Source organism: Salvia splendens, chromosome 11 (genome assembly GCF_004379255.2).
Source record: "Salvia splendens isolate huo1 chromosome 11, SspV2, whole genome shotgun sequence".
NCBI lineage: Eukaryota > Viridiplantae > Streptophyta > Magnoliopsida > Lamiales > Lamiaceae > Salvia > Salvia splendens.
In genome coordinates, this window is record NC_056042.1 from 29404650 (window position 1) to 29475722 (window position 71073).

General features: G+C 36.2%; 7 protein-coding genes, 1 long non-coding RNA gene and 1 pseudogene across 13 annotated transcripts in view; 3 read left to right on the forward strand and 6 right to left on the reverse strand.

Annotated features, from left to right (window-relative positions):
* Nucleotides 1-1046: 1046 nt before the first annotated feature.
* Nucleotides 1047-7854, reverse strand: LOC121755373. Its single transcript, XR_006040715.1, has 3 exons — nt 7247-7854; nt 3578-3862; nt 1047-1842 (listed from the first exon to the last, which is right to left on the reverse strand). It is a non-coding gene; the product is annotated as an uncharacterized LOC121755373 (long non-coding RNA).
* On the reverse strand, nt 5142-7253 carry LOC121755292. The gene has a single exon (XM_042150594.1). The coding sequence runs from the start codon at nt 6986-6988 to the stop codon at nt 5264-5266; it is 1725 nt and encodes a 574-aa protein (XP_042006528.1). The 5' UTR covers nt 6989-7253; the 3' UTR covers nt 5142-5263.
* Nucleotides 7855-8681: 827 nt separating the features above from the next.
* LOC121755315 (thylakoidal processing peptidase 1, chloroplastic-like) lies at nt 8682-12019 on the reverse strand. The gene is made up of 6 exons (XM_042150626.1): nt 10962-12019; nt 10165-10230; nt 9996-10064; nt 9834-9920; nt 9678-9745; nt 8682-9422 (listed from the first exon to the last, which is right to left on the reverse strand). Exons 1-6 carry the CDS (start codon nt 11721-11723, stop codon nt 9305-9307), a joined length of 1170 nt encoding a protein of 389 aa, XP_042006560.1. The 5' UTR covers nt 11724-12019; the 3' UTR covers nt 8682-9304.
* Nucleotides 12020-18405: 6386 nt separating this feature from the next.
* On the reverse strand, nt 18406-21972 carry LOC121755333 (transmembrane protein 147-like). The gene is made up of 7 exons (XM_042150654.1): nt 21679-21972; nt 21002-21071; nt 20842-20901; nt 20102-20216; nt 19121-19236; nt 18886-19010; nt 18406-18768 (listed from the first exon to the last, which is right to left on the reverse strand). The coding sequence occupies exons 1-7, from the start codon at nt 21753-21755 to the stop codon at nt 18645-18647; spliced, it is 687 nt and encodes a 228-aa protein (XP_042006588.1). The 5' UTR covers nt 21756-21972; the 3' UTR covers nt 18406-18644.
* Nucleotides 21973-25057: 3085 nt separating this feature from the next.
* On the forward strand, nt 25058-29175 carry LOC121755283 (inactive protein kinase SELMODRAFT_444075-like). Of its 4 annotated transcripts, none has more exons than XM_042150576.1 (8): nt 25058-25351; nt 25515-25642; nt 25867-25961; nt 26486-27444; nt 27522-27682; nt 27835-27911; nt 28021-28348; nt 28433-29175. In XM_042150576.1, the coding sequence occupies exons 1-8, from the start codon at nt 25171-25173 to the stop codon at nt 28526-28528; spliced, it is 2025 nt and encodes a 674-aa protein (XP_042006510.1). In that variant the 5' UTR covers nt 25058-25170; the 3' UTR covers nt 28529-29175. The 4 variants fall into 4 exon arrangements, with proteins under 4 accessions (XP_042006510.1, XP_042006508.1, XP_042006511.1 ...); XM_042150574.1 differs by having other exon boundaries at nt 27516-27682; nt 28433-29173; XM_042150577.1 differs by having other exon boundaries at nt 25518-25642; nt 28433-29173.
* A 5747-nt stretch (nt 29176-34922) lies between these two features.
* LOC121755286 (wall-associated receptor kinase-like 14) lies at nt 34923-39760 on the forward strand. Of its 3 annotated transcripts, none has more exons than XM_042150581.1 (3): nt 34923-35680; nt 38143-38217; nt 38439-39760. In XM_042150581.1, exons 1-3 carry the CDS (start codon nt 34948-34950, stop codon nt 39599-39601), a joined length of 1971 nt encoding a protein of 656 aa, XP_042006515.1. In that variant the 5' UTR covers nt 34923-34947; the 3' UTR covers nt 39602-39760. The 3 variants fall into 3 exon arrangements, with proteins under 3 accessions (XP_042006515.1, XP_042006516.1, XP_042006518.1); XM_042150582.1 differs by having other exon boundaries at nt 38448-39760; XM_042150584.1 differs by having other exon boundaries at nt 38454-39760.
* A 7222-nt stretch (nt 39761-46982) lies between these two features.
* Nucleotides 46983-48927, forward strand: LOC121754749 (annotated as a pseudogene).
* A 1916-nt stretch (nt 48928-50843) lies between these two features.
* Nucleotides 50844-63776, reverse strand: LOC121755276 (exocyst complex component SEC3A-like). The gene is made up of 25 exons (XM_042150563.1): nt 63371-63776; nt 61795-61865; nt 61386-61466; nt 61201-61268; nt 60994-61096; nt 60408-60556; nt 58594-58711; nt 58289-58393; nt 57848-57949; nt 57567-57704; nt 57169-57297; nt 57003-57083; nt 56799-56873; nt 56095-56268; nt 55841-55988; nt 55702-55766; nt 55420-55590; nt 54747-54826; nt 53839-53920; nt 52959-53056; nt 52722-52830; nt 52355-52423; nt 51575-51640; nt 51397-51489; nt 50844-51159 (listed from the first exon to the last, which is right to left on the reverse strand). The coding sequence occupies exons 1-25, from the start codon at nt 63546-63548 to the stop codon at nt 51049-51051; spliced, it is 2664 nt and encodes an 887-aa protein (XP_042006497.1). The 5' UTR covers nt 63549-63776; the 3' UTR covers nt 50844-51048.
* Nucleotides 63777-68406: 4630 nt separating this feature from the next.
* Nucleotides 68407-71073, reverse strand: part of LOC121755301 (probable hexosyltransferase MUCI70) — a 4635-nt gene continuing 1968 nt past the window's right edge. The window contains exons 3-6 of the mRNA XM_042150611.1: nt 70999-71073; nt 70744-70899; nt 69341-69617; nt 68407-68916 (exon numbers count right to left, since the gene is read on the reverse strand). The exon at nt 70999-71073 is cut by the window's right edge and continues 102 nt beyond it. Coding sequence (XP_042006545.1) covers nt 68684-68916; nt 69341-69617; nt 70744-70899; nt 70999-71073 — 741 coding nt within the window. The 3' untranslated portion in view covers nt 68407-68683. The remainder of the gene's footprint in view (nt 68917-69340; nt 69618-70743; nt 70900-70998) is intronic.

Below are 71073 nucleotides of genomic sequence, written 5' to 3' on the forward strand. Positions count from 1 at the left end.
GTTGCCGATCTGAGAGTAGAGCTTGATGCCGACCTAATAGCAGAGCTTGATTGGTTGGCTTTTGCCGAGCTGTAGGCTGAGGCCGAACTCTTACTGAGACCGAACTGCTTTGGTTGCCGATCTGAGAGCTTGGTGCCGACTTGAGAGCAGAGCTTGATTGGTTGGCTTTTACCGAGCTGTAGGCTGAGGCCGAACTCTTTGGTAATGCCGAACTCATACTCTTCCTTGGGCTTTGGGCTGATGGGCCGTCACTGCTGTTGGGCTTGTTTAGTCCGTACCCCATCAGGAATCAACCGAAAAGTAATGATCCTTTTATCCCCTACAAGGCTACAACTTTACAAGTTCAGATTTTGGGGTCTCTCCCTAATTTTCAATAAGTAGTAGTACTATTTTGGTACTTCTAAATTCGTAAAATAAAAAAGTGAATCGAATAAATATTTGAATTAATGGAATATTATGCTAACAATTGCGGTATCTTTTCGTTATCCAAATTTACTCTTTAAGTTTTGGAGTGAATATAGTACTATTAAAATACTTGGTGAAAGGATAAAAAAATAGTTACAATTACAAAGATAAACATGATGAGTAAAAATAGTTACTGAAAGGACTGTTTTGCCTTTAATTAGTGAAAATTCAGTACAAACTCACGACCTAACCCTATCCTTTGTCATGAAGTGACCCAACTCACAATTTCAACAATAAGTTTAGTTGTGAATTGCTGTATTTTAGGGTAATTCACGATCAAAATAAGCAGTGAAAAAAATAATACTCTTTCATCCATGTCGATGGGTTGGGAAAATAATTACTACAAGAAGATATAACGTCGAGCAATTATATACTTCCTCCGTCCCAATTAAATTGGCCCCAATTTCTTTTTTTTCATTCGTCCCTAATTAATTTACACACGCATTAATATACTCCGTAACGAATTCAAGTTGTGAGTTGAAGTAAATCACGCAGCAATTTACAAGACAGATGATCCTCATTAGATATCACTAATTTCGACACAACAGAAAATTAAAACAAAACAATTTTTTGACATCATCTCAGGCAACTTCTATGTATTAAGTGCAAAAATAAATCTTTTAGTTACACGAGTAAATCCATTGTTTCCTTCTAAGATTTCATGTCACAATCTCACTACAGGTTTGTGCACAACACTACGCCTTACATGATCAACGTTACGATACACAAAGGTACAAGGAAAGGCTCCAACCTGTTGAGCTATACACAAGCTTTCCTACCATTTCACGTCGAGAGTCAACGACTCGGGAGGGAGAAGCAGAGGGGGCAACTCGGTGAACGAGAGATTCGATGATAAACTACCCCAAGGAAATGAATCGGTATTAAGAGGCCAGACCTTTTTGATCACCAGGGGCTTCAGAACCTCACCTTCGATTCTTGCTGCAACTTCAAACAGCACGAGTTCAGTAGCAGGCCTCGTTCGCCACTCAGCTAGCGTGCTCCAGTAAGAATCGTTAGTTCTGATATTTCTTCTCAGTTCCAAAGGGAAGCGCGATACATGGGAAATGCGCTGATTCTGACCTTTAGAGACCCCATAGCAGCCGAATTTGGATCGTCGGTCTCATTCAGGAAGCTCTTCAATCCTCTTTTTAACAACACGATTCTAGTGCCTAGAGAATTAGGGATATGCACAGATCTCTCGTAGTTTCGTCTCACATAACACCTCTCTGGCAACAATTTTATCACATCTTTACAACGAGAAGAAGTTCGAATAAGTGAACCTGGTCTTCCGCTTCTATAGGAAACCACGGATGGCGAACCTTGAATACGTATTGGAAGTAATCTCGTGCATAGAGCAGGCCCACATCACTCCATCTCCTATAACGGAACATACCATAAAGAAATTGATAGTTGGAAGGATGGAATAAGGAAATTTCTAATTTATAAGACAATTAACCCAGCAAACAAAAAGCAATACATAAAATTGGACGTGAATTCCTAGCAGTGCTTCTGCATTCTACAAAACAGCACCATACTAAGGCTATAATATGGAAGGAAGTGTCTCAGTGAACTGTGGTCTACAAGATTAACTTATGTTCATCCCTTCAAAACTAACAACTGACAATCAGGTAGAGGTTGGTATAGCTCCATTTGAAACAGAGACCCTTGGCCTTAAGGTCCAAACATTAGACTTGAGATAACTAGAATGTACGAGAGCGTAATTCATTAACCATAGGGTGCCTCTGCCCTAGAGAATTAGAGCAGAAGAGAACCAAAAACGTGGTTGAACCAACAAAGTTAATTTACTAGCTGAAAGGATAACAGAAGATTGGTCCCCTGCCTAACTGATGAACACCATGTTCTCCTTACAGGAGGCGGATTGTGTTGTACTGAATTCACCGTGTGATTTTATGAGCCAAAGTCATGGCATCAAAATATTTTGTGCCATTAGTAGAAAAGATATGGAAAGGAACGTATTCACGCAACATGTTGAGAAACACCCCGAAGCAACATAACACATAAAGATGCACCGTATGGGGCAAGCATAAATTCTCCATGGTTTGTACCCATATTGGCATGGCAACTCATAAGTCAATCTCTTGACATCACCCCTTGCACCCAATGAATGTGGCCACCTGGGTAAAGTTCAACTATTGTGGCTTCATCCATATATTATGTTAGCCCCAGGACATCAAAGAACACCGACTCCACTTCACTAAACCAAATGGTTTTAAAACAGGGGTTAATTGCCTCTAACTGGGCTCTCTTCTCAAAATTAAAATTTGATATTATAACTCATTTATAAGGAAAAACCTTAGGACCGATTACTCATTTAATGTGAGCAAAACAGACTCAGAGGCTTTTCACCTCAGTAAACCTTGTGCAATGACCAGACAAAACCCAAAAGATCAACATATTACCCGACCTGCATGTAGCATCACTGAAACACAACTCAGTTTTAGGGAACTCAGTATACAGAACCATATAGCAAAGAGGGCCTTGCACTCACGTTTTGCTCCTCAGGAAACAGACAATCAGCAACATGTGATAACTGATAATTTTAGGAAGGAAATAAGGAAGGTATTTCATGGACTAAGAAGAAGATTGTATCTGAAGTCTGAACATTAATAGCCTAGAGCAATATTTGATTGTACAGAGGAAGGTTTTGCAGCAATGCAAAATGGATACTCTTGTCTTCACCATGCTTCAAGAAAGTTCATCATGGTGGCCTTTACTCACACTTAGATATACCTTCAAATCGATATACTAGTACTCAAAAGGATCTAATGATTAAATACAAACCAAAAAATAACACTCTTCAAGCAATAATAATAAGGTTTCTTCTACTACCCCCATATTTGGGATACTGATATTTGATCCAGTTATTGTGTTGCATACTTAGCCTACATAACTTAAGAGCATCTGCTTCATCTTCATGTCTAGTTCCTTTTTTCCTTCATTAAGCTCAATTCTAATCCATTAATTACAAATGTCAAAAAATACTTTATTCATTAATTAGCAAACTGCGACTGAAGATCCAAGTCACTTTAAAAATGTAGAGTCTACGTACAGGTTCGAAAGATCACAAAAAAGAGAGGGAAAGTAGACATACCGGAAATGTAAGGGACAACCGATCATCTTCTCCTACGACCATTAACTCCAAAGGGCCTTCAACTTTAAAGCTATCATTTACAGCCGTGGAACCAATTCTCCTAGCCAGTGCCTCAAAGTTTGATGTCCCATCATGCATCTTAAGGGCAACTTCAATCTTCCCAACACGAACCCGAAAGTCATATCGTTGCACTGTCTTGTATTTAGCTTTCTTTACATCCAATTATGAAACCCAAAAATCCTCCAAAGCCCATTTCTCTTTTTTAGAAATCGAATCCAAAACACCCTGAATCAGATCCCAAAAACAACAAAAAAATATGAAGATAACAGTGATTTGATAACCACTCATAGCTAAGCTCAATCACACTGCCAGAAAACAAGTCCCACTGACTAAACATACACACGAGATTTCTCCTCTAACATAAATTTTGGCATAATTTATGATCAAATACTTCAACACCCACAAAGTAGCAAACACAGATTTGTGATATACAACTTCTAACCACTCTACCATTTGAAAACCTTTCTATAATTAAAAAATAAATGAAGACCAACAAAACAGGAGAAAATCAGATCCGTGGGGGAGTATACAACTAGAATAACGAAAATGTACCCACTTTGTTAATTGTTCCATATATGGGAACGCGTTTCATTAAGTAAAAACGCCAACTGTGATGGCGTGTTACACTTTACACTTTAAAGTGTAACATGCCCATGAGGTTGGCGTGTTTAAATAAAAAACGCCTTCCGTGTTGGCGTGTTTATCAAATTAGAAACGCTGATAGGTTTGGCGTGTTTAAAGAAGAGACGCCAACGGCTCTGGCGTGTTTTAATTGAAAAACGCCAACACGGGTCGCGTGTTTATACAGACTGATATGGGGCTGAACGCATAAATGCAACTGCAACAGCTAGAAAAGCTCATGGTAGAAGGGCGAAAGCAGCCAGGCGAGCAATCCCAATGAGGCGAAGAAGGGAGCTAGTAAACGCGTTCCAAGATCAGATCTTCGCTGTGATGGATGTGCAGAGAAAAACAAGGATCTAACTGCTGTAAGTCGCGTAAGTTCGCATAAAGAAAGGGTGGAAGCATGGAGGTGAGATTTGAGGAATCATGCATTTGGCTGATTGTTGAAGATATTTTTATACTCTAGATAACCATTTTTATTTTGATTTCTTTCTTGGATGAAGATAAACATTACCATTATTTGCAATGTGATAGTGATTTTAAAGTACATGATTCATCTATTGCTTTACTTGATTCTTGGAATTTTTGCTTCCATCAGTTGTTCTTTATGCTGGCAAACTTAAAGACCTTGCATGTTATTTAAAACTTATAAGTAACTATATACTAATGAAGCAAAAAATATACACATTCAACTAAATATTCAAGGCCAATAACCATAGCTTGGCTGGTGAACTGGGTCTGATAGAAACTCTACACATCTAACCAAACAGCATGAAAATGGCTAAAAAGTGAGGCGTTTTCAACGTAACCAAGCAAGCCCTTAGAAGTGTGAACTTTTTCCCTCAATATTTTAAAAATTGGTAACCCAACTTTACAATAAACAGAAACACAATTCATCACCAGAGCAAACTCAATTCATTGGAAATAATTGATTACATCAGACAACACAGTTGAACCTCAACCTTGAACAAATGTTTTTACAATTACATTCCAATGGCCAAAACCTCATTTCTCTCTACCAACTTCCCCTTCCAATATGGCATGTCTGGTAAGAACAATCTCCTTAACAAGATTTCTGTAAGTAAAAGGTCTAACAGCTGCGCGTAAAAACAAACCCGGTGGAACCCTGCTCTTCTTCACCTTCTTCCTATACGGCCCATAACCAAGCCGCTTCCATTCTTCCTGGCTTACTTTAGCCCTTTTACCTCGCATTTCTAGCTCATCTCCCTCTTCTCTTTCCTTCTTTTGTATCCCCATATCCTCGTAATACTTCTCCGTTGCATCTATACTTTTCTCTACAAGTTTCTCCATAGCCTCATTGCTTCTCAGAGCCTTCTTGAACTCCTCTTCCCAATACTTATCATCTTCCTCTGGTTCATATTCTTGAATTCCTAATACTTCATCCCCAGCATCTTTTACATCAAGAATCACATCATCCGGATCCTCCTCCTCATCATCATCATCAACATTCCTCTCCTCATCGTTCCCCTCGTCCTCAACCCAATCTATAAAATCACCCCCAACCTTCTTTCTACCATCATCATCATCATCAGGAGCGTCACAACCCAACTCCATTTCCTCCAACTTTGCCTTCCACTCTTTCGTATACGGATGCAGGAGCAGCATTGGATGATTTCCCAGCAAGAACTCCAAGCACTTGGACTTGTCATCATCGCTCAACTTCTCATATGCGTTAGTCACATCATCCACAAAAGCTTTCGGACTGATCCTCACAATCTTACACAACCCTCCAAAATACGTACACATCTCCACACTGCCATCATCCCTCACCAGCTCACACATGTAGTCCTTCTCGGTCTCTGGGTCAAGCAACGGCACCAGAGGCTGGAAAAAGTCATCTTGTGGCTCGAACCTGCACTGGTAAACTGGCCTCTTGACATATATAATGTCGGGCCTCATCCAAGCAGCACATTGCGTGATCATAGCGCGCGCCTTGTTCCCGAGCCTTCCCATCAACGTCCACTTATCCAACCTCTGATCCCCTGCTTCAAGAGCTACCTCACACACCAATGTCCACTGCTGCCATGGCAAATCAGAGACTCTCCATTTCGGATGCCTCACAAACACCCAAAAGTACCTCTTTTTCCTGCCCTTATCCATGGCGTCCAATCTCCTCTGAAACTCCCTCGCCATGTCATGTTGCTCAATCTTCTCCCACTCCTCCTGATCCCTGACCTCGCCAATCATCGTCACTCGCTCGTCGGAAAAGTCGCCGCGAATGGGGTCGCCCAATACGATCCCACGCCAGGAGTAGGGCCCGAATTCGCCATATTTATACCAATCGTACGGGTGCTTCAAATTAGGGTCGTCCTTGTCCATGAACCTCACCAACCTATCATACCCCAAACCAATCATCTGGAGCTCCTCCTCCGAAAAATTATCCGGGTAGTTCTTGTGGGGATTTTTCAATCGGTAAAATAGGCTCTCCGCCATTTTCTTGCTTCTCCGGCGAGCATTCCGCTTGGACTCCCGGAGGAGATCCGCGCCGCCGTCGATGCTTCCTCCAGACTTTCCTTTGCTCCGTCCGGCGAAAGTGCGGAAGTCCAGGCGGTGGGTGGCATTTTGGGCGGGTAATTTGGGGATAATTTGGCAGTGAAGTTTGAGTTTGATAGGCTTATGGGAGGCGGGAAGGAGAGGGTGGAAAGGGAAGGGGATAAGATTAGGGTTTAGGGTTTTAGAGAAAGAGAAAGAGAGGCTTTGAGGATGCATTTGGGAGATGAAATAATCGAGCAAAACAAGAAAACTACACAATGGCCTCACAATGGCCTCAAGTACTAGGTGTGAAGCAGAGAGAAGTGAGTGATGGTGGCCGACTGGCCGGCGACGACCGATTTATTGCGGCGGTAACAAATGACGGAGAGAGATAGTGAGTGATATAGATAGAATTGCAGACTGTGTGATATCAACGGAGAAGAAGAGAAAACTCATGGAAGAGAAGGTAGAATGAGAAAAGATAAGTATACTAACCGAAAAGTATATGAAATACGGAGAAGAATAGCACCGATTGATGGAGAGAGGGCGAAATCACGGAGAAGATGGCGATTTCACAGAGAATGGGCGCTGTGTGGATATGGAGCGATGTGGAGAAGGTCTGCGTTTCGCGATTTGGGGGAGCGTTTGCTGATATATTGTTCTGGTTAAACACGCCACTCTCATTGGCGTTTTTCATCTGCTTAAACGCGCATTTTTCATTTAAAAACGCCTCTTTTCATTTAAACACGGCCGTGAATTTCGGATAGAGGTAGTGGGAAATTTTGAAAGGCGCGATTGCCGAGTGTATCAACACAAGGGAAAGGGAAATTGTCGGCAAAAATAGCGTCGAATTTGGGGCAATCATCGAATTATTGTGTGGGCCGTAACTGAATGTCGATTGAGAAATTATACAGTGTTGAGTGATGAAAGATGATGGCTGGCGACTGTGGCGACGACGGTGAATTGATCTGCCGCCGGGGAATTTTATTTATTTAACAATTTTGGTTTTTTTTAGTAGAATTATGTGAGTGGCTTACGCAAACAGCTTATTTCAATCCATTAAAAATATCACTCCGTCAGCAACAGCTATTATGATAATTAAATTCAACCGCAGGTATTATCGATTTGTAACTAAGTGAAGAGTTTGTTAATCAAAATGAGAAATTAATTATACCTACTGCATATCTACGTCATATTTAACGATTTATTTGTCAAAAAAGTGTGTCAAAATCATTTGAAAACTATCAACAAATAAAAACGTTTATATTATTTCACACATAACATCATTATGTTGGTATTTACTTGAAATGGTCCATACTTAATTTAAATGATAAAGTATTGTTTCATCCATTAATGATTCGACTAATTATGAGACTTTAAGCTTCGACCGACTTTTGGCATATGCCATGAATGATCAACGTTTATATTGTATTTACACGGTAAAGTTCGAAAAAATTGTTATTGACATTTTTATTTTACACTTTTCATAAAAATCAAATTTCTATTGATCCATCTTTTCTATAATTTTAAATTAATAAAATAATAAATTAAGATTTGATTTTTTTATCAAAATTGTAAAATTAAAATACCAATAATAATTTTTAATAATAGTACATTAAAATCAAACTAAACACATAAAATAAAACAACAATAAACATGAATTAATGAACCGTAGCATATTATTTCTGTGATTATATTCGTATTATTGGTGCACTTGATTATGCTTTTTCCCTCAAGGACTCTGGTGGGAAAGATGAATTAGTTTTTTTCCACTCAATTAAATTATGTTAGGATGAATGGTTTTTTGTTTCCCTTCCCCCCTGCTCTTTGTATTCTCCAAAATCAAAGCATTTAACTGCTATTCAAATAGTTAAAGATAAAGTTTCAATTTCCTGCCAAACATATAAATTAGAATGTAGAAATTTTAAGGTTAAAATGGAAACTCAAAATATGATTTTTTTTTCCTTTTTCATATAATAGCACACGATAGATGGATCGGTTACTGCCGTACACCTTCTACAAAGTAACTCGAAAGGTCAGCAGTCGAAACAATAACTTATAACGAGTATAGGCTTGTTTTAGCAGAAAAACTCTGGGATTCACCTCCATCCATCTAAATACCTGGCTGCCCCAGTCAACCTGATGACTTTATCTGTGAATGCATCCGCAGATGCAACACCCAACACCATCACAGAATCCATCATTCGTGAGTCGACTGGCACCATCATTAATGGCTGTGCTTTCAGCATTTGTAGCACGGGGGTGCCTCAACATATACAGAGTTTGATCCATTAGATTCAAATTCTTCACCACATGAAACTTGAATAAATTACATAACGAACCCAAAACCAGCCATATGAGGCTGCTGGAGGCAGTGGTGGCGTGGCAGAGGATTCCACTATCCGTCTTATAGACAATACACGAACATATTGAAGGAAATCAGAATTCCTGTTGGTGGCCAAATAAGCCCAGAAGGGCTGCAGAGTGGAAGAATCGGATTTGATGAAAGAATCAAGGTCAAAACTATTAACCAAAAAGCCAGGAGGTCAAGTGTCATGAGAATGCCAGGGTGCTTTGCTGGTATGTCGAATACAGAGTGTCCGACACTTTTGAAGGAGGCCAATATCGGAAGACTGATCTACCGACAATGTTCTCAATAGGCAGTGGACCCCTGCAATACAAAAACATTGGAACTCAGGCTCCATACACCTCCAAACATGTTCATGATAGCAATGAAGTGTAAACAAAAAGAGACCATCAATACAAGTTTTATTGCTTTCAACCTAGCTCCATTCTCTTACCATTAAGAGTTCTTATGTTGATAGATCACAAAGAAACCAATAAACAGAGAAACTACAGAATAAATAAAGAATATCCTTCAGGCCTAAAGCAAGCATGTAAAACATAATGACAAAGAGTTGCTTACCAGTTGTGAGAGTCAAAACTATTGTTACGGTTGTCTCCCAAGACAAATACATATCCTTCTGGCACAAACTATAAAAACAAAATGATGGGTTAGTTTTCTTCTTGCTATAATAGCATGATCAAGATACTCGAACTGGGACCAAGCACAAATTATTACCACTGGCTCCAACTCATAATCAATTGGCTCCAAAATGTAATCCTCAATCTGGGCTACACCGTTGACTATCAATTTTCCATCACGAACCTGCACAAGGAAAATATTTAGATACGCCACAGACTTTGAGATGAGCAATTTCAAGAACCAATAAGCATTTCTTACTTCCACGCAGTCCCCAGCTTTTGCTACAATTCTTTTAATAAACACATCAGATGTACTGAAACCATATTCCTGCAAAGAAAAGTAAAACGTTTACATATCAACTCTATGGTATAACATGACTCTAAGTGACTAATGACTCTGATAATTATACAAAAATTAAAAAAATTACCTGAAGAAATGGAGCCTTAAAAATCACAATTTCTGAGACATTTGGCTTCTTGAAAATATAAGAAACCTGTAAACACAATATAAAAGAGTCAAGACTAGCACAGTCAACATTCAAATCACACAGTATCAACAGTGTTTTCTCAGAGAGATAGATAGAGAAACAACAAATGTTCTAGTAATCACAGTCCAATCTATCCACTAGCTATTAAAATTCAGGTACAAAATTTGCAATAACAAGAGAGCAACTTTATTTATAAGAAAAACTCACAGTTTGTATAGTTTGGCTGGTATTTTCAACCCTTGTAAGGGTGAAAGACAAGGTAAATCCCCATCCCTCAGCTCAAAGAAAATGGGAGTGTGGTCTATTTTTTGAAATTAATCAATATAGGGACATTCATTATTCAAGAATGACAGTATATGTGATTGAATGTATTTAACTCTAACACAAGGATTTCTGCAAACCTAGATATGAATCAAGCAAATTATCTCCAATTGTAGAAATGATGAATTAGTTTAGGATACAAACTACAAAGTGTCCATTCCATCTTGGAAAACAACGGATTAGCATTACCATATATACTACTTTTATCTATCTAGATTACTCAATGATAATCGCTCCTCAATAGCGCAACATTTTAACATCTATTTTTCCAATAAGATAATTACAGCCGGAGCAAAATAACAGGATCATTCTGCCATAGCATGTAAAGCCTTCTTCACTTAGACTCACATTCAAAACATTTCCTAAAAATAAATATATCAATTAGAACTAAAAACCCACCATCAAAGAAAGCATACCTTCTCAGCTAGAATCCTGTCGCCCACATCAAGTGTCGGGTACATAGACATCGACGGGATCGACCTGGGCTCGGCCAAAGTCGATTTGAACAGAATGCTAACGCTTACAGCAGTGAAAGCCGCCTTAGCATCCTCGGAGCTGAAGCAAAAATTCATCAATTTCAGAATCCAACGGTTGCTATCACGACCTTTGCTGCTCTGGTGCATAGCCTTCACGGTGCTTGAACCACCGCTCTTCCCCATAGCCAGTGCCTCTGAACACTTGCTTTCAACGACACTAACACTACCACTCTTGGATGATCCTTTTCTAACAACGGCGCGATTACCGCTAGCAACGGCCGTTCCACCTCTATCCACCTCCGACGTAGCGAGCTCGTTACAGGGCAGCCACTTAGATCCAGGCAAAAACGGGAGAATCGCCGACGTCTTAAGCATAGAAACGCCCAAAACCCCAACGTCAGAAGAAACCCCAGCCGATTGCTTCATCAGAGACACCAAACCACCAACCACAGGAGACCGGGTGCTTTCACCGAGCAATTCCTGTGCAAGCATAGAGTGAAACGGCGTCGTTCGGGTGGGGCGATCAGGGGGCCGGCGGATGTCGGGGTAGCTGCAACTGGGCTTCTGCGACGGCGTGTGCTGGAAGACCCGGGATCGGGTGGCGCAGTCGAGGAAGAATCGGGAGACGGCGCATTTCCCGGGGGCGGCGGAGAGGTTTGAGGCGACGGTGGCCGAGTAGGCCACGGTGAACCGGAGAGCCATGGTGACGAATTGTAAGAAAGTGACGAGGAAGAAGATGAAAATTTCGGGATTTGGGATGAGGAAGGGTGTGCGAGAGAGCTCTAGCAGGTAGACAATGACATCGTGAACGAAATCAGTGAGAAATCGGGAGAAGGGAGGGGGAATTGAAGAAGGAGGCTAAATCAGTGGGGCAGGGAGGAGACTGAGGGGTTGGGAGTGAGCAGTGAGGGAAAGCGGAACCCTATCGACGGCGGCGATAGGGCCGAGGAGAGGAGAGAGCGCAAGGCGGCTTATAGTTTGGCAGATAGATGAAGAAATGGGAAATTTTCAAAGAGTTGAAAATGAATTTGGGGGTTTAATATTCAACGTGAGAGGGTGCTGTGGTTCCATTATTGCCCTTCAATTCCTAACTTATTACGGAAAATACCGTAAAACACTAAAACAGGAAATGTGTATAGATATTGAGTATGTGCTTATTTACGAGGTCATGAGTGAGTATGGTCAAAATTTTAGTAATTAATATACTAGAATTTTAGTTATTTTGTGAAATTTTTAACTCGCTAACTCTGTTACACATTGTTTAATGTACGTTTTGGTTCGGAGAACATTATTTTGGACGATCTAAAGTGGTTACTACGTACATTATACAAATCCTCAATTGCTAAAGTCACAAAATGTTAAAATAAAAATGCCTAATAGCTATAATAAATTTATTTCTAGTATTTCCCTTCTTTTGGCTATTAGGTCGATATTTTACAATATGGGCAATATAATTATGAAATTAGGAATTACTGAAATAAATTTTTTGTAACTTGGGGAAGATCATTTATTGATTCCATCTTGATTATGCACATCTCTTGGTCGTTCTAGTTTATTTGGTATGTGTAAATCTATACATATATAAAAGTTGAGTTTTGGGACCTTTTGAATAAAAATTTTGAGCAATGGAGGTAAATGCAATTAAGAAAAACTATTAAATCTTTCAATTGAACTCCTTAAATTTCGGTAAGCATAATTTTAAATTCATCCGGCAGTTTCTATCTTTAAATATAAATTATGAATTAATTGTCATAATTATCCCCTCTCTTGGGTTGTAATGATCGTTCATCTCCTATCAGGGTTCAGAGCCTCTATTATAAGCATTTTCTTGAAATAAATTATTTGATATTCAGGTATACCAATGTTATACCATCATAATTAAATTGTGAGCCTCTAATTAGATGGTGATTGCCATCATGATTAAATATGAGTTAAATATCAATGTCATTTTAAATATTTATAAATTTACAGTAAAAATTTAAATATTTATAAATTTTGTGCAATACATTCAATATTAGGAACTTTATTTCTATCAAATAGTCAAATTTAAAAAACCGCCTCATCAATTTTTCTTTATATACATATAAATGTAATCATGATACCATTAAAATCAAGTTAATTAGTAAATATAATTATTATTTATTATCAGGTAAAAGCAATATGATGCTATTCTATTTATTATAGAAATTAAATATTTTGACTGTCAAATTATTGTTGATTTAATTTTCTGTATGTTTTTTAAACATGGTGGATCGAGTTAATGGCCATCACTCATAGTTAATTAGTATATATAATTATCAATTATTATTAGCACCGAAAGAATATGATGCCACTGATCATAGAAATTGAATATTTTTTTATCAAATTATTAATGACTTAACTTTATGTATATTTTTTACATTACAAGATATTGGGGGAATAATTTATGTGTCTTTATGAAGCCTTAAACACCAATTAATTTTTCATATTTAAGGTGCAAATTTATAGGTTTTGAATTTGGGAAGTTAAAAACGTTTTTTTTTCTTATAAAGTGAAAGGTTTTGAAAGAGGCTTATATTTTTTACTATAAATATATGACATTTGGTAGTTTGCAATCCACATGTTCTTACCTTTTTCCACTATATTCTTCCCTAAACTTTCTGCAGATTTCTAATCCGGATTTAGGTATTGTTCCAATTCTGCATCATTGTTGTTTCAACATAAATTTAGTTTTTAACATGATGATTTTTTTTCATTCGTGTATTAATAATGTTTGCTTTGAACCCTCAATTCATTCCCTAAATTATTTTGTGATTGGACTTGTTTTTCTCCAGTGATCTATTCATATGATTTGTTGCATCCTAAATTCACAATATCACCTCTAATTTTCCATGGTTCTATGCATTATTTATTTTTATATTACTATGCAATGTATTTTTTTGCTGCTGATTATTTTATAATACACTACTGTTAATATAGTCTATGGGTTTAGGATCTCTATTATGATTTCAATGTTCTTTAAACTTTACACACTTTTCTATTTCAGGATCAGAATTCACAACTTCACCTCTAATCCATTAAAAAAGAAAGAACGAAAGTCACATTCAAGGAAAGCAAGATGAATGGTTATACTGAGTTTCCCTTTTTGTATGATAGATTATTTTTTAAAATGGTATAGTGAATAGTAGAAGGAAGTGAAAAAAACTTAGTACTACCTACTACATGAGGAAGAAGACCAACACTGAAGAAATGGAGAAGAAAATTAGAAGCATAAAACAATTAGTTTAGGGTTAAGTAGTCGTAGTATTTATTTATTTAAGTTCAGTGGGCTAAATTTGTTTTTTTATTATTTAAGTTTTAACACTATTGTTTATTACAAAATTAGTTTTCTACTAAGATGGATTTTTTTTTCTATTTGTGTATTAATAATGTTTCATCCTCAATTCATTCACTCGGTTATTTTGTGATCGGGGGAATTACCATTTATCTATAAATTTTTAAGAACTGAGTACTCGGTGGCTGACTATAGTTCTTTTGCAACGGTAGTGAAGGAGGAAGTAGAATGAGAGTAGTGTGAGAGATGGTGATGTGAAGAGCTTCTACTACTATCATGGTCTCCCAATATGTTGGTATAGCTAAAATCTATAGTAATATTTTAATAATTAATCATACTCAAATTGTTTTCATACTCTTATATGATTATTACTTTTATGGTCATAGATATTTTATGCATTTAACGTTATAATTTGTGATTTATTATTCTATATTGATATTTTGAATATTAGTATAATTTTTTAAAGTTGTAATAGAGATCCAAAAGTATTATAGTCAAAATATATGGGAGTATTTGCGTTATTTAAATGTCAAATTGATTGAGTTTTATGTTTTTTTTTAAATTCTTATATATTTTCTTCATTATAGATTTTGCACAATGATATCGTTTTCCATTTCAATTAATTAATCGAATGAGACCCATATTTCTTATTAACGTTGTTTCACTAATGAAGTACACGTGTTCTTGATTATATATTGTTGTGTTTGTAGTTTTTGCATTAGATATCAAAAATATTTTAATCACTATTTATAGGTTATATTTAATGATGAATTTTTTTATACTCTGACTTTTACGCATAATAATTTCATAATACAATTTTGAAGGAAATACAATGGGTCGTGCATATAATTGCTATAAAATACTGCTATGTCTTAGTGAGGAAAGTCAAAAATGTTTTTCCAATTGTTAAGATATATGTTTAGAGTTTAGGGTTTAGGATTTAAATTTTTAAAATGAAAAGGTTTTTAAATCAAATAACATAAATGTTAAATATTAGAAGTGATAGTAAATTTATTTAAAAGATTTCTTCAGTTACAATATTATTAGTATTTGATTAAATGACAAGCCAAAAGCTCCCCAATTTAGTAGCATATGCAATGTAAAATTCATTCACACAGATTTTTTACATTTAAACGGCATCTTGACCTTCTCAATTCCAACCGTCCTCTTTCATAATTTCCAAAATAAATAATTACACAAGTTATGTAACAGAACAAATCTTTTAAATCAATTTATTATCACTTCTAATATTTAACGTTTGATATTTCAATAGCCATTTATGTTATTTGATTTAAAAACCTTTTCATTTTAATGCTTGAATGAATGCAAGCAAGATTTTTTTGTTTACCGTTCACATAGCCCTATTGTAAAGCACTTTCTTGATATGAGCATATAAACAGATTTACAGACAAGATTCAGATAAAAAACCTCCACTATCAATAAGGATTATCAAGTAGGCTAACCCAGTGTAAGATATCGAATACAGATCTAAAACCCCCAAAATAGAATAAGTGATCAACAAAGTAAAATTGAACTGGAACAAAAGAAAGAATTTTATTGATATTTGGCTCATTTGTTGGTCTTGATGAATATATTTTAAAGTTAAGGGTTTAGGATTTAGGTTTCGAGGTTTGAGTTTTTAGTGTATAGGATCACTATATTGCAATTAAATGAAGCTCGATAATTTATAATTTCTACTAAAGTTAAGGGTTTAGGATTTAGGTTTCGAGGTTTGTGTTTTTAGTGTATAGGATCACTATAGTGCAATGAAATGAAGCTCGACAATTTATAATTTCTATCTCTATTAGTGGATAATTATTATATTAATAAACTTACTTTTTATATGTCTACGTGAATGTTGTTTTACATTAATAATCTATTTTATTATAATTCTAATCTTTCTAAAATTGATATACGTACATACTTTACTTCCAATTTTAGCTTTATTATCACAAACAACGTTTATGTATGGTATTATTTGTGAATTTAATCAATTTTTCATTATTTTTTACAAGACTAAATTGTTGCTATGTATATTACAAGGGTGTGTTATATTGCTAACTCATATTTAAATTGCTAACTACAAATAAATGATAAAAATTAGATATTCAATCAAGGGCCAATATCCATCATTTGCGAGTATCAATGTATCCACCAAAAAAATGTGAATTAGGGTATTTATGTCAATTAACAATAAAATAGTTATAACAAACTTTTTAAAAATATCTCAAAAGTTTAAATGCATATAACTATCTCAATTTAAATTATTTTTTCACACAACATATAGCAAATTAAAGATAATTTTATAATGATTCTAACGAGACCTTATTTGCATATATTCCGATGTCAAAATTTGAAAAAAATTATTGAGTTTTCGTATTTTTGTAGTGCCAGATTAATGTAAACATAGCTAATAAAATATGTCAACATAATACGTATAAAATGTCAATTCGAAATTATGTTGACATATTCCAAGCATCATAGTTATTATCTGATTTTTAATTAATTCACAATATGAATTTACTATAGTGAAATTAAATCGATCCGTGCATCGCACGGGGTAACACTAGTTGTAATGTAATGCAAGAGGTTTTGAAACACAAAATATCCGAATCTCAAGCAATGTAATGTAATGTAATTCCGTAGTAATGCATGGGCATTATAGTCTTTTACTTTTGGCATGTGTCTGACCGGTCCAACAAATCGCGAGAGAGAGGCAGTAGCTTCCCTTCCTTGTTTCTTCCTCAGCTGCTTCCACTCATTCATAAGACTTTTGTGACAACAAGCTAAATTGGCAAAAATACCCTTTATCTACAATTATGAGAGAATAATACGGAGGAGGAGGAGGAGTACTATAACCAAACATACAACAACTCAACCTATCCATAAAAATTTTATGATCCTGGCAAACACAAAATCATATCGTTTAACTTCTAATTTTAGAATTTATTTATTTCTAGGCTAGGTGTGTGTTTTTTAATGAGTACATATTCACATTCATATAATTGGTTGATCAATTTGCGTTGTTTTGTATTTGAACGAATTGCTTATTTAAAAAAGTAGTACGAAATTCCAATTACAAGTCACCTTTTTCATTCTTATTATGTAGTAGGAGTATACTACTAATATCTAAACTAAATCAGGTGTAGTTGAATAAACAAATTTTGACCATACTTGTCGCCTCACTTTGAAACATGCAAATAGATTCCTCAACTTTCAATTTTACCATTTAGTAGTATTAAATAATTATCAGCATTTAAGTATGACGTAAGGGCTTACGTATGTGAGTGCGTGCTACGTCATATTTTTGCCAACTAGTCTTTATTTACAATTTTACATCCATGTTAACTTAATATAGAATGTGGACAGATATGATGCTACTGCTAGGCAGATAAAATGCTACATGAAATTAACGAAACCTAAAATTAATAATCTAAATGAGCTAGGTCCTTTTTTATAGATAGGAAAAGAAAGGTTTGGCACATTATTCACCAACAATATTCTTCTTGTTTCCGTAGCATGGATAATTTTGGTGAAGAGAAGAAAATAATCACTATTTAGTGTAGAAAAGCAATCCGACAAATTTAAAATAGTTAACCGAAACTACCCCTCTCCCTCTCTCATTTCTTTGAGTCTTTGTACTAACATTCTCTCACAATGATTTGAAGCAAGACAATAGGTTTGGTGACATTTTAGATAATGAGCCTCCTTCCCCAATGGTCGTCGTCATTCACACCATGGCCACCGCCATCATACGCAACCGACAATTGTGGGCTATTCAGAATAGAGTTATTCGAGTTGTAATTTTTTTTAGATTATAAATTTGGGCTATTCGGATCGACACGTAGGATTCAAATTGAATGGACATCCCTACTTCCTAGTCAACAAATTGATGTATACTAGTATGGCACAACATGAACACTATTATGATAGAAATCGGCGCGTAGACGTTTCTTATGGTGAAATTGCATGGGTAAAGGACTAGTTAGTTACACATGAGTTCGTATGCGGTTTACCACGCAGAAAAGTTTGATCCAATTTGGGTTGCACAGAAACAAAGGATTACAGAGATTTTGGCCACAGTACAAAAATGGAATTAACCAATGAATAAGATTATAGGAGTAGTGGAAGAAGAGAACATGCAAAACAAGAAGCACCTTAAAACGAAAAGTTGAGCTCTTCTCACCACTCAAAATTCAACTACCATGTCTATATATAGAATTTCTCAAACATGCTCAAGAAAGTTTGAGTTTTACAACAAATTCTACAGCAGCAGCCTCAAATTGATGATGTCAGACAGTTTCCTACTCTCAGTTAGATGGTCTCTGGCATGCAGCAAACAACTGCCAGCTAATGAAAGCCACCACCAGTGAAGTGAACAGCTCAAAACCTACCACCTTCGGGAAGTGCCAACCCAAGGCAAGTTTCAGATAACTGCAACAAACCATTTGAATCACACTCAAAACATGTCAACTCTGGGCTGTATATACTAAATCATGCATTTCTACAACAGCCAAAACAATAATATATCTTCAAGTGCAGTTAACGCACCTTGTAATTGATGGCATTGTTGCCACTATTCCAGCACAAGCATATATGATAGGAATCAATGTCTTAGGCTTGTTTTTCCTGAGCCAAATCAGAGAGCCTAATGCAGCTAGTGATATACTCAACACCTGAAACACAAATCACCCAAATACAATCAGTGCACAAGAACTTTTTAGATTATACAATGGCATAACTCATAAGAATGACCATAATAAACACCATGGTAAACTTGTATTACCAAATTAGCATTTGCTTCAAGACCCTGCAAAATGTAATCCCACGTGAATTCTAATCCTCTGGCACCCACCCAAAGAGGTGCCAGCCTATGAAGGACAGAGTCAGCAAAAGCCCAACCTGCCAACAAAACAAACGGAACATTAAATGCCATAGGAAAGCAAGAAGTAGAAAAAGTATTTTGGCTGTAATCAAATACAGTTGTTTTCTTTTCATAAGCAAAATCCTCAATGAAAATGCAGGTTAACTACAGCTGCTGAGTATCAGAAAGGGACTAGGATTCTTTACAAAAATTGCATGACCAGCTTCTTCTGTGTATTATTAAAAGTTCCACCAACCAAGCTCCGGGTGAGTGATGCAGACAATCAATTTTTAATAAAAGACGTATGTGGAGAGAGAGAGAAGCAATGTTGGTGAGGAGGTCTTGGTTGGAAGATATTAGACAAACTACGTTCATAAATAACTCTTAAAGGCCTTTAAAGCTTCAGAGTCTTCAGGCCTGCTATGAATAGCAAAAATACAGAAATTCCTAGATACTTCTACTGGTGTCCGAGTCATTTGTGATAAGCAAATAGATACCTAAGGCTCTTTGTAAGTATTCGTTAACTATAGAATGGTAACATCTCAAAAGTTATTCTCTCTTGCATCACCAGGACAGAATCAAGGACAGAAGTAGTTGACCAAATGTATGTTACCTACTTATCTGTCCGAAAGATATTACTATAATAAATTGGTAAGATCAAATTTTAGGTGCTAGTTAATTTGTCCTCTCTAATAAACGCTTCATTTGGCAAGCTGAGAGGAAAGGTTTTAATAGCACAAGCCAAAAGACAGCTTTCTTTCCCAATAAACTTTTTCATTCCAGAAAATTGAGATGACTGATTACCGATACACGATTTTTATAAGCAGTACAGCAAAAAATATCCAGGAGGAAGTGAAGGGGATCATAACAATGATTAAGAGAGTAAAACAGAACTGCACTAACCGAGTCCAACAGCTTGGAATTTGTGATTTTGAGAAATATTCCTATGAGTTAATTGTGTCAAGGCAAAGTAAAGCCCAGCAACATCTATGAATCCAATCAAAGCTTTCAATAATTCCTGAAAGACAATGAGAAACAGAACTTAAAAGTTTAGAACATATTAGTGTTCCTTAAAACTTTGAAGAGAATAAATCACTTTCAATCACGATGATTAATTTTTCCTTGAAGGGTTAGGAGAAACAAAACAAAAACTAATTTCTCAGGTAGCCTAAAACTTATATAAAGCCCTAACACCGACCTCCTTCAACCCCACAAGCAAAGGATAAAAATACAAGAAACATGACGAGCTGAAAAGACCAAATTAGCATATATAACTAAGAAGACCGTTAATCAAAACATCCCACATAGAATCCATTTCCCAGCATCCCTCAATAACATAATACAGTATATGTTACCCATCAACCGAGAGCCAAGACAATTGTGACTTGTCTCATTTCAGTGAATTGTTATAGAAATGGATAGGGCAATACCCAAATGTTTTGAAATGATTATATTATGGCCTCAAGCAACCTAACTATTAACATATTTGCAAACAACAACAAAAACGTTCAGAAACTATTGCATCAAGAAGTAGATACTAACTCTAGTGAACATGAATCACTACCTTTTCCAATACTTTAGGACATTATACCAAATTGACAAGAAAAGATAAATTGCATAAATATCCTAAAAGAAGGAAATACCTGATACGGGTCGAAACTGTCACTTTCAGATACCTTTAGAAAGGTCGCAAGACATACAAGCTGCAAAAGAGATTCAATGAATAAGAGCCCACGACAACCAAAAAGGAAGCATCAATGTATACTGTAGAGACATTCAATCATTCTGATCTGCTCAACTGACCTTCACCAGTGCAGTCACGAGATAAACAACAGCTGATTTAATTGAAGTACCAATCGTGTCATACTCGGATCTATAAGATAAAACCAGTCAACATAATAGACCAAAAACTTTTCCCAACATAATCATGTGAAATTAAACAAGCTTCCAAAAAATTCAAGGCAACGAATCGATACGTATAAATCTCGTGTACAAAAACATATTTGCAACGGTTGGTGTTTAAGTTTACACAAGCAAAAGTAGGTATCAGCCTGATTAAAGATTTTTTTTCTCCAGCTATCGGAACCCAACTTAATAAAACAGTAAAGACGAAAGCAATAAAGTAGCCAAGATCATTGATAACCCAGTTGACAATACAACAACCTCCACTAAATTTGCTTGTAAATTCATGATGCCTAACACCAAGAATCATTCCTACAATTCGAAGTCCTACTACATTTGGACTTCTTTATAAGCTACATTAACATCCCGAATGCAACAGTTTACCGAATCCTAATAATTCCACTTAAATAAATAATGTCAAAACTATCTTAATAAGCAAGTAATGATATCAATAAATAAATTCAGGATAATTAGGAAAAAACTGAACTTCCATGGGTAGAATTTAAGCAGATTCGGTACAACGGCACCATGAATTCGATGAGATCTGATGAGTAGATAAAAACGAGAATTAAGCTTACAGGGGAGTGGCGGAGTAGTAAACGGCGTGAGGGCCAAAAGTGAGAATCGCACAGTTGAAGAAGTGAAATATGGTCATGATTTCTTCTGAAATTCCGTCAGACAGAGAGAAGGATCACCAGAATACAGTCACTGTGTTGATCGAAAATGCAGAATTGCCGATGCAGATTGAAAAGTCGAGCTACTGCTTTTTTGAACCATATGATTCACCAATGGATGGGTTGGGCTTCAAAATTATAGGCCCAATGTTTTATTTCTTTTTTATGCCCAATGTTTTAAATAAATCAGTGATAATAACTTATTAATAACATATGGCATTAATCTAGGTCAGTATGAAATTATGAATGGAATATATAATCACAATTATTTTACATTTTTATGTTATATGTTAAAAAATTTATTTCTGGATTTGAAGGCCCAAAGTGTTAAATGTCTAATCTCAAACATGAAATTCTGAAGTGTCCACACACAGTGGCGAAGCCACATTGGGGCAGGGGGGCCCGGTCCCCCATCAAGTTTACATGTGAAACTAGTGGCGCAGTTGGTATGAAATCGCGTCTGATGTCTGATTGTCCCGAGATCGATTCCCTGTGGCTACATTTGGCCTTCTTTTCTCTCCTTTGTATTTATGCAACTCTTTTTTTTATTATTTTTCTTTTAATATTCTGGAACATAATTTCTACTGTATTTCTTCTCTTTTACACAACTAATTATATTATTTTTAATTCATTGTCATTTTATAATTGTTTTCTTCAATATTATACTCATAATAAAAAAAATTATTGTATTCTAGTACTTGTTATAATTTATATTTTCGTTGATATTTTTTTGTGACATTTAAATATCATAAAGAAAATCGTTTCCATCCATTATATTTACGTTAAAATTGAAAATATCAAATAATAAGCTTTCGACATCATGAACATAAAAATAATCCTATAACTATGAGCATTAATTTGGGCCCATTGTAAAATTTCTGGTTTCGCCACTGTCCACACAATTGAATTTTTAAGGGCACTTAGTCGGCCATTTATGTCAAAAAAATGTGTTGGTTTAAGTGATTAAATATTAGAACTGCAGGGCCCGAGCATACATGTGTGGCCCGATAAAAAAATATGTATCGTGGTTTACATAACTCTGTTGGGAATAGACACATAATTAAATATCGTTTCAAATTTATGCCCCTGGCTTTTTCTGGATATTCGGGCTTTTTAATTAGTAAATGAATTTAAATTTAAAAGCCGCAATACAAAGAACTCGAACCTGAATTTAAATTTAAAAACCGCGCTACAAAGAGCTCAAACCGAAACCTTTAACCTCAGACATTATCTCATGCTTTTTCATCCATGAGAAGGATGCCTCATCTCGTGGCTTTGTCATCCATTTCAGAAGCACCCTGTTAAACTTGAAAAATAAAAATATAGTACTCCATCCGTCCCGGCTAAGATGACACATTTCTTAGTCGGCACAAGATTTTAGGAGTTGTTGGTCTATATGTTTAATTGAAGAGAGAATGAGTGGGTAAAAGTATTAATTGAAGTGAGAAACAGAGTTGAATATTTAATTCGAGTGAGAAAAAAGTGATTGAGTGCATTAATTGGGGAGGGAAAGTTACAAAAATATAAATGTGTCAACTTGGTTGGGTCAAACAAAAAAGGAAAGTGTGTCATCTTAGCCGTGATGTAGGGAGTACTACTAATTGTTTAAGATTTTATCGGTTAGTTAAGCATTTGTTTCTAGCCTATATAAGGCATATTATTCTGAATCTATACACACGTAACTATTCGATTTGAAAAATTATATTTCATGATTAAATATGTAGAATATATTTGGTTCATGAGATTGAATTTCATAAGTTACTTATAGATGAATAATAATGTTATAATTGGTTATAGCCCTTATCTCCGACTAAAATAATCTCACAATTTAATTCAAGATAGATTATTATATGATAATTAGTAATGACAACCGAACGACACAATCGTTGTTATATGCGGAAACAATTACGCCAGATTTCTAATTCGTCAAACCAAACAGGCCTAATAATAGTTTTTAAGTCTCCAAGAATGTGAAACACTAAATAGTTGAAAGAGGTCCACCCAATTGAACCTTTTTTTATTGATTATGCTGTCAAACCACTAAATAAATCTAGCCGTCAATAATTGAATTATGTATGCTATTAGAACATTGAGTCATCGACCATTCAATTGGATTGAAAACTGATACTTTACAAGAATTGAAAATCATATCTTATAATCTTAGACATTTTGTACAATACAAAGTTAATAAAAGGACTTCGTCTGCACCGAACCTTTTGCACATAGGCGTTTTTCAAAATTTATAGATCAGGAATCTTGTATACTTTCGTAGGAGATTTTGAAATCATTTTTCATTTCTTTATTTTCCCCCTTTTCTTAATATTTTATAGCAATAAATAAAAAATTAATAAAAATGAATTGTAGCCTATCTGTATATTTATATTTTCTGAAAATAGTTCTAGAATATGTCCGTAATTAATAATTTTGGATCAGAATACAAAATTATATTCCTTAAATATGACCAAATCTTTGAAAAAGATATACTAATTCAAAAGGTGCTAGATCATGTAAGAACCATATATCAGTATATAATTTGCAAAACATATTATTACTATTACTATTTATTATTTATTACTACGACTTTATTGAGAGGGATTTTAATTAGTCCCACAAAAAGCAAATTAACTCTTTGATGAAGTTTGAATTGTTATCTTAAAAGTCGCTAAAATAAAGTGGCAACGCAAATTAAAGCTTTATTTGAAGAAAGAACAATTTTCTCTTTTCCTTTTTTGCATAACTTAAAATGGCGGGCAATACAAACAGATTATTTAACTTAAAGTTCAGCTTTTTCAAAAGCCTCAATCCTTGTTGTATACCAAATGCAACTTTCATTTTAAAGATCACTAATACTACTACAAACTAGCATTGTTCTTTTTTTACATAAAATATTCTTCTTTATTCATATTTTTCGAAACCATATTATAAGTTGCTAGTCCTTACATCTTTTTTTGAGCCTACTAGAGTCAATTCCAAACCCCTATTAAAAACTTATCAATGCTGATCTTTAGTTTAAAACATCTTTATTCGCGTGTCGCAATGTGTGAAAATATTAACATTAAAATTTGAGTAACCGAAAACCGGTTCAAGTGTGTTGTGTTATTTGGCAATTAATTATAATTTAATACTCTAATGGAGAATATAAAAAATTAAGAAAAGTGCTTATTATTACAAGTTAATATTAAATGAAATATTTTGCGCAGGAATAAATTGATTTTTTGCTATACTTAATTATCAAAGAATAAATTATAGCATAAGCTTGGAAAGTGAAGTTGTTATAAAACGGGATCACTAATGCCAATGACAGACATCGATTTTCCCATTTACCAACACCATTTTTTAAAAAATCTCCAAACGCGCCCTTAATCCGCCTCCGCTTTCACGGCCAAACTGCGCTTGATGTTCCCGCCAAAGCCAGAACGAACCGGCCTGCTCGGCGGCGACGCGGCGGCGAAGGTTATCGTCGCCGTCAAAGCAGAGAAAGTCATCTCTAAGACCGCCTTCGCTTGGGCTGTCGACCACGCGGCCTCCCCAGGCGACTGCATTACGCTTCTCGCCATCTTCTCCGACAACAAAACTGGTAATCTACGCACCAATGCTAATTTTCGTATCGAAGTGTTTTCCTCTACTTTCCTTCAACTCATAATCGAAAAATTTTGCTGTTTTTGCTTTAATTTATCAATTTATTGTTGTTATTTATAATTGCATGAGGCAATTTTGAAGATGTGATAATGCTTGAAAAGCAGGCGGGAGGAGATTTTGGGGACTTCCTCTGTTGAAAGGAAACTCTCGAAGTTGCCAACCGGATCGCCTTCGTCAGATTGCTGAGTCCTGTTCTCAGATGGTTCTTCAAGTCCGGGATAGAATCGAGGTGCTTAAATATGGTTAAATGAGTGTATTGCCAAAATTCTCTGATTTTCTAGTCCATTTTACGTTGATGATTTTGGTGATATAAAGTTTCTCTTCATCTCGTAGATCGATCCATTTATAGTACTCCTATTAATTGAACCTAAGAAACCTGATCATAATGTTATGCTTGTGGATGAAGTTGAAGAGATTTTGATGTAGAAGTTGGTTTCTCAATTTTGGTTGTAGGTGAGGGTGCAGATCAAGATTGTATCAGCAATGTGCACTGGTGCTGTGGCAGCTGAAGCAAAGAGTAATGCAGCAAATTGGGTTATATTGGACAAGTAAAGTAAACACAAATCTCAAACTCTTTTTCCTGATATACTGATTCCTCAGATATATCTTTTTCTGTATGGTCTGGTGATGTTCAAAGGACTAGAATGGCTAAACGCTCCAATCACTTACACACTCTGTTTCATATTTTAAAATTGGTTGGCTTTGCTAGTTACATCCAGTTATTAGAAATTATTTAAAGCACACTGGTCTAAGATATTGATACCTAAAACAGACAAATGAATAGGGAAACTTTGACCCCTCTAATTGAAATGAATTGCTATGTCATTACAGACCTTAATTGCTATGATGTGTCTGTTTTCCTGCAAAGATGAATTCAATATGAAAATATGCTGCTCTTATTAAATCCAGATAAATACCACCGCCACATGAATTTAATTCGAACAACGAGTAAAAGCTTTTTCAGTAGAAGTAACATTAGCTCTTATATATACATAGTAGAACTCTACCCTATGCCTGCTCTGTTTTCAACGAGTAACATCTAGTGATTTGGAACGTTTTTTCATTAAGACAGGCAGTTGAAGCAAGAGATAAAGCAATGCGTGGATGAATTGCGTTGCAATATTGTAGTCATGAAGAATTCCCAGCCAAACGTTCTTCGCCTCAATCTAACCAGCCCTAACGATACTCAAACACCTTTCTACACTCCCGCTTCGTTCCCTATTCGGGATAGTAAGAAATTGCAGAGCCAAAGTGTGAAACATATGGCTCGTGTTAGCAGTCGTGAGGATCCAAATGCTTCCTCCTCAAGAATGTCAACCAGAAACATATTATCAACTCCTGACACCGCATCTTCTGTCTACGTCGTTTGTGAAAACAATCCACTTTATCAAGGATTAAGTAAAGGTACCTATCCACCTGATAGAGTCATTGCACACAATGCAGAATCAGAAACTTCTCTGAGTCCGAGGTTCTTGATTGCTCAGAATGATGAAAATGGCTCGGATCTTGGAAACACGGATGTCATCTCTAGGAGTACGTACACCTTGGCCAGAACTGAAACAGGAGCATATAGTGATGAAGGAATTGAAAACAGTCAAATTTCTGATGGAGATTATGCATACAACTCTAGCATCCGGGAAGCTGTTTCTTTTAGAGCAACTTCCCCAATTCCTCCTCCTTTATGTGTTATTTGTAAATCCAAGGCTCCAAGATTCGGAGAACCTCCAAAGCAGTTCCACTACAAAGAGCTAGAGGAAGCTACGAATGGTTTCTCACACGCAAACTTTTTAGCAGAAGGCCGGTTTGGTTTGGTTCACAGAGGAGTTTTGAGGAATGGATTGGTCATAGCAGTGAAGCAACTGAAGTTTGCTGGCCCTGAGAGGGATGCTGATTTCTGCAGGGAAGTATGTGTACTAAGTTGTGCTCAGCATCGGAACGTAGTGTTGCTTATTGGCTTTTGCATTCAGGGGAAGAAGAGATTGTTGGTGTATGAGTACATCTGCAATCGGTCTTTAGACTTTCATTTACATGGTATCTTCTTTATACATATCATGTTCTATGTACAATGCAGCAGCAACTTGAAATTTGTTTCATGCCTTAAGTTGCAGGAAGAGGAAATCCAGTTCTTGATTGGCAAGCTCGTTTGAAGATAGCTATCGGGACTGCAAGAGGACTACGATATCTTCATGAAGATTGCAGGGTGGGATGCATAATTCACAGAAATTTGCGGCCAAGCAAAATCCTTTTAACTCATGATTTTGAACCTCTGGTATACAATCTCATCTTCTGAAGCTTGTAGTTTTTTTACACTTACTAAAAACATAATGCTGAGTTGAATAAACAAAAAAGATTAATGTTAATCTAATGTGACAATGAGCAATAAGTTTATCGTATACCAATTCAAACGTTATTTTATATCAGGTTGCTGATTTTGGACTGGCAAGATTGCATGACGAGTGGGAGTCATGTGAAAGTAGCCAAATCGTCGGAGCTTCATGGTAAATCGAGCATTCTAGACTATTATTTGTGTTTCTAATTCAATTCAGTTGTTCTATTCCTCACTGTTATGCATGGAAATTCAGTTTCTTCTCTTGTACATACATGTAGGTATCTTGCTCCAGAACTAGTCAGTGGTGGAAAAATGACTGAGAAGGTCGATGTATACGCGTTTGGCCTGGTATTACTGGAGCTAATCACCGGGCAACGGGCCCATGACTTGCAATATTGCTCGGACAATCAATTCTTGTTAGACCATATCCGTGCTTTGGCCACGGGTGACACACCACATATATTCGGCTACAACAATCAATTGCTGGATCCCCGGTTGGTCCCGTACCAACTCCAACCCATGTTACCGTATGAGCTTCAGGCAATGGGATACGCGGCCTCATTGTGTCTACAACAAGATCCTGACCTCAGACCACCCATGTCAAAGGTCTTACAATCCTCATGCTCTCACAATTCATTTTTTGTAAATGTTAAGTTTTGCTATACTCACCAAATTTTGTTTTGATTTTAGGTAGTTAAGATGCTAGAAGGAGGAAGTGCAGCTAGTTGTAGGGACTCAGTTGGTTGTCGAAGCGGGCACCTGCAGGGATTGAATACAAATGCGTAATTGGAATCCATTTCTTTTTTCTTGGTGAGTTTTACTTCGGAAATTTGTCAGGATTGTTCTGGTATATCATATACAGTACTATGTAGTAGTCAATTAATATTGTTTTAGGCCTGTTGTAGATCATGAGTATTTTTAATTCATTTTTTTATTTGCTAATCTATCATAGATTTATATCCTAATTTTTTGGACCCAACTTTCAGTTTCACTGTTTTAAAGTTCTAATTAAACGTCGTCCATTGTCCACCAAAAATAGTCTCCTAGGTGGACGACACGAGTTTTAATAAATTGCTAAAGTAAAAGAGAAAATGGGCAAAAGTGGATAAAATAGAAGAGAGAAATAATAGGAATATAAGAGTAATAATTTGAAAGAAACTTTTCATTTTTGGATTAAACTATTTCTTGTGGGAGGAAAGAGTATAACTAACTAATATTATTTGCTAATAATCAACTCAGTATATTAAAATGTTAACACACTGACATTAGAGCATCCGCAGCGGTGATTTTCACGGCGAGTTGACCCTTAATTATTCATGGCCCGCATAACTTTTAACCATTTTTTTATTACATCCTTTAATTAAGGGACAACACCTGCAACAATCTATCTCATCATTTAACTATTCATGAGTTTCATTATTTTATTCTTCAATTTAAAAATACAATTAATAAAAAAATATTTCATTAATTAAAGTTCATTAAAAAACACAAAAATTAAATAATACATTCCTAAAAACTAAAAACTTACATAATTTAAATCCTAAAAATGAATATTATATAATTTAAATACTAAAAACAAAAAATCACATAATAAAATCCTAAAACCCTCAAACTACTCCTCTGGACCATAGGCATGGTCGGTATGCCCAAATATGACATAATTTTTGTTTATAAAAATGAGTATAATCAAACATAGAATAAATTAAAAATTATTAATTATTATATAAAATAAGAATAAATAAAGCTATTTTTTTATCACTACATACCATTGATGTGATGTAGTGATAAAGGAGTGGGACTTATCCACTTGATACAAGTTCAATCCATGGAGAACAAATTTTTTTAAAGTTGGACGAGCTCTCCACGACACCCACTTGCAGGTCGGCGAGTGGTATCATTGCGCATCCAGGTCGTAGCATGTGGCGGGGAGCGTGGTCCCTCCAAATCTGGATATGCTCTTTATGGCGGGTGGCTCTTAGCGACGCGAGCTGCTTGGTGTCCCGTCGCGACTCGTCCCGCCAAATCGGGCACCGTTGCGGATGTTCTTCGTACGTCAATATAAATTTAGATTGACATGCTTATGTCTTTGTGTTGACATGTAAAGATATATGTCAACACAAAAACAAGCATGTCAATTTAAATTTGTGTTGACGTACTATTATCAGCGTATTGATATTTTTAATATACTGAGCTGATAAGTTAGCAATTGATTACAAGTGTATCAAATAATCTATCCATCTATCTATACATATATAAAATGCGAGTTTTGACCTTATTTTAAATATTCATGAATTCAGGGTATGGATTTTAATATTCGTAAATTTTAAGCATGATTCAAATATAATATGCCGTTACCATTTCAACTCCATTTAATATAATTTATGAAAATGAGCTAATTAGCTTTAACATATTACAACTGAATGCGTGAATTTAACATAATGAGTTTACCGTTACATCTCTATGTAGAAAAAATGGGTCACTGTCGTTACAAACTTAAATTGATATGTGAATATATTTGTTATAATAATTATTTTATTTGGCAGGTAATATTATATGCTATGATTCCAAAGAGACATCAAATTTTGAATTATAAAATTAAAGCTTTTGTCATTGTGTCATATATAATGAACGGTGCTCAATTAAATAATACAAATGAAATTACTACTAAATGAGATTGGAATAAGCATATCAAAGTCAGTATAGTTACAATTGTATTTAGAAAAATGAGTTGCTACCGTTACAAAGTTAAATTGATATGTTAAAATTTTTGATTTACAAACATTATGCTTTTGTCTCTTCCCTTCCACTTCTCACAATAATTTGAAAAGTCGCAAGTGAGACATTTATTACAGTATAAATATTAGTTAAATTTAAAATAAAGGATATTGAGCTACCATCAAATTTTCTATAAATACTGATTCCATTAATTAACGATATCATTTCAGTGAAGGTCAGTGTATTATTATATTCTCTCTCAGCGTTTTAATCTTATTTGTCTTCTTACCGTCTTATTTTATCTTTTGTGTTTGTCTTATTTTATTTTGCTAGCTTTCTTTGTTATTATATTTTATCCTACTCATTATGTTATTGCAAACAATAAAAAATAAATGAATAATTATTTTATAGAATCTTTTCTTATTTTTGCAGGTATATTTTTGTTTTGAGAAAGTTCCAAAAGTAGTACTCACAATCAATACTAAGACAGACATCAGTAAATTATTCGTTTGAAAAAGTGAGAGCCATGACGTTGGTTGGCGGCTGAGGGAGAACTAAGGGCTAGGTTTCAGAAAGTGAGCTAAATGTCATATAAATTGAGAGTAGGTCGAGTCAAATTTGGATTGATTTTAGTAGATGGGCTAACATATTTCAAATTGTGTTGATATTCGCCTTGATCATCCAATTTCACAAGTAATACAACCTCCTTTGAGACTTTAAGGCTTGGTTATTTATTGTTTTAATATTATGATATTTAGTTATATAAAATCAAATATGATGTAATTCCATGTGTGCGTGTGACTCAACATATGAATACCTAAATGGAAGAATTACTAATATTTAAGATGATGACGAGTTCTCTAAATTTCTAGCTATATAGTGAATCCAGAAGAAATTAAATTGAAAATTAATAATTTTAAATTATGAGTATAATTTTGTTTAGTTAGGTCATTTATAATTTTGGAATATACTATAATTCATATTAACATATAAAATACAATCTAATAAATTATACAAGATGCTTATGTTGTAAGATAAATGAATATATTTATGGAAGAAGGATGAATTATTGAAGCATTAGATTAATTGATTTTAAGTGAATATATGTATCTTTACAAATATATCATCGTATATTCAATATGAGGAAAATGAAATGGATCGTGCAAGTGGGTTAATACTAGTACAAATTAAAGTCAGACAAGTTTGATTTCAGTTTCTTATGGCTGATAATTATCCCTCATTCGTTATTATTTATCATACATGTGTCAATATTGATAATGAGACAGAACAATATGTGATAAAAATATTTCCAAAAGAGAACATACGTAAATAAAAAAAAATAGTAAGCAATCAAACATTAGAAAATACGTCTATATTTAATAAACAATCATAAATCAAAAATTAAACAAAGAGATCCATAGTCTTATCACATTAACATGAACAATAATATAAAAAAAGTAGGCGATCAAACAAAATATACCATATATATCTAAAGTTAATGCACGTGAATTAAATCAAAATTTTGAATGAAAGGAGACCTATTTTATTGATATTAGGCCGTCTATTTTTAATTCACACTCTTTGGTCAAGCTTGTTGATCTTTTCCGTTACTAAGAACTTTTGTGAAATATAACTGTTAAACGAAATACAACGAGTGAAGGTTTAAGATTTAATAAAATAAGTTATGGCGGGAATGTTTAGTGCAACTGTCATTTCAAAATATTAGTAATTTGGATATATCCAAAATTATTTAATACTCCTATAATAAATACAAAATAGCCTAGGTTTTTACATTTTTAATTTGAAGTGATAAATGAACATAATTGTGATAACTTTATTATTTTTATTCATTTCCCCAAGTTTAGATATTAATTTATTTTTATTGTACTTTTTAACATATATATCCTATTCGCCGCAGCTAATAAAAGACGATATTTCAAGTAAAAAGATAGTCCATTTTATTTACACATTAAAATTAATAATTTAATTATTAGTTTATTCCAAAATTTTCTTCTTAATATTATTACTATAACCACACAATATTTTTTAATTTCTTGATGTGTCGTGCATAGCACGGGTGAAATGCTAGCATTTATAATATTTGAGGACGCGAAAAGATATCTAGGAAAATAAAGGAAATGAAATCACATCAAATCCTCAAATCATATCAAATCCTAACATTCTAAAAGATATGACTAGACTATATTCTAGATAATAAAATGGACTAAATAATATATTCTACATTCATGGAGATAAATAGAAGAGGAGAACACAGTACATATCAACTCCTCCGTGGTTGAAATAAACCTCGTGAAAATCGCAAAAATAGAATGGAGAAACCGTCGGGATCTAGTCCTTATGGATCTCATCCGTAATGACAAGCACATATGGCGACTCATTGGAGAAATCGTTGGGATCTCATCCATGTAGATCTCTCCCGTATGGACAAGCACATATGACGACTAATTGTCTTCTTTATGGGAGTTGTCAGAGAGAATGGATTGTGTTACACGTTGCATCGAAACAATAGATAAAGTAATGATGCTATCATCAAGAACATCGCCGGGAACAACAAAATCAACATCATCATTGAGAACGTTGCTTGGAACATCATGAGTATTGCCATCATCGGGAACAACATTATCATTGATGGTAGTCTCTTCGATGATGATAGTTTCTTCGACGAGTGCATCAAACATAGTGATAGCCGCAGTGGCGTATCTAGTATAAGAACAAGGGGGTAAAACTGTACCCCCAAAATTTGAGATCTTTACTACTCTCTCCGTCCCCAAAGAATATGTACTTTGGGTTCGGCATGAGTTTTAATGCAAAATTGGTAAAGTAAGAGAGAGGTAGAGAAAAAAAGTAAATAAAGTATTGTTAGTGGAGAATGAGTCTCACCTCATTAGAAAAGAGTTTCTAAAATTGGAAAATGCATATTCTTATTGCACGGACTAAAAAGGAAAGAGTGCATATTCTTATGGGACGAAGGGAGTATATGTTGTCAAGTCTTTGTATTGTTGGTCTTGCAGTAAAACATCTCTTATCTTTCAAGTTTTTGTTGCTGCATTTTTGTTTTATTTCCTTTGTATTTTATAGTTATAATTTCCTTTGTATTTTATAGTTATATTCTATATCAAGTTATTAATATTTCTATTTATTTTGCAGTATTTTGTCTGTATAGACTTTCAAGTATTTATTTATAGTTATTATATTTTGTTTTCTATTTGAAAATAATAGAAATTTTCTTGAATAATTTATATTCATTATTATATTTTTGCTAATAAGATTTGCAAATATTTTATCAATTATTTTGTTATTGTACATTCTTTTTTCTTGCAATAATTGCAACTTTGTCAAATAATTTATGTTCAAAAGATTTACTTGCAGGATATTTTATTACTACAATATAGTTATTATATTTATATTAAATATAAAATATTTTTTAATTAACAAAAATATCAAAATAAGATATTCTTCATTAACAAAACAAAAGAAAAATGATCGATTGAATTTTAAAGCTTCAAATCAATGTAAATATCGAACCCCCAAATAAAAAATTCTTGATACGCCATAGTAATCATAGGTGGCAATATCATCATCAGGAACGTCGCTTAGAACATCATGAGTATCGCCATAATCGAGAATAACGTCATAATCGTCTTATTGATGGTAGTCTCTTCGATCATGACATACTCTTCGACGAGGGTATCAGACAAGTCGATAGGCGTCTCCACTGCTTGTTTGGATTTACGCGCCCATTCATCTTTGCATATACTAGTTTATGCATTATACTAGTTTACAAGGACGAAATTTATGATTAACATCCGCCAAAAATTCTTCCCACAAACAATCTAGATTCGTACTATGATAGTTGTGGAACTATTCCGATCCCTATTTTACGATGGCCGCTTCCAACTTAACCTTGCAGGTGGCGATGCACGCACTAGCGCGAGCGTGGCGTCATTGTGATTGCTCTCAAAATATGTCCATCACCTCTTAAATTTTATGTTAGCTATAATAAATTAGTAATTTCCAAAGTTTTCTCAATAAAAAAATCTCATTTTACCAAATTACTTTTATTTGTTTTCTTATAACGGATTACCTAGTGTGAAAAGAGGAGAAATAGATATGCACGAAGTGGAAATAGTATGTAGAACCATTGAAAACCAATCATATCCCATCATCATATCTACTTAATTTAATCTCCCCATTTTGTATCCTTAGAATCCACTCCAGTAGGAAAAAAGTCAAAATATCCAACTTTTTTTAATTTCAACACACTATTATAGAGTATTCATTTTTGTATCATCGACTAGTTAAACATATTAAAATTGTCAAACGGCAATATTAAACCCAAATAATAATAATAATAATAATAATAATAATAATAGAAACATGCCATTATATGCATTCAACCATAATAATACACATACACTATAATTAAACAACAACAACAACAAATCACATTAAACTTTGCCATCACAAAAATGAAACTAAAATCCTCAAATCGAATCCTATTCCACGCAGCTTCTCTTGTTCTATGCGCGGCCGCAGCCATGGCCGCGGCAGCGTGCAACCAAACCTGCGGCTGGAGGACCGTCCCCTTCCCGTTCGGCTTCTCCTCCAGCTGCGAAATCCAACTGAACTGCAGCCCCAATGGCACGGCCCTGGCCGCGGACTTCCCGGTCCTCTCCATCTCAAGCGACACCATCCTCGCGAGCCTCCCGGCCGTGTGCAACCGCCCCGTGGAGGCGCTGGGCCGCCTCTTCACCCGAAACTACACCCCGACGTTCCTGAACGCCTTGCTCCTCCAGAACTGCAGCGGCGGCCCGAACTCGTGCTTCATCCCCACCACGGAGGTGAGGGCCAACTTCGAGCTGCTCGACTGCGGCGGCCACGCCAACGACAGCATCCACTGCTACTCGCAGGCGGATAACTCCGGCCTCTTCATGGACTACGGCAAGCTGCGGAGGAGCGGCTGCACCTCGCTGTTTTCCGCGATTTCGATTGAATCGTTGGATATGAGTAATTTGTCTGTTTCCTTGGATGTGAGGATTGTGAGGTTGGGGTGGTGGCGGTTAGGGAGATGCGGCTGCTCCGATCATGCTAAATGCGAGGCTGTTTCGCCCCCGGGGAATGGGGAGGCCTCGGCGTATCGGTGCCGCTGCCTTGATGGGTTCGTCGGCGATGGTTTCAGGGATGGTATGGGCTGCCGGAGAGGTTAGTTATGATCATTCTTTATTTTATTTAGATTTTTTTTATTGATTGTCATCATAATTTATTCCATCGTAATCCTAAATAATGGATATTAACTGACGTGGAGTATAAAATTGGATTTTAATTTGTTTAGAATAATTAAGTTGTTAGTTATGGGAGTAGGTACTGGTCATGTGTTCAATTTTCAAAGCACGATTTTCATTAGTACACACATTTTCTTCCTACTTTCATAAAGATTATTGATATAGTGCAGTTACTTTATATGAAAGGTACCAGATTTTTTTTTAAATCCTATTTTCTAGTTTAAATAAGGTTTTTGATAATAGATTAAATCAGCATATATTTCTGTAAGATTACATGACTAGTTGTTCCGCTATTTGTATAGTAGTATAGTGTATCATTTTAAAAGATTTAAATATTAAATCACCAACATATACCTTCTCATAACACTGGTTATGTGTGAAATTTTTTTTTCAGAAATTAAGTGATTAGTAGAAATCGAATTAATAAACTATATCTATCTATCTTTGACCAGATGCTTCATTAACGAAACCCTAATTGACACATTGGGAACATTAAGTGACTTAACTAACACTCAACTTACTGCATTTTATATTTGTAAAATATAATCGCTGTTGTTGCTAGGTAGAAATGATTTTCATGTAACTTAGAAGATCCACTTCTATATAAGTTTCTAAGTTACACATCATTCCAATTTATCTATTTCTACAATACATATTTTTTAAATGTTACTATTATTGGAAAGAGATGATATGTGGATTCATTTTTTAGGCACTTATAGTGAAAATACAATTTCAATTTTAAGTTCTTTTTCATGTGGGAATTATTATATTGTCATACGTCATGCACTCTGCCCTCATACATAGGCATGCACTCACAAGCCAATAATTATTTTTAGCCACTGAGAAATGAAAAGCCATTGCCCATTGTACACCAATAAATAATTTTAGCCACTGAGAAATAAATAAATAACAAAAAGGCGTTTCTATTATACTTAAACCCTGTCGTATAAAATTTCTTGCGACTTAGAGCATCCACTACGCGTCCCGCGCGGCTCGCGTTCCGTCCCGGAGGGACGGTTCCGCCGCGGGACGCGTTGCAACCCTCGTCCCGTCCCGTCCCGTAGCCCGTCCCCAGCCCGTCCAGTAGCCCGCATCCGCGAGACAAGGGACGCGCCGGCCCGTCACGCGCCCGGACGACGTGGCGCGCCCTCGATGCATGCGTGACACCCACTCGCTGGCCCGCGAGTGGGCGTCGTCACGGATGACGCAATAATTCATTTTATTTAAAAAAAAATTAATTTTTTTTAAAAAAATCGAATTTAATAAATAAAAAAATCAAACGGTAATGTTACCGTTAATTTTTTATTTACTTTTTTTTAATTTTATTTATTTATTTACTCTATAAATAATCCTATTTCATACTCATTTCACACACAAACACACATCTATTCCTCTCAAATCCTCTCTATCACTCCAATTTCCATCTTAAATCAACTCAAACAAATGGATCATTTTGAGCAAATGCGTCAATTAATGGAATAATCACTTGAAGAAGATCGACGACGAGAGGCGGAGGAAGCCGCGCCACCCCCACGACGCTCCCGGAAGTACATCAATCGGAACCGGGAGGAAGCCGCCGCACGGTTAGTACGCGACTACTTCTGCGATAACCCGATTTGGGGAGATACCTACTTCCGAGAATGCTTTGGCGGCCCGGGAAGAGTTCTTCCGAGAAGGGTTCGACGCGGTCGGCTGTCCCAGCCACACGACGCTGCAGAAATGTACTGCAGCCATCCGTCAGCTTGCGACTGGACAAACGACCGACATATTCGACGAATACCTCCACATCCGGCCGAGTTTAAATTTAATTGGGTTGTAAAAAAAAATAAAAAATGAAATTGAATGAATAGTAATTAAGGGACGGAATAAGGGACGGTTAAGGGACGGAGCGTTGCAGGTTCCGTCCCTTAGTTAAGGGATGGAGGAAAAAAGGACAGTGGGGCCCTCAAATAGTGGTCAAATAGTAGTTAAGTGACGGTTTAAGGGACGGTATAGAGACAGCGTAGTGGATGGTCTTAGGGATAAAAAATGATTGCCATGAATAAATACAGGAGATATTGCGGGTTAAACCAATCCACTAGTCTAATGTGCCAACTTTCAAAAATTTTGTTTTGACATAAAATAATTAGTAGCACTAATTAAAAGTCTAAATAGCGTAATCATCAAATCCAAGAACTGCTATTCTTATTAATCATACCTAACAATATTGATTAATTTATTTGCTAGACCTGGACAAGAGATTCCTACAGCAAAGATGCTTCAAATTTAATTAGCATCTTCATGATTCTTATTTGCAAAAATACTTAGACTGTTTGTATTATTAATATTTTATTACATTTATTTTTATTTGATACATATAGTTTTGATGTGCTTTATAAACAGATCAAGAATGCAACCTTTCCAAATATCTATCTGGCGAATGCGGAGGAGCTACTAGAATACTTGTTCTAATAGGAGGTAAGAAAACACTTAATTTCCAAATGAGATTAAAAACATTTCACACCTTTTCCACTCTTAATTCCATGTTTTAAAAATTATTATAAAAATAAAATGTTTCAATACAAAATGACAAAACCTAGCAAAATCTAGTCATGTTTAAAAATTGTGTTCTTAAATAGGACATTTTTTTAGTTCTGCAAATGGGTGTTACGCATTCTCAAAATGTATCTGTTGCTAAGTTATTTCAGCAGCAGTAACGGTGACAGCGGCGGCAGCCATAACTTTGCGTTTCGTCGTAAAATTATCAAAAGTTCGGAGCAGAAGCCGACGCCACCGGAGCTTGAAACTGAAAGAAACAGCGTCCATAACCATTCCAATTTATCCCTACAAAGAAATGGAGAAGGCCACCAACTTCTTCTCCGACAAGAAAATGCTCGGCACCGGCGCCTACGGCACAGTCTACTCCGGCAAGCTGAGCAACGACAAATGGGTCGCCATCAAACGACTCAAACAAAGAGACCACGGCCAGGGAGATATCCAGCACGTGATAAACGAGATCAAACTCCTCTCCTCAGTAAAGCACCCGAACCTCGTCCAGCTCCTCGGCTGCTCCATCGAGCGCGAGGACATCCTGGTGTACGAGTTCATGCCCAACGGCACCCTCTCCCAGCACCTGCAGGGAGAGAAGGCCGGTGGGCTCCCCTGGCCGGTCCGTCTCAACATTGCTGCTGAGACGGCCCGCGCCCTGTCTTATCTGCACCACACGCTGCAGCCTCCTATCTATCACAGAGACGTCAAGACCAGTAACATCCTCCTCGACTATAATTTGTCTGCCAAGGTGGCGGACTTTGGTTTGTCGAGGCTTGGGATGTCTGAAGAGGCGTCCCACGTGTCCACGGCCCCCCAGGGGACGCCTGGGTACGTGGACCCGCAGTACCACCAGCATTTCCATTTGTCAGACAAGAGCGATGTGTACAGCTTCGGAGTGGTGCTGGTGGAGATCATGACGGCGATGAGGGTGGTGGATTTCAGCCGGCCGCCGGGGGAGATCAACCTGGCGGCGCTGGCGGTGGATCGGATCGGGCGGGGGTGTTTGGAGGAGATTGTGGACCCTTTTATACTGAAGTCCGGCGGCGGTGAAGGGACGCTTTGGTCGGTGAATAAGGTGGGTGAGCTGGCGTTTAGGTGCCTTGCGTTTGACAGGGATTTGAGGCCGACGATGATGGATGTTTTGGATGAGTTGGAGCAGATTGCGGCGGCGGGGAGTAAGTCTTCATCTAATTTGATGGTGAATGGCAGCTTGTGTAAGGTTAGCAGTAGCAAGAAGTCGTTGAAAATGCAGATGGATTTATCACCAATTGCTTCAGTTAGTGATGAGACTCCACCCTCGTCCAATAGCTAGCTAGTGTGCTCAACCAATGAGCTAAATCTAATTGATTAATTGGTATGTAAAATGTTTTAGACTTGTTGAAAAATCTTCACTAATGTGAGGAAGGGAGTTGGCCCAAACAAACTAAAAATAGTTTGAAAATATAATTAATACTTTCCTAGTCTCATTAAATAAAACATGTATGCTCTCGCAATTAGTTGTCTGCTTTGAAAATTCTCTTCCTCTGTAGATTACGAAGAGGTATTTGTGTCACCTTGAAAGCTCTATATGGGTGACTCTCTGCTCGCTTTGTGAACAATCGAGGGACAAACTTTAATCCAATTATGGAATTGATTGTCATCCATTTCCCACGATTTTTATGTATCCATTGAGGGAAAATTCCTCTTTGGGTTCGATTCCATATTAATCTTTGTCCATGAAACTCTATTATAAACCGTCGTTCCCGAACCTCAACGGAGGATCGACGATTCAATTTATGGTTTTGAATTCATAAGGTTCATGGTTCTGAGTTCCTTTTTGAAGCCAAACCCTATGATGAGTCCATTTTGCCATTCTACTTCACCATATGTGGGTTTTCCATTCCTACGAATATGATAGCTGATTTTTGAGGATTTTGGCATTCGGTTAGGGCTAGGAATTCGGTCATCGGTTAGTCGGTTAACCGATAACCGAACCGAAAAATTCGGTTAGTCGGTTAACCGATAACCGATAACCGAACCGAAAAATTCGGTTATCGGTTCGATTTCGGTTCCCGTTTGAAGCCATGATCGGTTATCGGTTAACCGATAACCGATCGATTATACCCGAAAGAACCGAGGGAACCGAAATTAAAATTCCCCAATTTCTATTATTTATTTTCCCTCAAAAATTCTTTTATTATTTCCCTATTCAAAACATTATTTTTAATTTATAATACGAAATATAAACATAATTATTTCTACAAACATACGATAAACAAAGAGCATTGTAGCGCAAGTGGTAGGCTGGCCATTTTTCTCACACATTGATTAGGGATCGAATCCCGGCAACAACTTGTTAATTTTTTTTCCCAATTCGGTTCCTATCGGTTAGAACCGAACCGAACCGAACCGAACCGTGTAAAATCGGTTCCTAACCGAACCGAACCGAACCGATTCCCAGCCCTTTGGTCATCCCATGATGATTGTAGAGTATATTTTTGTGTGTGTTATGCATACTACATCTGTAAGTTATTTATAGTCTCGTTTTGCCTAGCGGTACATATTTTAAGAAATTGTTTAACTTTTGTATTTGTGATCACTCTAGTCTGACTTGAATCATAATTGAAGAGATAATGAAATCAATATCTTGGAATTCCCTTCTTCAGTTGATTCAAACCTCAATTTTCATACTCTGTTATGTTCATTTATTTTTATTTATTTATGTTTAATTAGATATAAACAACCTTAAACTTATTTGGGCTAAATATTACTCCCTCTGTCCTTTTGTAGTAAAGATATTTTTTTTGCCATGAGATTTAAGAAAAATGTTTTAAATGGGTTAAATAAAATGAGAATAAAGTAGAAAGAAAAAATGTAGAGAGATGAAGAGATAGTAAAATAAGAGAGGGTAAAGTACTTTTTGCCAGAAAATGAAATGACTCAATTACATTGGAAAAAACCAAAAAAATACAACTCTGCTACAGAGAGACTGACGGAGGTAGTACATAACATTTATGTTGCAATACTTAGAAGTTAATCATTAGTCTTCTTGGATACAATACCTGTAAATACATTTAGCTATACGTGAATAGCACCGTTCACTTCTAGCCTTATTTAATGTTAATAAAAAGTGTATCAACTAATATGAAAATATTTTATGTATATTATTTTTTATATATAAATCTTTAGTAATAGTACTATAGTAGTATTAATAATTTTTCGTTTGCCCAAAGAGTGATGATAAGTGTTATACAGTATTCATAGCAGAAAAAAAACGATTTCGTCGTCTTGGCAGCCCGACATCATGTGAAGGGGTTCAATTAAGGTATGCAGTAGCCATTAAGGGGGAGACACATCTCCCAAGGCCTCATATTTGTGTCTGGGAGATGGAAGCAACTAATCCACTGACTGCCAGAAGCACATCTCCCAAGGCCTCATATTTGTGTCTGGGAGATGGAAGCAACTATACGGCAGTAGTGGGATTCGAACCTAGACTCATTGCAGCAAGATCTGCCCCTGCGTTGCCAACTGTGCTGCCCCTGCGGGCTATATATAAGTCTGCACTTTGTGACACCATTTCTCAAAATTATCAAATAACCTTAATTGCAGAAGAAACATTGCTCCTATAAAATAGAGAATCACCCATCACGCTTAATTTCACAATTCTATTCATGCAACTACCATCTACCTAGTCAGGCGGACCAAACTTTGTATGATAGACTTTCCAAAGTCAATTGTTCTATGTTGATAGGCATTCTTTATTAATTTTTGTTATTGTCGGTATTAAAGAGACGTGTACGATCTAAGAGCATCCACAATGGTCTAGGACCTCCCATAACCCTCACATAGTCTTTCCACTGCCACATCATCCAGCACTAAAATCCCCCTGCCACATCATCTGGACATGCAACTGGACATCAAATAGCCCTCACATAGCCTATCCACATCACTAATAACAATTATATAAATTTAATTTACAATTGTAGCAACATACGGAATTTAATTTACGAGATAAATACAGGAAAATTGAATAATACTATTAAAATTTCAAAAAGTACAATAATTTAAAAAAAATACATTTAAAAAAATTACATAAATTTAAATAAAAACTAATGCATTCCAATCCTCCGCGCCCACAACTCTTCAATTAAATCATTTTGGAGTCGAATATGAGCCTCCGTCTGATGCATGTCGGCATGTGCTTGGAGTAGGGCTTCTTCATCGTGAGGTACCCCCACCTCGTACGTTGGCGGCGGCGACGTCGTGGCTTGGGCCGGCTTCATCATCGTCATTGGCCCAATCAGTCAGTTATACACCTTCATCTTCGACAATCATGTTGTGCATGATAATACAAGCGTACATTATATCAGCAATGCAGTCGACATGCCACAAACGCGTTGGTCCCTTAACTGCAGCCCATCGCGCCTGAAGCACACCAAATGCGCGCTCCACATCCTTTCGCGCCGACTCCTGCCGCGTCGCAAAGTAGGCCTTCTTCGCATCTGATGTGCACCGGATCGTCTTCACAAAGACGGGCCACCTAGGGTATATCCCATTCGCCAAGTAGTAGCCCATATTATGCTGGTTGCCGTCGGCGACAAAACTGATGGCCGGACCGACGCCCTGGCACTGCTCGTTGAAAAGGGGCGACGAGTTGAGGACGTTTAGGTCGTTGTTCAAACCGGCTTTCCCAAAATACGCATGCCAAATCCACAGCCGGTAATCAGCAACGGCCTCGAGGATCATCGTGAGATTCTTTCCCTTGTAGCCGGTCGTGTAGAACCCCTTCCAGGCAGCGGGACAGTTCTTCCACTCCCAATGCATACAATCTATGCTGCCTAATATTTCCGGGAACCCATGCTGTTCCCCATGCATCCGCAGCAGATCCTGGCAATCTTCGGGGGTAGGCTTTCGGAGATACTGATCACCGAATACTTCAATCACGCCTTGACAGAAATACTTCATACATTCAATGGCAGTCGTCTCACCGATGTGGAGGTATTCGTCCCACATGTCTGCCGAAGTGCCGTAGGCCAACTGCCTGATTGCCGCAGTGCACTTTTGAATAGGGGTGTGGCCGGGTTTGCCAGCCGCATCGTGCCTGAAGCGGAAATACAGATATCGCTGCTCCACAACGTTAACAATACGCATAAACAAGTCCCGCCTCATCCTAAAACGATGCCTGAAATGGTTGGTGTTAAAACGCGGCTCCTCTGCGAAGTAATCTGTGAACAGGCCCTGATGTGCAGCTACATGATCACGATCAACCACTTGTCGACGACGGACAACTGGTCGTGGGCGAGGTACCGGCGACTGCATATAACTCTGCATCCGTAGATCAACCTCACGACTCGTATAGGCATCTAGCTCTTCGTTCAGCATACGCTCGTACTCATCAGCATCCCCATTACTACCACCACTACCACCGGCATTACTCATTTCTTAAATTGATCTTGTACAGAAAGAAAGATAGAGAGAGTACTCGTTAAAACAAGTGGTGCGAATGAAAATGACGTCCAAAGCGCGTATATATAGTGTTTTCGAAAAAAAAAATTTAAATTCTGACGCCGGTCTGACGCCGATCCGGGGCCTACAATGGCGCCGTGAGGATCGGCATTAGAACCGGCGTCACCACACGAATCGGCATGGGTACGCCGAAATTGACGCCGATTTCGCCGACGCCGGCCGCAATGGTTCGGCGTCAGAACCGGCGTCGGTGAAAAATCGGCGTCGCAGTTTTGACGTCTCCATTGCTGATGCTCTAATGGGCCAAACACTTTTTATAAGGAGGATTATGTCGACATAAGTTTGCCATATAAGGAAAGCCATTTTGAAAGAAAAAAGCAACTAAATATTTTCATATGGTAATATCTATATACTATAGATTTGAGGGGTACAATAAAAGGTGGGTCAACTATTCAATCCAATAATATTGATCATCTCACGGCAAAGAACTAAAGAAGTGGACTAGTATTTCTTTATGGATTTGTACTCGAAATCATATGTGGCAATTTCACAAAATTAAATTTCTTCATTAGTAGCGGACGAGAGAGAACTTGATTTACTCAATCAGTGTGTGGTATTCTTGAAATACTTAATATTGTAAAAATAACTTTGTTTTGGGTGAGTTGCAAAAATAAGATTCAAAATAGTTTTACGTTAATGCTGGAAAATATATTACCTCCATATAGTCCATATAGTAAGTGTTTTGATGCACAATTAATAAAATAAAAAATATATTAAAAAAATAATTAAAGTATTCTTAGTTATGAAAAGTCACAAATAAAAAAGAAAAAAGAAAAGTTTACCAAAATTAGAAAAGTGATTTAAGGGACGCATCAAAATGAAAATAATTATTATTTTTAAAAGAAAGTAGTATACGAATATCAAAACAAAGTTATTTTGTTACTTAAAATAAATATATTTTTCATGCATTACGAAGTAAAATCAGAATCATTTTGATGCCCAAATGAAATATATTTTCATACTACTGCAATTTACCAAATAAATTTAAATAGTAGTATATAATCTGATTTAGGCTTTCTATAAATTTCCTTCTCGATACTGCCCATATGTGCAACTTGCACCTAAACAATTTTTATAACACTATCAACATCCATAAACTAGAAAAATATCAGTACGATTAATTAAGAAATTATGTTTGCATACAAATGATAAGGTATTCAATAAAACAAAAAGGTTACAATATACAACCCCACAAACCACTACTACTACATACCATCACCACCACTACTCCGCCGTAGGTCCAAACTGCCGACAAAAACTCCGCTTCAAAAACTCGCCCTTTTCAACGACGTCAATTTAATCGAGTTCCCCAGCGGTGACGTGGAAACCTCGATATCAAACGAATCGTAGCGCCGGAATATCTACACCACCAGCAACCTCGCCGCCAGCACCACAAAGTCCTTCCCGGCGCACTGCTTGTTGTTCACCGTCGCGTGCTCATTCTCCGGCCCGTTCTGAAAATAACAAGAATACACAATGGAGAAAGCAAGATTAAACATTGCTGCAAATAGAATGGGGAAGCTCAAGCTACTTTTTCATTCAATTGATTCAAAATGCTCAAAGTGCCGTTACATATATGCGGCATAGGAAACATCTAGAACTTTACCATAATCCATCTAGTACAAGTTAAAAACAAGATTACAAAGTTAATCATAACAAACTCTACTAATCTACTTTCTTCTTTAACCCCTTTAGCACCACGTCTCTCCAAGTACATTCATGGTCCCACATCTTAGCTGTGAGCATGGGTATAGTCACGAGCTGAGCTCGTGAGGTGTTAGCTCGTGCGATGACAGCTTGCTGGGAGCTGTCACTTGTCTTTTATCGTGTACGACTTTCAAGTGAATTCCTCACATGCATATCTTCACTTTTCTCATGCAACAAGACATGGTTAATCAAGCCATCGGTTTGGTTGATCAAGCCATCTCCTTCAACACGCTTGATCAAGCCATCTCCTTCAACAAGCCATCCGTTTAAAATTTTTTTAACAGATTTAAAAACCATTCTTGTCATGTAAATTTAAGGCTATTATTTTTTAAAAATCATTAATATAGATTATAAATCAACTATTACAGTATTAATTAAAAAACTACATAACTAAATTATTATATTTAATTGTAAAATAATTTGATAATTTAAATAGCATTAAATGTTTTTTAATTAAATTTTTATTCAATCATTAGTTTAATTTTAGTTTTTTTCTGTCTTTTGTGCTATTCTTTCATAACTTTTCGTTGAATTTTATGAAAAATATATTTTACAATATCAAAAAAATATAAAAAATAAATATTTATCTTATTCAGATTTGAATAATTAAATAATATCTTGCATTATCTTTTAATTTTTTTGTTATTTTTTTAGTTTTTATTAAATAATATCTTGCATTATAATTTAATTTAATTATTATTTGTAATATGTTATACTCTGATTATTTTACAGTTCAATAATATTAGATAACAAATTTTAAATACTTCTAATGATTTTTTATTAAATTATTTAAAGTAAAATTTATTAAACTAATTTGTAAAGAAATCTGACATTTTTTATTTGCTAATAAAAGTATATTACTCCCTTCGTCTTTGAAATTTTGTCACATTTTTCCATTTCCGTCCGTCCCACAAAATTTGTCTCATTTCACTTTATATCATTTTTGGTAGTGGACCCCACATTCCACTAACTTATTCGCACTCACATTTTATTATAAAACTAATACTTTGAAAGTATGACCCACATTCTACCAACTTTTTGAACTCACTTTCCATTACATTTTTTAAAACCCGCGCCCGACCAAACTGTGACAATATTTGGGGGACGGAGGAAGTAATAATTTAAAATTTTTAATATATATCTTTAAATAAATGTAATAAAAGGAGAATAGATAAAAAAAATATTATTCAGTCACATTTTAAAAGATTGTATGACACGCGTGTTGTTAAATGCATGCATAATATATGCATGATCAACATTTATATATCCTTAAATAGGCTATAGGCATATTGAATAAACAAATTAATGTAGGGGTAATAAAGTACATACATAAAATAAAATTTTAATTAAAAATACAATCTAATACTATATAATTATCATTTTAACCGGCATTGCCTAAAAATCATTTTCCATAAAAAAAAATCAAAATTTTCTAAAATGGATGAAGATTCGTTTATTCATCCCCATTTAACAAATTGATCATGGGGCGCCCCCTCCTCTTCTACGGTGTGTGTCTGAGTCTTCATCCTACCAAATGATTCTCACACTCAGCCAAAATTTGAGCTCTACCCCGCACCTCTCAGCACAAACCTCATCAAAGTTAGCTCCAATTCATCATCGCTGTTGCGCTATTCATTCTCTTTCACTAAGCCCTAGGCGTAGCAGGTCGCTTTCCCTCTGTGCTTCTCAATCTGTACCTCAGAGCAAATTACGTTTACATTTCCCCCCTTTCCGCTTCCAATTTCAGGTGTGATTTCTACGACTTGCACAACGAGCTGGTACCCTACGCCGAGGCGTGGCGATGGCAGAAATCCATCGTTGAAGAGAAGAAAGCGTTGAATGAAAAGGATGAAGATATATCTGAATCATTGATTATTTTGCAGCACCAACCTGTTTACACGCTGGGCGCCGGCAGTTCAGATGAATTTTTGAAATTCGATCTCAACGATGCGCCTTTTGATTTGTATCGAACCGAACGCGGTGGTGAAGTTACTTATCACGGTCCTGGTCAGGTATATCTCTTCAACATTTTATTGATTTCTTCCTCATCGTGTTCATTGTAGCCTCTGAAACATTCTGATGAATTTGCAAAATTTGGATAACATGTTTTTAAAAACCCTTACTTTTTCATGTTATGAGCATAGAGGCATCGGATGTGTATATGTTGATTTGGGAATTGAGTGTAAGGATTATGATTTCCGGCTACGGTTGAAATGATTGGCAGTTACTATTTGATTTTAAATGTGCTTGGATGAAAAGAAAATGTTTACGATTTCTTTGAAGTTGGGGATGGAAATGAGAACATCGATTGGGCCTTCGAGTTGGAAGGTTTAACGGAGAAATGTGGTTGACTGGAAGGATGTTGTTGAGATGAATGTGGGATATGATAATGAGATGCATATGCTAATGAAAGTTTTAGTGTCTGATTACCTGCTGCTCTGTTGTGCTTTAGCTAGTCATGTACCCTATTATGAATCTACGGCATCACAAGATGGATCTTCATTGGTACCTGAGGGCACTCGAAGAGGTGGTTATATATGTGCCATCTCCTCTGCATTTGATATTGAAGCATCCCGCGTTGCAGGCTTAACTGGTGTTTGGGTTGGTATGCCTTGTAACCGATTTTAGTTTTCTCTCTTTGTTCGTCTTGAAACAGTTAGGTTTCAAAATTTCAGCCATTAATTTACGTAGAAATACACGATAATTGAAGTTGTACAGTGAAGGAGCCCTCAAGCCAAATGAACAAAGAGAAATGTAGGAAATAGTGGAGCATAGAGTGAATTACAAGAGTAAACATAATTCACTCTTCCAAAGTAGACAATATATGGAACAAAATATGAAAGATTTGTAAATATTTTGTTAATGGAAAGCATTTTATGGCTCTACCTCAACTGGGGATGGTAACAAGAAGTTGTTTGTTACACAATCTTGTTTGGATTATAATATGTACAGTACAGTACTTAAATCTGGGTGATTAGCCAGTTATTCTTCAGAACATGATAGCAGTGCAGATGTTCATTTAGCACCCATCTCGTCTTATGTATTTTTCTAGTTTTTGTAGATGTTGGTCATTACTGCAGAATCATTTTGGGTTTAGGGACATATTTACTAGAAGTTTTTGCAAACATCATAATCCAAATAAGAAACATATATGGTGTCATTTCGCCTGAAAAATTTATGTAGGTTCAGAAGTCCCTCACATACTCCATGAATTGTGGTTTGTAGGAGGTGTTCTCAATGTATAGCTGTTTTTCTTAATGGCTTACAAGTCTTGGTCCACTTTGAAACATACTAGCATTTTGGCCGTGAAACTCTTGTTCTGTTGACTGCATGCCATCAACACTTATTTGTTTTACACTTATGAGGCTTCCACTTGTTATTTATGTTTCAGAATTTTCTTGTTGCACTTTGACCAGTACTGATGAAATGCAGACATATTGAATGGGAACAGGTAATGAGAAATTAGCAGCCATCGGTATAAAAAAATCGAGATGGATAACATATCACGGTTTGGCACTTAATGTGACGACAGACCTAATGCCCTTTCAACGCATAGTCCCATGTGGGATTAATGATCGTCAAGTTGGAAGCATAAAAGGTATACTCCGGTCTCAAGGCAACAAAGACGATGATGATAGTGAATTGATCGATATTTCATGTAAATCACTTGTCACACACTTTTGTGAAGTATTCCAGGTAGATCTCTGCGAAAGCTACACAAAAATGGGGCTTGGAAAAATCTAAGCTCAGTTAATAACAGAAGTTAGCTTGCATGGTACTCAAGTAAATATAATCCAAGTCTCTGCTCTACGTTTCCCCTCTAATCAATCGATTGGTGGGGCCGGGAGTTACCTAGAGGCATTAGTGTATGTGTGTGTAGCTCTCTCTCTCTCTCTCTCTCTCTCTCTCTCTCTCTCAACCTGTAAACAAGAATACATCATTGAGATTGTTTAACAAGAATTAGTCTAGTAAAGGCATTTCCATAATTTTTAGGAAAATAACTTGTTTGACTGATATTAATTGAATGAGGAATGATCAGATTTTGTGGAAGATTCGTGGTGTTGCACTTAGATTTTTTGGTAGAGAAGATAAATAAATACATAAAATATGATAAAAACACACATTTTAGGTTATTTTTTATCTCATAACTTTTAAGATAGATGTTATTTACTCTACCAATACTGTCTACCAATAGTGTAATGGTAGAAGTTTGAAGAATACGTTGCAGTGTTTTGGTTTATGTCGGCATGCGAAAAACATGGAGTATATAAATGTGCTCCGCACCCCCTCCTAGACTTCTTACAAGACCATCAACACAAGTACAAAGGATTTGGTTTGAGTGGTAAAGCATGATTGATAATAGTAATTCAAATTAATCAAATATTTGGTATAGACTTTAGATGGATCAAATTCAAAATCTACATCGAAGTTGATTGATTACGTTTTGCCATTTGTCGCATTTCAAAAAATATACTCCCTCTGTCTCTAAAAATTTGTCACATTTCATTTTCTGTACTCGTTTTGGAAAAATAATAGTAATAAATACTCCTTTCGTTCCATAGTAATAGAGTCATTTTGTCATTTTGGTACGTTCTATAGTAATAGAGTCATTTACATTTTTAGTAAAAGTCAACACATTTTTCCCGGTCTACTTTACTCTCTCTTACTTTTTTCTCCTTTCATCTCTCTACCTTTTTCATTTTCCACTTTATTCTCTCTTTACTTAACTCACCTATCACAGTTTTTCTTAATCTCCATGCCGAAAAAAACGTCTCCATTACTATGGAACAGAGGGAGTAGTTAAAGTGGAGAGGGGATAAAGTAAGAGAGAGAATAATGTAAAGAAGTCTCATCTACGTTATTCTTTTTTTTACTTTACCACATCTCCACTTTAGTTATTTATTATTATTTTTATAAAACGAATATAAAAAATGAAACGTGACAAATTTTCAAGGACGGGGGAGTACTTGCAAAAAAATATTGTTGGTTAGGTTTGTCACTAATTTTATAGTACTATTTTTATGATTATAAAAAGAATTCTACTTTTTTTACATTTTATGTCGGAATGGTTGTATGCAACAAAATTTGAAAAGATTTACAAAGAATTAGGGGTCAGATTTACACAAGTAATTTAAAAAAGGCACTATGTAATTTGCAATAATCCAACATCCATGGACGTATAAATAACTTACTACCCAATAATATATGTTCCTTTTGCAAATAACTGGAACATATAAGATGCCTTTATTTATTTTAAAAAATAAACTGCAAAATTTTAAATAGCGAGCTCCAAATTACTACGCATTTAAATAACTGCTGAAACAAATGAAGACGAAGCAGAATAACTGGAAAAAAAATAGATTTACACTAATCATAAAAATCATGGATTAAGCGTGTAATACAAAGGATAGCCCACTAGCTACTATACTAACGACTTTCATTTAATAAATCAAATTGTGAGCCTCCACCAAAATACAGTGGAAGAAATGAGGAAAGTTAATATGACCAACAACTTTTTTACACTCATGAAATTTACCGGCTGCTCATCTACATAGATGCCAGTAGATCTCTCATTTCTGAAACAGGAGGGATGGACTCTGTCGGATAAATTTTAACGACGAGTTGGGCAAAGCTGTCGTACTTGTCAAGAAACTCTTTCTGCCATTATTTTCAGATAAATCAGTAAGGTAGTTGAGAATATAACTTCCTTCAAGTTATTAGGAATGATGCACATTTAGATAGCAAAATGACCATACTCTCTGTTGTTCATTCAATTCAGAAATGTCCACATTTTGAAATTAAATGAGTTGCAAAGCCATGGAATACACAATTGACACTGTAATTGCAAGGACAGTTTCAAGTTAAAAGGAGATGACTGTATAACTAAAAAAATACCTTGCACTTGTCCCATAGTGAAGGCAACAGCTCCTCTGATGTCGTCAAATTCTTCTGTAATCTTTTATACATTGCCGCGATGGACTTGTCAACCTACATGTCATAAGTTATAGCAATTTGTAACAGAGCATATTGTTGTAGTCAGATGCCAAATCTCAAAGCCAGTAATCAGTCATACCCCAGATAGACTTGATTTCACAACTTTGCGCAAATCCATTTTTGACAATCCTAGCTGGAATGGTATCTGAAATTTTGCATTATCTCATGTTTAGTCTCAAGAATTTAGTAAGAAAAGCTCTGGAGAGTAGAGACTTAAAATGCTTAAGTTGACATGGCATCAATTAGGAATGACGCTTGTATGCATCTTACACGACTCATACACAGGAAAATGTATAGGAATGATCACTAGTAAAGGCAACATGGGGTTCATTTCACCGTTTAATGGACTGCATTCCTATCAGAAATTGGATTATTACAATTACCTATGAACCTGATAACTTTTTGCACCTTGCCATACTAGATTTTTCTTCTTCTTTTTTTTGAGGAAGGGGGTAAATTCTATGCATCATTAGGTTACAAGTACAAACGTGATGAATTATCCCTTTGCTATAAAAAATGTGTAAATATATGATCTCAAACCCTAAAATGCATAGATCAACCCTAAAAATCAGTCTCCGGTAAAATCTGGCAAGGTCTACAAAAATGCAAAAGTTGGGATAAGGATTAGACAGAAAAATGGAAAACACAGTTTAAGTGGCATTATAATGACAGTCCCTACAAGAAGTTACAAGAAATATTGGAATCTGGAGAGAGAAAAATGGCGTGAAATTTATGCTATGACTAGGAGAAGACTTTAAAACGTGGGGCTGGAGAATATAAAGAAGATGAACAAGAAAGAAAGAAAAATAACTGAACTCTAGAATCAGTATGATTTATAAGGCATGTGCTTCACATTTACCTCCTCTGGTGTAATTGTATACATTAGGTCCTCTATTCTGCGAGAAAACTGGAAAAGTCGTTCAAATTGCTGCATTGGGAACATCAAACAAATTTCTCAATATGTAAATTCCCTAAAATCAAACCAATGCAAAAATTATGACTAAATTAAGAGCTTGATGATGTAAATGGAATTGAGAAGTGACTCAAGGGGATGAGGAGAAAATAGCTTGTAGAGATACTAAGCAAGAAAAGAGAAGGGGCGGAGGATAAGATGGAAAACAAGAGGGAATTGCAAGGCATCTTACGGGATGCTAATGTATGATTTGTAAGATTAACTGATTAAGGAACAGAGATATGACCTCTTCACATGAAAGAGAACAACTTACATATAAGATGATCGAGTTTATAAAGCGTGTGCATGCTTGTTCATAAGCTTCACTTGCTTGGTGATAAAACTTTGCTAAAGTGGGCACAACATTGGCCAGGTCATACAGACTGCACAGTGTGATTAGCTTGTGAATATCAGAGTTCTTGATGGTATCCACCAAAAACAAATATCAGGCATAAAGCAATAACAAATAACATAATGTGATTCAGGGAATGACTAACTCTGATAGCAATACCTGTTTTGAAATGCTGCATAATTTTCTAAAAGCAAAATATCTGCATACTTAGGGTCTGATTGAGCAATTTTGTCCAATGTAGCAAACATTACAGTTACCTGCAAAAATGTGATTTATACATCTCAGGAAATTTCAATTTGTGCATTAAACTGAAGAAATATAATTGTAGTCAAGGAATACATAGCATTAATGACTAAATGAATTTACCTCTAAAATATTACTACTAATAATAATTATTAGTATTATTAGTATAAAAATAATAACTGAGCTACTTCTTGAATTCTGAAACATAATTAGAAGTTTAGAAGAATAATATAATTACATATATCTCCCTTTCTTAACAGATTCTAGAAGAATTTGGCTCCAAGATAATTGACAGTTTCTACACCATAAATCAAATAGAACTGGCACAGCAGGAAAGATAGAGAGAAGTTAGATGGTTTGTCACACTCTTCATTGATTCCCTTCTCAAATCACAGACAAAATATTAAACTCCATCCGTCCTCACAAATGAGTGCACATTTATTTCTTTGCCATTTTTGGATACAATTTTCCATCTTTCATTCATACTTTCTCCACTTATTTATGACTCCACTCACAACACACTCTACCTAAAAAAAGTAGCGCCCTTTTCTACTCACTACACATTCTACCTAATGTTTATTAAAACCCATGCCACAACCTAGTGTGCACTATTTTGTGGGATGAATGTGTGTATCGTATACATGATACATCTTTAGTTAGATCAAGGATGAACATACTGAAAGTCGCAACTGAACATTACTATGAAAACCCATAATATATCAGAATCTAGAAGAGACGGGAACAATAAAATCAAATCATATAATTTAGAGAAAAAGAGTTTACGAGGAGCACTTACAAACTTTGTGTACGCCCGATCAACCAAATCCCTCGATTGTCCTTGTATGTATTGCTCCATACGTGTTGCAAGAGTAGCAAATCTATGCCAAAACTAACAGTAAAGTCATGGCTGATAGAGAAAGAATTTTTGAATGCCTAAGAAAGCCAAATTAATACACATGGGGTGAACAGAAAAAGTTCTCGAAAGGATATTTTAAGATCACAAAGATACTTAATTCCACGAAATGAAAATAATAGAGTCAGCTAAGAAATCCAAGTTACAATTTTCTGAACAAATTATACATCCAACTTTCAGGCTCAGTTGCTTTCATTTGTGAACATCAGTATTCGGTGCATAATCTTTCTGACGCAGTACTTTTAACCATCCCCATAGCCTATGGAAACTATGAGTCAATGTCGAATGTTCATCCATTATTGTCAAACGTTAAACTGGACCACAACATTGTTATCCATAATATAAGCATGTAGGTGTGTAAATAATAGCTCATCTGAGTATGACAAAGACGTGGTGCTGACCTGAAACCAGGTCTTAAATAGCATCTAGTTAGATGCAGCTCATTACCGCTAGAACTAGTCTAATGTTGTGTGTTTAAGCTATCACTATGGCTTGAATTAGCTAAATAGTCCATAGATCCATTACTATGCATGTAAGAAGCAATCAGAAGAAATATTATGTGGACAGGAATGAGTACATTATTACAATTAAAATGTCTAACAGCAAGGAATTGTAAACGTTTAGAGCTTTCGTCCCCAGGAAATATTATGGTCTTGGTCAAACAATCATACACATGACACAGGATGTAAAATGGGAACAACAGCTAACACAATCTAAAATACCATTATCAAAGATAAGAAATGGATTTTGTATGCTTTCTAAAACTTCAAAGACCTTGAGGTTGAGTATACCTTGGTATATATGGCAAGAGTCCCATTTGTCGAACATTTCGTTCATTTCTCTCAATCTGGTGGCAAGCTTCGTCCACAAACTGGAATACAGTACGTGTTTAAGTGGATGAAAATAACTGGTATAGTTGACTTTATAATGGTATTATATGACTAAGTTGAGGCCAGATGTTATAGTCAGACTTGATATTTTCTGGCAACTCCCCTCACCCCCTAGATAGGATTTAGTTGGAACTTATAAGTAGGATATTACTCCCTCTGTCCAGCATTGTGTCCTAGGTGTCCTGCTTTGACTCAGGCACGGGTTTATGAAATGTGAATGAATGTAGGTGAAAAAGTTTATGGAATGTGGGTCCCATTTGTATATACTACGGAGCATTAGTTTTATAATGAAATGTGGGTGTAATGAGTTAATAGAATGTAGGACCACTTACTAAATATAGTAAAAAGAAAATGGGACATGTAATGGTGGACAGGCTGAAATGGAAAAATGGGACACATATTGCCGGAGGGATGGAGTACTATTTTAGGTTGACAGGCTACTTCAATCTCATGAAGTGATTAATAGAAATTAGAAGATCCTTTAACACATTTTGAAAACCAAACAGAAGCGTACACACCACACATTTTGTCTATTTCAGGAATGTGCTTTTCCTACTTGAACATAAGAACTTACACGACTGAATTGTGTAGAAATCCTGTTTTCAAGGTCATCCAGTAAAATACGCACAAATCCAGCTGCGTCAGCTTTTTGACCAGAAATATATCGTTCTGTTGTACCATGCATAGATATACAACGAAGAGGGTCGATCTTGTATGCCCAGTCCACAACAGCATAGAAATCTTCCTAAAATTTAATACAGCAAGAAAGAATAGAAGACGAAGAGTGTCAATAAGAAATGGGAACTCAAGCTATATATCAGAGAACTAAAACTTGCAGATTATAAATTTAAAATACCTGTATTCCATCAAGTAAATCGTGAAGTGATTCATTTAAAGCCTGCAGATCTGCAGATTTTTTACCTGCAAAATTGTAAGGGGGTGATGAGATCTTGTCCCAATGGAAAGAAGAAAGTATGACGTAAGATGGAGATTACCATCATTCTCATTATCATCAATGTCCATGATGCCCAAATCATCATCATTTTCATCATCAGTGTGTACGTTTTTGTTGCCATTGACAAGGCTACCAGGTGGAACAAGAGCTGGCACTTCAAAGCACATGAAGTGTGCGAAGAAAGAACTCTGGAGTTCAACAGCAAGAGTATATGCAAGAATCAAGCATCTTTCCAAGAAAACGAAAGCAGAAAAATCAACAAGAGACTGAAGTTTGAAGGAAGCTCATTATAACCTCATCAACTAGAAGAGGAATAAAAATGGTCAGCATTTTTGCATATGCCTCCGAAACAGTAGACGTGTCAGCACTACTAGCATTTTGGTTAGATCCTGCAGAACCATCAAGCCATACCGTTGGATTCCTTGATGCCTTAGTACTAGCACGAAGTTCATTTGCAAACTCACGGGCCTGGGGTGGAAATCATAACAATGTATGAAATCCTAGAAGTATAAGGTAAGATTTTATGCATATAAGCAAATAAACAGAAACACTGATCAAAATGTTTGTGTAAAGATCATATTAAAACAAAATGGAAAGATCAATTTTTCGTATCATGTAATAATTTGCACAACATTTATAGTTCCCACATTGTTAATGGCAGATAAAAGATCTGCTTGAGCCCTATGAGATATATACAACAGGAAATTCCCTTTCTATTTGGACATCTTTAACAAGAAAGGATCATAGGAGAATCATAATTTGGAACAAAGGTAGTATTTATAAAAAAACATATTCTGGGAAGCAGATAAATATCCAGATGGACTGCAAGCAATTCATACATAACACAGTCATAGCTCCAATATCGACAGCGTGACGGTGAGGCCAAAATCAAAATTACTTACAAAACCTTTCTAGACAGCGTGCAGCTGTAGATGCATACACGATGATACATCAGAAAAGAAATGAAGAGTTGTTTAAGAAATATCGTGAGTCCTGACCTCTCGACGTAGAAGCAAATTAAGAGAGCTGCAATAAGCTTTCCTCAATGGGCCCAGAAAATTCTTATCTAGAGTCTGCAAATGGAAAGTGGCAGAAGTGGAGCAAGAGAAGCCCCAAATTAAGGCATGGTATGAAGAAATGATATAGCTCATGACTGTATGCAATAACAGCAAACATAATATGTAGTGGTTGTTTTACTGTACCTTCAAGTGTTGCAAGAGGCGTGCATATGTCCTGCACTTGTATCTCAAATCAGCATGATCAGGCCTCTTAAGTTGTCCACGCTGTTAAAGACCAAGAAGACGGCAACATTACAATCATTATAGCAGACCAACAATTATTAATCAACAGTATCTTTGCACGGAATACCTGAGAGAAGTAACTCTTATCACTTATCATAAAATCCACCAAACTAGTAAAATAGTTCCTCAGGAATTCAGATGCTCTTTTGACAAAATTGTTTCTCAACTTGTCAAGTTCTGCCCGCTTCTCCCGAACCTGTTCACCACCATATCAAGTAAGAGAAATTATCCCAAATTTGTCATACCACACAAAGCTTCATCAGGTATTCAGGTGAATATCCTTTTGCAGTAAACTAGTAGTATTTATTTTATTATTGTACTGAGAAGAGAATCTTCATTTATATCAGAACAATTCAAACTCCTCTAGAGTGCAATATATAATGTTATATTGGAGGATGAGTAACTACAGTGTACAATTAACCTTGGCCAGAAAAGTTAAAGATTCAAGGCATAAAGCTTACATACAGATCTCATGTTTGCATAGGTATGATCCAAATGGGGACCTTCAAGGTTTCTCAAAGCATTTGCTAGCCACTCACAAGCTTCAATGTTCTGAAGCATGCGAGCCTCATCGAATGAACCCCCTGTAAGACATGCTGCATACTGCAATTGAAAGGAACAAATATAAAATTAATAAAACTCTCCTATGTACAGACTTAAGTAGGGGGAAGCTAGACTACAGATAATACACCTAATTCTATAGCAAAAGGCACATTCACAAACTGAAAAAAGCTATGAGGAAGGACCTCAGATGGGATACGCAGTTTTTCAAGAAGCTTATCAAGTTCTTCAATCAAAGATTTATTATTTACTGACTGCATTTCCAGCTTGTTGTTTCGCGTTTCAATCTGCAGGCCGCGGAACATAAAATATGTTAGCAAACTACCGATAATGCACTTCTTTTTTAAAAGAATTAGAAAAATAACTCATATGTATCAGGTACTATATGGATCAAAGTACATGGATTAAATTAGTTTGGATGTATGGTATGTGCTCGAACCAAGCATAAGTGGTGAAATCCAACAATGAGAATATACATAGTCAACTTATATTTTGTTCTAATCACATCACTCTCGTTCAAAAGTGGGAGCAAACATCAGTGGGAAAAATAAGGTGTTTGTGGTATATAAAAGTAGGTCGCTAGGCAAACTTTTCCATATCAGATTACAGTTAGTAGAGATCTTTACCGATTCTATGTCCTCCCTCATGTGGCGAAGTTTCAAATTGAAAATCCCTAGCCATTCATCCATGTCCTCCACACAGCTAGTAGCTGACTCAAGCCCCTGTAATACCTGCAGGAAAAAAATATGAATTTATACATATTGCTACTTGCCAGCATAAAAAAGCATAACTGAATCTAATTAGACACGAGAACAAAAAGGGGCACCACTATCCATCCAACCTTTCAGTGTTCCAAAAGTCTAAGTGCATGGAAATTCCACAAAAAGAACAGATATCTCACATAATCATTAGGGTCACATAACTAACCTACCTCATTTATTAAAGGTTCATTTTCTAAAATTGAATGCACATTTGCTGCTTCTAATGCTTGAAGCTCTCGCTTCAACCGCTCAGAAAATGCTTCAGCTTCACCGATCCCCATAACATATCTGTAGATCAATGATTACCAATACCCATAGCACTCGGTCAAATAACACAAAAATTAGAGCGAAAGCATACAAATGAGTCTGAGGCAAACTGTGAAGAAAGGGCATATGGACTAAGGAGATAGCTAGAATAACAGAAATAGTAAGACAGTATACTGACTCAGCCCACATAATTTCTCTACAAGAACGCAGAAATAAGCAATGTTAAAGATTATAATGATAACCCATAGTCCTCGCATATAATGAACAACATTCTTATGGCCCTGGACTAATGAACATGAATAAAAGAACTAACTACTCCTTCAAATTCATGGCAATCGTCAATCAAAGGACCCATAGTAAAACATGTCAACAATGGCAAGTCGCAGGAAAATAAAGATAAAGCTCTTAATTTAAGGGTATGCAGTTAGATTAAAATTTACAAAACTAATTAACATGAAAATCTATTTTTAATTTTCCATGGTTTATTCAGTCCTCTGAGCTTTATTTAATAGAAATACAAAATGAAGGATCAAATGAAAATAGCTTAATATAAAGCACAAGGAAACAAAAATCATTAAAAGATAGTGAAGAGAGGATTAGCATTTTTTTACGTAAATTTCACAGAGCGGGAAAGTATGAAAATGAGGACAATAAATCAATAAAAGTACAGGTGGTTAAAAATAATAACTGTGAATTTAACTTAAAACTCCAGGCCAATTTAAAGGGGATTCTTTCTTTGTTGTGGAGGGAGTATGTTTTATTGGTAACATGTAAAACATTTTAGCAGTGTCATTTGGGGAATCAAGGAATTGTGAAATATCGAGCATTTAAACAAACAGGGTACAGGTTTCAACTATTGAGAATTAGTGTTAAGCATTAGTTTACTAAATGAATGGCACAGCCTTCATAAATTATACTGAAGGATTTTCATGCTCAAAGCTCAATCTGCAAAAAATTTCCTCTCTTATTTTGCATACACTCATATGTAAACTGAAATGTTCATTGTTTCTTCTTAGTAATACATTTAGACTTCAAATAAGAATCAATATTAGCCATAGAATCATCGTTCAGAATCTAGAAATCAATAAGAATACTCAAGGTTATACATCTAAAGGAACTAGATGAAGACTTATCAATGGCATACTACCTTATCCCAAATGTATTGTAACTAAGCCAACCCAACTTCCCGCAAATTAACTCACACTAGCTGTCCCTGAATCGATTACGTTTAAAGACTCTTCTCCTAAGAAATTGCAATTTTATGCATGAACAAGTATACGTCACAAACCATATCTGGTAAAAACTGGATTTCTTCCTAATCAAGATTGAGATACAGGCCCGGTCCTGAGTTTTTATTGGCCCGGGGCGGAACTAAAAGAGGGGCCCCATAATAATACTATAAACTAATAGTAACAATAGGCTTTAGCGCTGCCTGCCTTTGCGGCTCTCTGCTGTGGGCTCTTGTTTCTTGCTTGGACCTGGCCCAGTAGCATGTATATACTCATGTATGTATTTGGATTTTGGAGGCCCCAACGTTTTGGGGGCCCGGGGCGGGGGCACTGCTCGACCCCCCCCAGGGCCGGGCCTGTTGAGATACCATGATGCTTTCTTGGTTCCACTTGTAAACATTGCATTACAATAGTAGTTATAACTAGTTTGACTATATTCTAAGAGCTCAGCGCAAGGAAGTAAGCTTAGAATCAAATAAAGTACATACGTTCCTAAAAGAGCCTCCATATCCTCTTCCTCCACTTGAGATACAAGTTCCCTTTCAACAGTCACTTTTGTGTCAGTTTCTGCAACTGCAGCCACAATAGGCCCATCTTGAACAACACTTTGTTGCTTAGAAATGGCTGGTGTATTTTCCTGTAGAAGATACAAAATAAACTCTGATTATAAAAACGAGTATAACTATTACAATCATGGTCCTGTACACTATACAGAATTACAGATCATATCAATTGCACAGAAAACTGATAAATTGATGTATACTCTCTTATAATCTGAACAGTTATCCATTAAGAGCATCAACCAAGTATCATAAAGAGGTTTGTCCAGGCATGCATAGATATCATGAAATTCATAAAGATACTTGGGAAGGAAATAGAACAATAAGCAATTCCCTAAACGAATCATTATCAGTACATTGAATGGTCTGTGAAAGGAAGATAAGTATTTTAAAAAATTAAAATAATACAGTGCCATGAGTCAAAGGATTGAAAAAATAATGTTAAATATATTTGTTTGACTATGATTGAAAAAGTGATGGCAACATTAATAACCAAATTTATATCATGCTGCACCTTAGCCCAAAGAGCCATCTCCACAACGTCTATACCAACAACTTTAGGAAGACGTCCCAGCACATCCTTGCAGATATTTAAGATGCAAAGCAGTAGACGGTTCCTACGACACATCGACGCCAACATAGAAGAGGGGGAGGGGGATTCATCAGCAGAGGAAGAAGGTGAGAGGAAAATCATAACCAATAACTTCCTGAAGGGGCATACCTGTCATCAACATTGCGCATTGTCCACTGAGATGGGGCAACACTCTGATTTCTGAGGTTATCGAATCCCTTGATAAACAAGATCAGCATTAATCACTTTCACAACATTTGTTTAGCAAGGATCATTTACTTATAGAGATAAATATTTGTAGTGAGGATGTATATAGAGGCTAAGGATCTATATACCAGCATAAAAGTACATCCACTCGGATCATTTGTAACGACGTCAACTTTTAATAGATGCTTCAGCTTGTATAGTTTTGCAGGCTATACATCAAAGGAAAAAGAATGTAAGCCAAAACATACTTCAAACCCTCAAAACAAAGTGATATGCCTGATAATCAGAAAGGTGTCAGATAAAATTAAATACGCAAATTTAAAATTCAGTTTTCTATCCCAGTGTTAAATCTACACTTTGCTCACAAGTAATTCAGTGCTCATGGATTATAAGCTTGAGTTGTTAAAATTGTTGCTCAATATTCACGAAACCATGTAACGATTCTATACTGTGGTGAGGAAGAAGAAACCAACACAATATATGAACAAATATAGTTTATATCATAAAAACTTTAAAAGAAGATACTATGATACTTACTTCAAGAACACCTCCAGTGGAATATTTTAACACACGAAGAAACACTGATGCTCCTTGGCCTTTTGCCTTTGCTGCAAGCAACATATGGATCAATTAGACAAACATCAATAACATAACATGATCAACATATTTTATTAGAGCAGCTAATACTGTTCCACCAGTTACTATTAAAATATTCACACTATGCACCCAATCAACATAAAGAAAAGGTCAGTCATCTGTTATGTAGCTCATCAAGATCAGATGAAAGCCTTGAAGATAATCGATAAACCACATTAAAGACCTACATAACTGTATTCAAGCAATGTTTTTTAGATGAGGAAGGGGATGGAAAGAAATTTATTTCGAACAGTGCTAACAATACCAACATGCCCAAAATTGAAGCAAACACATGTTTCCCAGCATTCGACGGACCATTTCTAATTCAAGTCCCTTCAGTCATGTCAAGCTAATGTATTAGCATGAATATGTGTCTTTCCAGTTCCACATATATTCAGAACATGAGTACGGTAATCCCGCCGTACAGGCTATCTTCATTTAAATAGCAAAAAACACATGCACATAGTTAAAAGAATTCAAACAAATTTCCCCAAACCTAGGTATACCCAAGAATCTAAATATAGCAAAGTTGACATTGATGTATCCATACACAATTTCTGATGCTAACTGTTGGCAATTGAAACTAAAAATATAACATATAACTGTCCCACATCGGTGTCAAGAGAAAACTGAAACTAGTATATAAGTCTCATGGGCCCCTCCTCCTATCACCAATTGGTTTTAGGATGGAACCCACAGATTTCTATCATGGTATCAGAGCGGGTCGCCGACTGTGGGTCATATTTAACTGACCCAGCAGTATATCTGGGCTGAAACCGAAAAAAAAATGACTGACCCAGCAGTATAACTGGGCTGAAAATTTGGGCCAAGTGGTCCCAAACGATCGAAAAAAATTGGACCGGTTGTCCAATCGATTAGAAAAAAAGTCCAACCCCTCCAAGGTTCACCTTGAAGGGTTTGAGGGAGGGTGTTGGCAATTGAAACTAAAAATATAACATATAACTGTCCCACATGTCAAGAGAAAACTGAAACTAGTATATAAGTCTCATGGGCCCCTCCTCCTATCACCAATTGGTTTTAGGATGGAACCCACAGATTTCTATCACTAACTTAAACTGACTTGACAATAGACCTCTAAAATTAGTAAAACACAACTTATGCCAAATATGGAAAACTAATATGATAAGATCGTAACTCGAGACACGCTCAAACTCAAGGTTTAGAAGAGTAAAAATGCTCTGAGTAGCAACTATTTCCCCTAAGAGCCTCGCTACCAATGTTCACAGCCAAAACTAACCCAAGCCTTAGTTTACTAAACCACAAGCACATCGAACACGCAATTACTCTCCATCGAAGTTCCAGTAATCCTTGCTAGTTGTCGACCAATTATCAAGTCAATTAGGATAACTAATTCAAGCAGGCGACATAAAACGAGTACTACGCTAATCATCTCCTCGCAAAAACGAGTAAAATTAAGCGAAATAATAGTAAGTGGAAACGAATCGAATAGCAATACTCGAAATGGCGAGAACTCGGGGCTTGGCCATGTGATTGCGTCCTAATTTTCCGGATTTGGCCCAGATCCCTCGGCTCTTGGCCACTCTGATCGACATGAGGATCTCCTGATCGGTGCCCTCGATCGCCGCCGCGCAGGCTCTCCGGAGCTCCTCGTCGTCGGCGCTCGACTTCGCCATTGTTGCTCAGCTCCGAAGAAAGAGAAAATGAGTTGGAAGCTGGGGTTTACAGTTAAGAGGCGAAGGAGGAAAGCTAATGACGAGGAAACCAGCAGAAATTCAAGTCAGATGAATGTCAAATAAATTGCGCTACTGTAAGAAAGCATCATCACTCAATCGAGTCTCCATATTTACATTTTCTTTATGTATGTTTCTATCATAATGTTTCTAGTTCTAAGTTTCCATTTGAGAGTAAATCATACGATTATTACCAAGTTCAAACTTAATTCATTTATTGCTTCAACAATTTTTTTTTATTTGTCAAATAATTAAAAGTTTAGGTCCAGATAAACTTTCTAGAAGTCCATTCAGATATATTCGATCAGTAAAAGTGGAGAGATCTAAATAACAAATTATACTATTCTCCTCATCTCCCCGGCTAATATAAATAGTCCAAACGCGGAAGAGTCTTAGGACATGTTTGATACTCTCATGAGGAAAATGTCGGTCAAACTATGTTAAGAAACAAAATAAGATTTTGATCAAGAAAACAAAAGAAAATGAATTTATACTTTTAAGTTTGATACACCTCAAAATTGCAGGACGAAAAACTTCCCAATGCTTGACACGTGTTTATTGATATTATATTAAAAGCTAATTAACATTTCTACCCCTAAAATCAATGGTGATTTTCTATTTTTGCCCCCACCAAGACCTAACAACCAGACTTTGCAATTTTTTGCATCCGCCACCATTCCTTTTTTCACCTCTCACAGAGAAGCAATTATCATCAAAGGTGCAAGGAAACAAAGCTTCTATTGAGGGCTTGTGATTTCTTTTGCCATGGGCTTCCTTTATGATATCTATCAATTTTTTTATAAGAAATGTCCCAATTCAATGGCTGATAAATCAGTGAACTTTTAACGATATCAACACCCCAATACATCATATGCTGCTTCGACGGGAGGCTGTCTTCTAGAAGGAATCAGAAATACATTCGAGGACCTTATCCAACGACCAGCAACATCTCCCACCTCGATTTCAAACTATCTGGTGAAGAAACTTTGAAAAATGATTTGCAAATGAGTAAATTGATGGAGGGGCAATAGTGGTAGATTTTTATTTTCTAGACACAGCTTTCAAAGTAAGAAACTAATCGGGTGAGAAAGCCCCGATAAATTAACTGATGTACACAAGAATAGTTTCATGCGCTTGGGCGGGCCACGCGCCTCTTCAAGGGCCTATGCGAAAATCTTCAATTGTCATCAAACACTGGAGTTTGACCAGAAAATGGGTGTTTTCAGGGCTATTCTATGCTATCAAACAGACCCTTAACAAAAAAAAAAGGTAAAAGTGTGTTTCAAAGTCTGGTAAGCAATCAGACGAGAGATATAGAATTTTTTCATACTATAACGACTTATTTTTGTGGATTATAATTTTTTTCCTAGGAAAAATCAAACGCATTGATAGTTAGTAATCTATTTAAATTCAAGCACAACTGAAAACCAAAAACATCTAAAGTCTTTAGCTATCTGCAACGTTGTCTCTTATCCGTCCCTTAACCGTCTCTTAAATTACTATTCATGTGTCTCACTGTACTTTTTTACTACATCTCTTAACTAAGGGACGGAACCTGCAATCCTCCATCTCTTATCCGTCCCTTAACCGTCTCTTAAATTACTATTCATTAAATTTCATTTTTTTTTATTTCCAACAAATTCAATTAATAAAAAACACACTTCATTAAATAAAATAAAAATACAACTTAAAATCCTAAAAAATACATAATTAAATTCGTGGCAAAATAAATAAAAAAAGATATAATTTAAAATATTAGAAATTAAAATGCAAATCATTGACCATAAAAATTCCACGGACAGAAGAAATCTTAGTCAAATCAAATTTATAATAGATAGTCAAATCAAATTTATAATAGATGCGTAGGAGAAAAAGCAAACGTCATCGATCGTTGTTTGATGAAGTCCACGTCAGGTCATTCAACTCTGTATATTTTGATGCTCTAAATTCATTTTCATTTTTTATTTTTATTTTCAACAAATTCAATTAATAAAAACACATTTCATTAAATAAAATAAAATTACAACATTACATTCTTAAAACAATAAAACAAAACATAATTAAAAATCCTAAAAAATGAAAAATACATTATTTAATTTCTACCGGCGATGATGTGCGTCTACCGGTTGTCAAAGTTTGCCCAAATATGCTCAATTAGATCATCTTGGAGTTGGGTGTGGGCGGTAGAGTCATGTGTCCTTACCCGAATAGACAACTGTTCTTGTATAAACGTATGCACTCCACTTCGAGGCGGACTACTTGCGGTTGAGCTTCCGGGGGGCTTAAGGGTCAAACAAATTTCCCGCCTCGGGTCCTTCGTCTTGGACAATCATGTTGTGCAAGATTATGCACGTATACATGATGTCGACCATGCTCTCCATGAACCACGTAAGAGTCGGGGCTTTGATAATGTTGAAGCGCGCTTGGAGAACCTCGAACGCCCGCTCCACATCCTTCTGAGCAGCCTCCTGCTTCTGCCCAAAAAGAGCATGCTTTGCGTTCACAGGCCTAGTGCACGTCTTCACGAAGGTTGGCCACTTCGGGTAGATGTTGTCGGCAAGATAGTACCTCATTTTATAGCGTCGTTTGTTAGCGGTGAAGTTGATGACCGACGCTTTACCATCCAAAACTTCGGCGAAGAGGTCGGATTGGTGGAGCACGTTTATGTCGTTGTTCGAGCCGGGGACCCCGAAGTACGCATGCCAGATCCATAGCCGGTAGTCGGCAACGGTCTCGAGTATAACGGTGGGTTCGGTGCCTTTGTGGCCGCTTGTGTGCGACTCCCTCCACGCCACCGGGGTAATTCTTCCATTGCCAGTGCATGCAATCGACGCTGCCAAGCATCCCGGGGAATCCGTGCACTTCTTCGTGAAGGCGGAGCAGAAACTGACAATTTGTCGTGCTTGGCTTCCGGAGAAATTCGTCGGTGAAGGCTGCCCGAACGCCTTTACAGAATTGGATCAAGCACATTCTCCAAGTGCTTTCTCCAATGTGGAAGTATTCGTCGAACACATCTGTCATTTGTCCAGTCGCAAGCTGACGGATTGCTGCAGTACATTTCTGCAGCGTCGTGTGGCTAGGATTGCTGACGGCGTCAAACCTTTTTTGGAAGAACTCTTCCCGGGCCGCCAATGTATTTGCGATGTGGAGAAATAGTGGTCGCTGCATGCGAAAACAGCGACGGAAGTAGGTATCTCCCCATACCGGGTTATCGCAGAAGTAGTCGCGTACTAACCTTGCGGCGGCTTCCTCCCGGTTAGGATGGATGTAAGTCCGGGAGCGTCTTTGGGGAGGCGCGGCTTCATCCGCCTCCCGGCGTCGATTTTCTTCAAGTGATTCTTCTATTATTCGACGCATTTGCTCAAATGGATCCATTAGATCGATTAACTTTGAGAGAAGAATCAAAAGAGATGATTTTTGATGAAAATTGGAGTGGAAAGAGAGATGATTTGAGAGGATTAGATGTGTGTTTGTGTGTGAAATGAGGATGAAATAAGAGTATTTATAGAGTAAAAAAATAAAAAATAATAAAAAAGGGAAAACGGTCAAAAACGGTAATATTACCGTTTTCGAATTTTAATTTTAACTTTTTTATTAAATTTGAATTTTTAAAAAATAATTTATTGTGTTAGCATGACGAAACCCACTCGCGGGCCGGTGAGTGGGCGTCACGCATCGCCCCGGAGCGCGCTACGTTGCGCAAGCGCGTGGCGAGACAGCTTGTGCGCTATCTCGGCGTGACGGGGTCTCAGCGGGATGGTGACGGGACGCTACAACGCGTCCTGCGCTCGTCTCGTCACGGAGGAACGGGACTCGAGCCACCCGCGTAACGCGTTGTGGGTGGCCTTATCCTTACAAAATATTATCACTAAAAAAATTAGTGGATCTTTTTCACTCTCTTCAATGTAAAACTAATGAATTTAGAGTGAGCTTAAAAAATGGTACCTGATTTTTCAGTTTTGCAAAAATATAGTTCCTAGTCTTTTTTATAGCATTTTGGGTATCGTGACAAAAAATAATCCTAGGTATCACACATATGATTTTTGAGTCATAGAAGGTATTTTCGAAAATTTCAATTAAATTGTGGGTATCGGGCATGTGATTTTTTCTTCTTCTTCTATTTTTGTTTTCTCCTCTTTCTTTTTAATGTTTTATTTATTATTTGAGGTATTTTTTATCAATATTTACGGCAAGATTTTAGGCAATTTTTCCGTGCAGTATTTTTCAATTGGTAATTTAGTTAAAAAATCGTCGTTAATCATTATACATTTACGATCCTAACAATACATAATAAAGAATTTATTTGCAATTATAAATTTTTTAAAAAAATATCATTCTTAAAAATCATACTACTTCTAACAAATTGCACTTCAAATACGTGTTATTGACCAAACATATAAATGGATGAAAAATAAAAAATAAATCCAACCGCTCCAATTGTCGAAAAAACTAGTTTTATATATATATCCACGTACACATGTGATTATACGTTATATTGGAAGAGAGAGAGAAAAGAATTAGGGGAAAGAAGTAGAAAGAGAGAAGATATTATCATTTTGGTCTTTTTTTGAGTAAGCCAAAAAATATCCTTCATTACAAAAACGTGAAAATATGTTTTAGATTATATTTTGGGGTGAAAATCAACCGCTAATAAAATAAAAAAGAATGAATAAAATAGAGAAAAAAATATTTCTATTTTTAGTAATGAGTCATCTTCAGTGGAACTAATGGAGTATAAAAAAAGATAAGAGTATAAAAAAAGATAAGTACTTCACTCATGAATTTAATCCAAGCTGCACAATTAAAGGTAAAAAATGAAATTTAACGGAAGGTCAAATGGTTTGGTATGAATAACCTAACAATCAAATTTACAATAACAAATGTCCAACACCATCCCCAAATCCCATAATTGTGAAAAAAACAAGACAAGGTTAAGGTATTGAAGTCCAAAAAGAAAAAAAGAAAAGAATACAAAAATGTATCCTGCTTACATGATCTCTTTGCAGATACATATGCCGAACGAGGATGTCCAATCTGCTAAACTAGGCCCCCTTGGTTATCGCAAGGAACAGAGTGTATTAGCTTGTGAGGGGCTTTGCCTTGCGTATGTGACCCATACTATTTACAAGATCCTTTCTGGTGCAGACAGGGAACATATTGATGCGTGTTAAACCCTTGAGTCGCCATAGGACGTAGGGGAAACTTAGTTGATCACGTGAAGTGAAGCGAACGACTTCATTAAACCAAAGACACATGAACAAGTTCGTCACTGGAGTGTGCTCCCTCACGATTATTGAAGCCTCTGCTAGTGCTGCACACACAAAACCATAAAATTATCCCTACTGTATTCAGAAATAAGATGCTACTTACTGTCTTAACAAAATATGTTGCCAAGAGCTAAATTTAACAAATGATGTACACAGAAACTGTAGCTTGCAGTTACACAAGAAATACTCCGTACAAGACAACCCAAAGATTACTCCTTCAACACGAAAAAACCATACAATGAAATGATTAGACTACCTCTTGCACAAACAATTATGCTTTTGAAAGATATATGATGATTTTCATCCACAAAATGTTAATTGTAAGTAGACAGTTAGATTTTTTTGAAGCTACTGTAAGTAGATAATATTATTAAGAGTCTTGGCAGCAAATTCCACTCATCATGTTCTGAAAACTCTTAACCCTATCTAGTATGGTGATGGAATAGATGCGAGCCAGAAACACAATACCTTTCTTCCCATTAAACCTCTTATCTTCGGGAAGACCATCACGGCGATACTGTGCCAACTGGACCCCCACCTCTGCTGGGGTCGCCTTATTTTTATGGACAACAGCCTTTGCCTCATCATACACACTACTACGAGCACCATGTTCTGAAATTGCAAGTTCATGATTTGAACGCCAAAGTAAGGCTTCCAATACACCCAAAGGGTCTCTCCGGAACTGGGACTTAGAATCAACCCAAATGGAATATCTAGCATTTGGGAAAAGACGATGGGCAAGCATCTGGATAAAGAGATAATAATTCACAAAAGAGTTAATATAAATGTCCACCAATCTAAAAAAACAGCAGCACGTAAATAATATATAGGGGTAATTGCGCCAAAATACATAAACTCTAACACAATTATGGTTTTGCACATAAACTATAAATCATCCTATAAATACTCGAACTTTCAATTTTAATCATTTTTCACATTTTAACAAGATCTAAGCTGAGGTGGAGGCCGGAATGCCAGCATGGATTAAATTAAACAGCCGGCGGTGCCAAATGACATAATTTGACTATGAGTAAATTGTTTCGTTCAATGTGTCATTCCAGCCTCCACTTTGGCTTATATCTCGCTGAAAACGTCCACGTGCAAAAAATGAGAAAAAAAAAAGAAGAAAGTTTATGCATTTGTACGTGGAATTTATAGCTCTTGTGAAAAACCAGTATCATGTGAAAGTCTGTGTACTAGGCACAATTACCCCTCAAATATAACACTGTATTCTACAGAGAAGAATTACTCATGTGCTAGAATTATTGATGCAATCACCCATGTACAATAATAAAGGAGGCATTTTTCTTTTAAACCTAAGAAGACATAACATGACAATCTTAGATAATTTTTTCCAGGTTTTTTCCTTTGTTTGCCCTCCACCATGGTGGAGGTGGAGATGCATATCCTATCTTGCATGTGGCTTCCTATACAGGGTGGAAATTTAGTTTTACTTCCACAGTTGTGGACAATGCTCTTAAAAACAGCACAGAAAGAAAAAAAATGCATTAAAAAATTGCAGAATAAGCACAAGATATTCTTGGCTTCTCTATTTGTATGAAATAGTTATTACAGGAAAAATTTCTCCTCCAACATGACCTTCATTGGAAATTAACCACAAGACTCTTAAATCTTTTTTCCATATCATTACGAGCATTCAAGATGTCAGCAGGAGGACACTAATGCCACTCATAGTTAAGCCTAGACCAAAGTGCCAAAGGGGCTAAATTCAGTTGATATCAAACTTTGGATACAGACAGGAGAAAAAAACAATTATGTTTCAGCTGTGGACAAGTTGTCGATAAACTAGTTATACCTGGTATGATACAATAGTGACTTGCATAAAGGAAAGGAATTTCAGAGTTTCATACCTTCGGTACTTTTCCATTCAATCTTTGGTCTCTGAAGGGTAAGTCTCTAACAATTATGGCACGCCACTTCCCAATGAAACGTCTTTCATCAATTTTGTTCCCCTGTGCTTCCTGTGTTGCTAGAGTAATTTCATCCCAGAAGGCCACATAGCAAACCTGGATCCATTTATGTTAAAATTCAATCATGACCATACTCATACGTGTGAGTCAATATCATACAATCTCCAATTACTTTTCTGTATATAAGATGAAAACCTTCTGAAGTGAAGTTTCTGACATTCCAATAGGTTGATAAAGATCATCTCCACCACCAAATGCACAGGTAGAGAC

Coding starts and splice junctions, on each gene's coding strand:
- LOC121755292 (XM_042150594.1), bottom strand. CDS start 6,988: ATGCATCCTCAAAGCCTCTCTTTCTCTTTCTCTAAAACCCTAAACCCT.
- LOC121755315 (XM_042150626.1), bottom strand. CDS start 11,723: ATGGCTCTCCGGTTCACCGTGGCCTACTCGGCCACCGTCGCCTCAAAC. Junction 10,231..10,961: donor ACAGGATTCTAGCTGAGAAG/GTATGCTTTCTT, acceptor TTGTGTTTACAG/GTTTCTTATATTTTCAAGAA. Junction 9,746..9,833: donor ATTATGAGTTGGAGCCAGTG/GTAATAATTTGT, acceptor TTGTTTTTATAG/TTTGTGCCAGAAGGATATGT.
- LOC121755333 (XM_042150654.1), bottom strand. CDS start 21,755: ATGACCATATTTCACTTCTTCAACTGTGCGATTCTCACTTTTGGCCCT. Junction 20,902..21,001: donor TCGTGACTGCACTGGTGAAG/GTCAGTTGAGCA, acceptor TCTCTTTTGCAG/CTTGTATGTCTTGCGACCTT. Junction 19,237..20,101: donor ATTCCAAGCTGTTGGACTCG/GTTAGTGCAGTT, acceptor TTTTGTTGGCAG/GTTGGGCTTTTGCTGACTCT.
- LOC121755283 (XM_042150574.1), top strand. CDS start 25,171: ATGTTCCCGCCAAAGCCAGAACGAACCGGCCTGCTCGGCGGCGACGCG. Junction 27,445..27,515: donor TTTAGACTTTCATTTACATG/GTATCTTCTTTA, acceptor TCATGCCTTAAG/TTGCAGGAAGAGGAAATCCA. Junction 28,349..28,432: donor TCAGACCACCCATGTCAAAG/GTCTTACAATCC, acceptor TTTTGATTTTAG/GTAGTTAAGATGCTAGAAGG.
- LOC121755286 (XM_042150581.1), top strand. CDS start 34,948: ATGAAACTAAAATCCTCAAATCGAATCCTATTCCACGCAGCTTCTCTT. Junction 35,681..38,142: donor TGGTATGGGCTGCCGGAGAG/GTTAGTTATGAT, acceptor CTTTATAAACAG/ATCAAGAATGCAACCTTTCC. Junction 38,218..38,438: donor AATACTTGTTCTAATAGGAG/GTAAGAAAACAC, acceptor TCTGTTGCTAAG/TTATTTCAGCAGCAGTAACG.
- LOC121755276 (XM_042150563.1), bottom strand. CDS start 63,548: ATGGCGAAGTCGAGCGCCGACGACGAGGAGCTCCGGAGAGCCTGCGCG. Junction 58,394..58,593: donor ATGAACCTTTAATAAATGAG/GTAGGTTAGTTA, acceptor TTTTTCCTGCAG/GTATTACAGGGGCTTGAGTC. Junction 53,921..54,746: donor CTCTTGCCATATATACCAAG/GTATACTCAACC, acceptor GTTTTGGCATAG/ATTTGCTACTCTTGCAACAC.